This window comes from Phocoena sinus, chromosome X (assembly GCF_008692025.1).
Source record: "Phocoena sinus isolate mPhoSin1 chromosome X, mPhoSin1.pri, whole genome shotgun sequence".
NCBI classification, from domain to species: Eukaryota; Metazoa; Chordata; class Mammalia; order Artiodactyla; family Phocoenidae; genus Phocoena; species Phocoena sinus.
Window position 1 is genome coordinate 1,814,231 of NC_045784.1, and position 71,409 is coordinate 1,885,639.

The window sequence follows — 71,409 nt, forward strand, 5'->3', positions numbered from 1 at the left end:
GCTGTGGCACCCTTTCTTCAGCCTCAAGTAATCCGGATTCATACTGGAGCTGGTCCCACCTAACCTTCCTGTCAGAGACTCTGCTGGAGCTGCCACCTTGGACTTAGTTTCCTTGCTGGTGAAATACTCACAGAGAAGAGAATAATTCCAACGTGGTGGATAAAAGCGGTTTTTCAACCAACCTGATCTAAGCGCAGACTCGCTTGAAGTGGCTTTGGCCCTTGAAAATATCACTGTCATGACTGCCTGGTTCTTTGGAAAATATTATTTTATTATCCAATGTACATCATTTTGACCTTAAAAATACAGCAAAGCAGTCGTGGAAGTAAGAGATCTATTTTTCGAGGACACAAATTGACAAGAGGAAAGATATTTCTGGGCTCCTCTGGAAGGCTCTGGGTTTATTCTGGGCAGTCACAACTTCGCTTTGTCCTCCCTCTCCTGTCGTCTCCCCGGTCCCGCATGGCTCTCTCCGGATAAATTTTATCATCAACAGGGAAATCCAATATCTCAGCATCCCCTACCAGAGGGTCGCTGGGAAAGGTAATATAACAGTGGTTTATGAATTTGAAGGAAGTCGGGAAGGACACTGGTTTTAATTGCATTTCCGTGCCTGCTCTAATGTATACAAGCCTTGTAAAGACCAATAATTTATTATTTTTAATGAGACAGAAAGTATGTCTTTCTCTTTCTACTCTCATCGTCTGATTAGAAAGGAAAAAAAATATATATAAAACACTATATAAAAAGTGAGTTCCAGGGAGAAAGCATCCTTTCCTATAAAATGGGAGCTGTACTGTAGGACACCTGTACGTGAGACACAAACAAACAAACAATCCCTCTGGTTCTCAGCCCTTGTCGGGCAAACTGGAGTTCTGAAGTGACAGAAGGAGTAACGGAAAGATGGATACTCATTCTAGAACGTTCTATCATGTTAAAACGGCAGCGGGTTAACTAGGTAATGCATCTTCCGCGGGGGTAGCAAGGCACTGTGAATCTCTGCAGCTTCTTTGCAGTGCACGCTCCTTAGATATCCTGCAGACGCCCGTTCCAGCATCAGGATGGCGCCAGCAACACAGAATTTGTAATCTGCGCCCAAGTCCTGTGAAATGGAAGGCAAGAGCATATAGCATCCTGTAAACCTGAAAGGAAGTCCCCAGAGAGGCTGACACCTGCTTCCCGTGCCTGCATTGCTTCCTTTCGTCAACGAGCACAGGTCAGGGTCGACAGTGAGCCTCGAACCCAAGCCGGAGGGGGCCACCGTGCCCCGGGACAAATCCTTTTAGAGCCCTGACTCCCCGGCCCCACCTGTGAACCCAAAGGAGGCTTTGTTCTAACTTCGGAAGCAGCGGCCGTGGAGTCCAGGGTGTGCTCCCGGGGTTTCAGTAGACGTGGACGTAGGTTGTTTTTGAGTCACGGCCCAGGAGGTTTTTGGCGGTGCACTTGTAGAAGCCCGCGTCCCTCTGGGTGGCCTGTTGGATGATTAACGACCCCTGTGGGTGAAGAAACCTGTTCCCGTAGAGACGGGGCTGCGTCCCCACGGTCAGGTGCGATTTGTCCGGCAGCTCCCAGCTTATCTCGGCTCTGGGAATGCCCACGGCCAAGCAGTTCATCTTCACGGTGCTCCCGGGCCGGGTGTAGATGACAGGCGTGGGTTCACTGGTGATCCGGGGAGGATAGGCGATCACGATCACCGGGACGTTCGCGACGGAGGGTCCGTACTCCGTGTCCGCCTTGCACACGTAGGTGCCCCTGTCGAAGACGGACGCGTCGCGCACAGTGAGGGTACCGTTTTCCCAAAGGGTGAAGCGTCCTCGGACCTGGGGACCCTCCAACACCATGCCGTTGGGCAGCGTCCAGGAGGAGTGGGTCTGCCGGGCCCCCGGGAGGATGCAGGGCAGCTGCAGGGTCTCCCCATTGATGATGCTGACCAGATTGTGGTACTGGTTGCTTGTTTCGGGTTTCAGCCCCACCTTCAGAGACACCAGCCTCTCCGTGTAGCCCGCCGAGTTCCTGGCCACGCAGCGGTACGCCCCAGCGTCCACGGAGGAAAGGCCGCTGATGTGGAGCATGCCGTCGCCCTTGTGGTAGAACCTCTGCAGCTGGTGGCCGCTCTGCAGCTCCGTCCCGTTGGGGAGGACCCACATCAGGGTGGGCGTCGGGGTCCCGGCCGCTGAGCAGTTGAGACTGATGGTGTGGCCAGCCATGGCGGTGATCTTCTCGCTGACCGGGTCGTGGAAGATGGGCTTCTCCACGGGCTCCAAGACCGTCAGCTGCACAATGAGTCTGGCTTCCCCGCCTTCGTTACGCCCAATGCACGCCAGCTGGACAGAGTCGCTCTTCCTCAGACTCTTGATGTCCAGGGTACCATTGCGATGGACGGTGATGCGGTTACCATAGTAAGGGGCCGGCAGGACCACGCCCTCGGGAAAGGCCCACAGCACGCTTGGCGTGGGGATGCCTTCCGCCTTGCAGTCGATGAGTTTGCGGCTCCCTCCTGGGGCAATCTCCCGCACCGTGGTGATGGCATTGGGGTGCCCGTTGATCTTGGGCGACTGGACGTTGACGTGAATCCAGACCGTCTTCCTGTCCTCCCCGGCGCTGTTCCTGACCACGCAGGTGTAGTTGCCGCTGTCCGAGCGCTGGGCTTTCTGGATAAGGAGAGTGCCGTCCTGATATATCTGGTACTTGTCGGAGGAGGTGGGGATCTGCCTGCTGGTTGGAGAAAGCCAGGTCACCCTGGGCGTGGGTTCCCCTTTGGCCTCACAAGCCACGGTGACCACGTCCCCGTAGGGGACCTGGACCACGGAGTACGTCTTATTCCGGATGACGGCGGGCTCGGTCACCACCTTGACGCGCACCCTCATCTCATCCTTGCCAACCTGATTTTCGGCAAAGCAGGTGTAGTCACCTTCCTCTCGCAACCCGACCTCGTTGAAGTAGAGGGTTCCGTTGTTGAAAACGACGTAGCGCTTGGTCCGTCCACCGCTGTCGTCGGACTGCATGAAGGAGTTGACCAGGCTGCCGTCCGGGAGGCCCCAGGAGATCTCGGGGTTGGGGAGCCCGGTGGCCATGCAGTCCACTTTGAGGTCGCCCCCGTAGAAGACCCTGTGGTCATTCTCCTCCTTGTGCTGGATCTTGGCTGCTTTCATGACCACGTTTACCTTAAGCACGACGAAGTCATCGCCAACCTTATTCCGGGCGACGCACAGGTAATCCCCCGCGTCTTTGTCCGTGACGGATTTCACCACCAGGGTCCCGTTGGCAAACGCCTTGATCCTGGTATCAAAGCTGAGCGAGAAAAAGAAAACAGAATAAGATGTCAGTCTCCCGAACGCTGTCTCTCCCGGCTTGAGGTCACCAGAACGCAACAAAAACTTGTGGATCTCAGAACTCTCGGCGCACAGGACTGCCGCTCAAAATCGTTAGATGGATTTTGCAGCCCGGAGGGGACGGCCATCCAAACGCAGAAGTGATTTATTTACCACAGTTAAGAACTCCCCGGTGGAGTCTGACCTTTGGCTGGCCTGGCCTCTGATTCGAAGATGTGAAACGCAGTCTAAGACATCAGCCTGGTGTGTGTGGGCGTGTGTGGATCAAATATTTGCCTGGTTGTCAGTGTGGAGCTTGTTGTAATGATAAAAGCAGATAAAATTCTAGCGTCCTGGACAGAATGAAAGTGCATTAACCTCAGGAAGAGGTGACATTTTTCCTAAAAGTTTTATAGACGATTTTTACTCTTGACAATTTTTATGCTGTTGTATCCCATTATGAGGCAAACAGGAAGCAAAGTAGCTACAGTACGGATCACGTAGCTGTGGTTACACCCAGAGTTTCGAGGCTACGATTGGATTCTTCAAAACTTGGTGCTATTGGCGTAAAGGCTTCTTCCCTAGAATCTGTAACGAAAGCTTCATGACCCTCACCAGCTCGTACCCTCCTGCTGACTTTCCGTTTCTCCACGTGGTAGACCTAAACTCACACGCTGCTGAGTTACTATTCGAGAAGGAGTTTTCAGTTTAAAAAGGCAACACGGAAAGAAAGACAGAAATACCTTCACTAGGCATGTGACATTTTTATAAATATGTATCGGTAGGTCCTCCAGCAACGCAGAACGCATGTTTTGAATAACGGGGCGAAGAGATTTGGGAGGTTTCTGCTTTGAACGTGTCCAGATTGAAAATCTCAATTACTTATAAATTATAATTCTGGCATCTGCAGGGAGAGCTTGACTATTACCCCTAAATATTTCCTGCATACTGTGTCATTCGAATAGCACGTCTGGAACCGTGTCACTGATGAAAAAAAAAGAAGTGTCTGCCTTTGATGGAATTCAAGCCTGACTACCGTTCATCAAAGCACCCACTGACAAGGACCACGTAACGTGTTTTGTTGGCCACGAGCGAGAGTCAAGTCAACCTGAATCAGAAGGTCATTCGATAGGCGTGGAGCAGACAGAGGCATTTTAATGAGTCTTGGAGTCAGAATCCAAAAATTTATATAGTAGCACATGTCTGTAAACATTCAGAAACTTCTACAGCAGCAAATCCTAACCTTGGTCGCTAGCTGAATCAACAGAGCGACTCTGAAAAAGATGCATGGCTACACATTACGGGAGACTCAGCTTCGAGACAGGAAAGTCCAGTATCTCTGTTTTAGAACAGTCCCAGTGTGTAGGCAGGGCAAACAGCCCCGTTCTTTTAAAAAACTCACATGGGCTGTTTAATTACACTTTTCTAAGAATGTAATTAGCCAGAATCTAGGAATAACGAAGCTACAGAGACCGTGGCTTATGATTTATAGCGAGATACCAGTAGAAGGGCCCCAGTTCACACTGGAACTACTTTCTTTCACTTCAGTGTTGAGTCAGCACTGCCTCCGCCTCGCCAATGTCAATGGAAAACAACCCTGTGCATGGCAGGACACCGGCTCAGCTGGAAGATACTGCGGGGAAAATCGCGTATGTGGTACTCTGGATCGATTGTGCAGGGTTCACTAGGCACCACCCAGCCATCCGAAGTTAAAATACGGCGACTTGGCCCTTCTCCTGCGTTGGAAGGAGACTGGGCAGACCAGACACAGCTGCACAGAGCCTTGGACGCTGCTTCGGATCACATCCCAGGGAGGAACCCGCGCTGAGGTGCGGGGGGGGTCCCGTCTGAGCTGCCAGGCTGTGTGGGCTGAAGACACACCATAAGCCAGAGGGTTTCCAACATGGCGCCACTGATGCGTCTTTGCTTCCTGTTCCCAATCACTGTCTCTTTCCTCTGCACCTTGAAACACTTATTAAAGAGACAATGGCTTTTGGGGATCTACCTCAGGGTTTCCCCAGCCTCGGCACTCCTGATATCAGGGGCTGGATGACTCTCTGTGGTGAGGCGTCCTGTGCATGGTGGGGTTCCGAGCAGCCTCCCGGGTCTCCACTAATTAAAGTGTAGCAACCCTTCCCCACGAGTTGTGTCAACTAAAAATATGTCCAGACATTGGTGAGTGCCCCCTGGTAGACAGAACTGTCTAGTTGAGAACCAATTCCATAGAGAGACAGGTGACAGACAGAGGGTTAGAGATAGATAAAGATCACAGAAGAGACAAATGACACATGATATACAGATACAGAGAATACGTGATAGAGACAAACGGAAAGCTACTATAGAGATAAATAATACATATCAGATAGGTGGTGACAGATAGATAAAAATAAATGATAGACAGACACAGATGATAGAGAGAGAGAGGTAAGATGGATGGATAGGTAGGTAGATAGAGCTAGAGACAGATGAAGATAGATGATAAGATAGATAAATGACAGATGATATATATAGATACATAGAATAGATGACAGGCAGATGTAAAGATACTAGCTAAACGATAGATATCAGATAGGTGATGTTAGATATATAAAAATAGATGATTGGTAAATAGGTAAAGGGTTTGAGCTAGATATGGAAAGGTGAGGGATGACAGATAGATACATAGAATAGAGGATAGACAGGCAGATGGAAAGATACCAGATAGATAAATGATAGATATCAGATAGGTGATGACAGATAAAAATAAATGATAGATAGATAAATAGATAGATAATAGTCTTCCTTGCTAAGAAAGTATTTCTCAGTGTCAGCACTACTGATATTTGGGGCTAGACGACTCTCTGACATGGGGCCGTGCTGTGCACTGTGGGGCGGTCGGCAGCATCTCTGGTCTGTACACACCACGTGCCCGTAGCATCCCCTCCTCGTTCACCAACTCTCATCAACCAAAAATGTCTCCAAACATGGCTCAATGTCCCCGGGGGACAAAATCCCGCTTGGTTGAGACCCACTGCTCTAGATTCATACATCTGCGAATTGAAGACGGGGCATGGCAAGGTGCTTTTTTTCCTAGCCAAGATGAACTCTTAGAACTGCAGATGTGCTACCTTTGTGCTGCCATATGCCTTTAATTTCTTTGTTTTACCTCCTTTCCTTCTATTGCTAACACATTTTAAGACGCGATCTGAAGCTCTCTATGTGTTTTGTTCAGATTAGAATAAGATAAGAAATTGTTTTATCTAATTATTTCAATACAGTTAAAACTACGAGCATGAAAACAAAAACTATTGCTTTATCTTTCTTTGGAGGCGGGGAGTAGAAAAGCAGGGCTAAGGGCTAGGTGTTTGCTCTGCATCTCAACTGATAAAGACAAGAGTGGGACTTCCCTGGCGGTCCAGTGGTCAACACTCTGCGCTCCCAGTGCCGGGGGCAAGGGTTCGATCCCCGGGCGGGGCGGGAAACAAAGAAAAAAGACAAGATTGCATCGTGTGAGAAAGAAATGCCCCCCACCCGGCCCACACAGGAAGCAACATCTGTGCGTCAGCACTGCCGACAAGGAGTCATTCCTTTTTCTGCCCGACCCCATGAGGAGGTTTCCCCAGCACCCAGAGGGGAGACGGGCTCAGGAGCCCCGGGACTGCTGGCGAGGCAGGAGCGCCACGTACCTGAAGAGCGCGTCTATCATCCTCTTGGACGGCAGTCTCCAGAGGATGCGCGGCCAGGGGTCTCCGGAGGCGCTGCAGTCCAGCCGGAGGGTCCCCCCGTAGCGGACGTCGGTCCTCTGCGGGGAGGTGCCCGTGATGCGCAGCGTTGGCGGTGGCGCGCTGCACGGTGAGCTGCACGGTCCTGCGCGCCGAGCCCACCAGGTTGGCGGCCACGCACTCGTAGCGTCCGCTGTCCTTGGGCGCCAGGTTTGCGGATGTAGAGGGTCCCGTTGGGGAAGACGAAGAGGTTGTCGTGGATGAACTGCGAAGGGCGGATCTGTGTCCCCGTCCCAGAGCGCCCAGCGCACGCTGGGCAGGGGCGCGGCCTTGGCGGTGCAGTGGATGTGAATGCTGAGGCCAGGGGCAGCGAGATGTTCTCCAGCTCCTCCTGGTGGATGACGGGTGGGAGGGCCGCCACGTGCAGGCGGATGGCGAGGCTGTCCGCGCCGGCTGCGTTGCTGGCCACGCACTTGTACACGCCTCTGTCTGAGAAGGACGCCTCCTTGATGGACAGGGTCCGGTTTTCGTGCAGCGTGATCCTGCCCTCGACGGGGGAGACGGTCTGCCACACCCTCCTGTCGGGGAAGATCCAGGAGATCTGGGGAGCTGGGGTCCCCTTGGCCAGGCACTCCATGGCGATGGTGTCGCCCAGGTAGACGGTGACATCCTTGTAGTGGGCGGCTAGGATCTGAGGCTGCTGCACCGTGACTGACAGCAGGACCACCATCCTGTCTGCTCCGTGCAGGTTTGTGGCCGTGCACAGGTACTGGCCGCGGTCCTGCGCCTGTACGTTTCGGATGACGAACGTGCCATTCTTCAGGACTTCAAACCGCTGTACTCTGGTGTTGGGGGTCATGAGAGCCCCTGGAAACCAAAAACAGGCACCGTCAGGTTCAGGGCAAACACGGTCTTGCCAAAGGGACGAAACAAGGATTGTGAGTTAATCTGATCCTCCTCCTTATGTCCAGACAGTGAAAGCAAAAAAAGACCCACCACCCAGTTCCTCTGATATTCGTCTTGACTGTTACACTAATCCCCAAATCAGGGCATAGGCCACCTTCAGGCCAAGGCAGCAGGCATGGTTTTCAGACAGGGTTCTGGAAGCCGTCATGAACCCCAGGGTCTCCCAGGGTGGCCTCTTCATTTACTTTAGGGACTGGAGAGGCAGCCCCACTTTGCTCAGCCTCTGCCTCGCTGCGTGGAGGCTGTCCTCCTGAGGTCCCCAGGTCGGCTGCAGGGATGCCCCAGGTTCTCAGTCACCGACCGCCTCTGTCCGGCCAGGATCCTGAGAGCGACATGGGGCTGGTCGTGCTGTGCCCCGTCTGGTTGAGTTGCAGTCTGACGCAGGCTTCCTGACGGTGCCTGACAGCCCCACCTCTGCAGTCAGAGGGCACACACCCGTCCTTCTCCCCACTGCCTCTATTCCCTGTATTTTATAGCCCATCTCTCAGGATTCTGCCACAGTCGGGGTCTGTAATAATCAAGAGTTTCTGATGTTTTGACGTGTTGGGGCCTTGCTGACCTTCCAGGGACGGCCAATTCCTAGAGATATAGCAGAGGACCCCCCTTCCAAATGCAAATTCACCCATCCAGAGCCTGTCCCCCACTCCCTGCTCTGAGAGGCTCCCATACTCTGGGCCACCATCCACCCGCCCTCATCCCCCCAGGACAGGTACCAGACAACTAGGGCAGCCCGTGCACCCAGGACCTGCTGGAATTATTCACACCAGGCCGTCCTAACCCCGCTCACCCTGCCTCACCTGTTCCTTCCTGCGAAAATCACAGTAAAGGCTCTCGTCTGGTTTCCCCCTTTCCCTCTGCCTCCTGACCGACCCTGGTGCTTCCCCGTGTAACCCTGCTTGGTGTGCTGTGCCCCTTCCTCTTGGCCACCGTGAGTGACCAAGTGTCTTTTCAGTGGCAGTCATCTCCTGACCCGTTAGCCTCGCCATACCTGAAAAATAACAAATCCTATACTGAAAGACTGGGAAAAGCCCCAGAAAACCCTGAGTTTCAATCCTCCCACCCTATCCCACGCTGCTTGGTTCCCGGGTCCATGCACCCGTCAGTGGGCTATTCATTTTAGTTTTGACAAACTCCTCTGCTTCTTTTCCTAGTAATTTTCTCTAAGCTGGGAGTCCTGCCTTGGCATGGAACCCTGGAACCCTGGACGCTGTCCCCAGCCCTAGTGCTGAGGACTCACGCCCTCGACCTCCTAAGTTACCTGAAACTTCCCACGACAAGCCTTTCCGCCGTGCACGGGGTATTGCAGGTGAGTCTTCCCAGCCCACCTGCTCATAGGGAAACAGGTGTTGGTTGACGACAGTATAACCTCCCTGCCTTCGAGGAGATGCAGGTCCTTCTGGTCTGGGTCCAAGCCCTCCCGGATGACAGGTGACTGTGGGCGTGGAAGGCCTCCTGCTGCCCCCCAACCACTTCCCCATTGAGGGATTTTATGACGCAGAGACCCCAAAGCGCTTGTCTATTTCACTGGGTTTCAGGTGGGAGGGAAGGCCCACTAAAACTGCCTGCAGATCACGACGGGCAGGTAGAAGGTGGCCTCCTATTAGCACTCGATGAGATGATTCGGTTTACTGGGTAGAAAAGGTTCAATAAAATAAGAGACATCGTGCAGCTCCAGGACCACAGAAAACAACGCTGGCTGGATGGGAGACTGTCTGGTTTGGGCATGAAATGAGGAAGAACTTTCTAAAAACTGGAGCTAGCTAACAAAGGAGAAGCCAGCAGTAGAAACAGATTCCTGGTCAGGTAGAGGAAGGTGCATGACTGTCTAGGGAGGGGGCATGGTCCAGGGATGCTCTAAAATGGCACAAGGTATGGTAGACCTTAAGGATGAACGCAAATGGGATCTCCCAGGGGAGGAATATGCCTTCCTTCGAAGGCACAATCCTTCTAGAATGAAAACCCCGTGGTGTTCCCCATTAGTTATTTCAAGCAAGTTCCTTATTAGATCATTACGAAAGCGTTTGCTGTCAAATGCGGAGCTGATCAAAGACGCTGGTAATTTCCCTATGCTCAGTGCTCTCTGCTCACCACTGGGACACATCCAACATGTGTGAGATAAGCGGGGAATGTACAGTTCTCTCTAGTGATATCAGCACTTGTCATTTCCCGGATTATCTAAATGGCAACCGAAAAAAACCCAACCCTCTGAACAGGACGCGAGCCTGAAGGACTCAGCCACGTTGAGAGAGGAGGGAAGAGAAAGGGGAAAAGGGAGGTCCGTTCGTGGAGGTTGTAGGCCCTCCGCTATTACTTTCTTCCGTCTCCTAGAATCTCTTTCGCCATCGGGAAAGCCGACGGTCATGTTATGAAGCAAAGTGGTCTTTGGGCATCCCAGCCTGCCAAGTAGAGACCACTGTATAGAGCCTTGTTACGGACAGAACTGTGTTCCCACCACAATTCATATGTTAACGCCCTGACCCCCCAGGACCTCAGAATGTGGCTGTATTTGGAGTTGGGGGTCTTTAAAGAGGGGCTGGAGGTAAAATGAAGTCATTAGGGTGGGTCCTGATCCCATAGGACTGGTGTCCTTGTAAGAAGACGGGATTAGGACACAGACACACACAGAGGGGCGACCCTATGAGGACACAGGGAGGAGATGGCCGCCTACACGCCCAGGGGAGAGGCCTCGGGAGGAACCAGCCTTAGTGACACCTTGATCTTGGATTTCAACCTCCCCAAACTGAAAGGAAACACACGTGCTGTTCCAGCCGCACCAACTGTTCCAGTGCTTTGCGACAGCAGCCCGAGGGGACTCATACGATCATATCTCTAGGTTCAAGTCAAAGCAATGCCTGATGAGCTCACACCAAGCTTCACTGACCTTTCAAGCCAGCGCGAGGACAAGAGGGGTTTGCACAATTCCCCTCACGCCCCTCTGCACCCCGACGTGGCTCGTGGATGACCTCTGTGCTGGACCTCACTGCGAAGAGGCAAGAGTGGCACAGCCCTGAGCCTCGGTTAGGAATGCCCTACCCAGAGAAGCTCGTACGGGTTTCCATGACTCCATTGAAACCCGACACCCATTTGAATTCCTCACTTCCCGTGCCCGAAAAGGAATACACCTGTCGGTAGATTCTCAGCTGTCCTTTGCCATCCCATCTGCCTGTCCCTCTGCCCGGAATCTCTGGTCCTACCTGCACTCACAGACTCCAGTAAGCCCCTCCCCTACACAAGCCCTGGTTAAAACGCAGATGTTTAAACAACCTACCTGTGGACGGCTTTGTCCAAGTCACGAAAGGCTTGGGTTTCCCCATAGCCTCACACGGGAACATGACATCTGTCTCGGCAGTGACGGACACGGTCTGGGGCGATTTGGTGATAATTTGGGGCTTTTCCCCGAGCGTCCAGAATTTGGATGCAGGTGGTCCTCTGGAAGAGAAGAGCTTTGAGCTGCTCTGATGGAAGCTTCTGGAAGGCTGGGCAGAAGATATTAGAAAAGGGACGGAGCTCCGGGTGGAGTAGACCAGAGGGATGTTTCTTAAGTTTGTTGAGGGTGGCGCCACGGTCCGGGGAAGGTGCAGTACAGGTGGTGCTGGGGGACCAAAGTCCACATGGGTGATGCTCTGAGAATGTATCCTATTGTAGGGACCTGGGTTGACTTTTCTCCCTCTCGTCCCTGGGGCAGGAGAGGTGGGGATCCGAGGCTTCGGAGTAACTGCCAACTGTGGAAAAGAGAGGGTCCTGTTGAAAAAGAAAGGGACTCTCCCATCGGGATAATAAGGGACTCTCGAATCTGGAAGCTTGCCAGCTGGGTCTCTTGAACCAGGGATGCTGTTGTCTCCAAACAATGTGGAGCTGCCGGTGAACGGGTCAGTTCCCTGGTCAGTCGACTTACTAGGAATGCTAGGTTTGGACCTAGGCAACGGAACCACCGGAGTTGTGGGACTTGGTAACATTGGAGACGTAAGGCGCTTATTCTCCGGCCGATCCCTCGACGGATACGCAGTGATTTCCGGTTTGCTGGTCAGGTGGGGCTGGTGAGTGACCACGTACCTAAAGGAGCTTTCTGTGGCCGTGTGTGGCGGCCTCACGGTTCCTCTCTGGGGGACCGCTGTGGCAGTGACTCTGGCTGGTTGGTGGAAACCTTGGCCCCTCCCAGCCTCGTGGTGAGTATCTGGACCCCTTGGAAGGCTGCTTTTGGTTGTACCATCAAAGGCTGCCTTTCGCGACTCCTGCTTCGGAGTGAAGGTAAATTTGTCCTGGTGGGAAGAGGGAGTGGATAATTCGTTTGGCTTCGATACATGCTGAGTTCCTTCGTTACTCACTGAAGGTGTTCCGGTTGCTGGGGTCCCCGCAGCGTAATGGAAGGAAACATTTTGTTTGGAAGCGTCTGATGTTGGCAGTGTTTCTGACGTAAGAGGTGTGGGCTTTGCGGTCGTTTCTGCCAGAGACACACGAGTTGTGGGTGGGAATGGGGCTGCTGGCTCCCCCACCAGGGCACGTGTGGAGACTTCATTCCGGTGTCTAATTTCTGAACGGATAGTGGCTGGAGTGGTTTCACGATGACTCTGACCACCGATGGAGGTTTCCGCCTGACTTGAAGACGCCTCTACTTTTAGGATGGCGAGAGTAGTTGAAGGGACCACTTCTTCCTGTTGCGAGAGCATAGAGACTGTGGCAGAAGGTGAAAACTCAGAAGGAAAACCTAGGTCCTCCAACTCTTTTAAAAAGGGTGAGTCTGTAAGAGCTTCTGAAGAGCTGGTAACAGGTGGGTCTGTCTGTAGCCGCTCAGGCTGGGCTGCCCTTGGAGGAGTCCACCTTGCACTTCCTGGAAAGCCAGAAGGAGGGGATGCCTCCTTAAATACTCCCACACTGGAGACCTCGGCCCCAGAAGGCGATGCCACGTGAGTGACTGACTCGCCAGGGACTAGACCATCGGTTTTATAGTCCTTGATGTTTGTGACATCATAATTCTTAATTTCCTTTCCGTCCGATACAGGCTCGTATGTGACTGGAATCGTCTCTTGGAATTTATCACGAGATAAATGTGTTTCGGTGGCGGCTGTCCTATAATCTTCCACTCTGGTTATCTCGCGTGGGTCTCCAGTTGTGAGAGAAACGGTGGTGGGTGCAAGTACAACTTCTGAACTGGGGGTAACAGTGCTTTTATATTTATTTTCTGGGGAAGGGCTGGGCTTGGACACAGACGCTACAGAGCTCATGGTAGAGGTGATGTATCGATGTTTCTTTGGCCTCTTCCCATGTTTCCTGCGTGGGGTGCCCCTGGATACCGGTTCTGCATGCTTCTCCACGTCCATCAGTTTTGGGGTACCAACTGTGCTATCAACCCAAGATGTAGGAACCAGCAAGCTTTCCGCTTGGCTTGGAGTCTTCACTTCAGGTGCCCGAGTCAGTGGTGTCAAAAAAGTGGCCGCTGGGGCAAACGTCGTGGGCGGGGTTTGTTTATGCCGGTGCCGGAATCGATGGGGGCGTAATCGCCTCCTCCCGTTGGGTCTCTTTCGGGAAGGATGAGTGGTCAGCGCTGATGGGGAAGCGGCCTTTTGGGTTGGCCGCATCATCGCTACCGTGCTGGTGTCCTCGTCGAGCAGAACGCCAAGTGTGGTTCCCTCGGGATGCTTCATGGCAGTGATGCTCATCGTGGCTTCCAGGGCTGAGTCCGGCAGAGTGGTGGATTCGACGCCTTGCCTCTTACTCTCAGGAATTCTGGAGCTTTTGGGGTCTCTCTCTAGCAGACCTCCTTCCTGCAGTGTCTGAGAATTCTCCTCTGTGCCCTTGGGAATCAGTGGGTGGCCCTGAGCGCTTAAACCGCTTTTCACAAGCTCGGGGCTCTCTGTTTGCTCTTGCAGGGCTGTTTGTGCTGGAACTCTGGGGTCCCCTAAAATGGGATCTTCAAATGGCTCAGAGGTCCTGGTGTTAGCAACCCACGAGGCAGGCACTGGAGTAACGTGTGCGGAGGTCTGTTCTCTCGTCGTCCTTTCACCTGGCTGTGAATTTGTCTCCGGATCTTGGTAAAAGTATGGCAGGGTCTCGGACTCAGCCAAGGAGATGGCATCCAATGGAGACCCATACTCACTGGATGGAGACCCTGGCATGGATCCAGCGTCTAGTGTGGACCAGCCCTCTGTGGCTCTGTTTTTGTTAGTGGGCTCTTCGCGGACCATATCCAGGGTCTGGAGAGTAGAAGATTCGTAAGGCACAGGTAGCAGTGTCGTGGCTCTAGCCCAATTCGAGTCAACTGCAGTGGGAGCTGCAGGCTTGGTCTTCTCAGAAAACTCACCATCAATCAATTCTTCCAGGTGTGTGCTTGTCACTTTGGGGTCAGCAAGAATCACTCCATCGTGGCCAGACTGCACCAGAGCCCTCCCGGTTGAAGACACAGTGCCAGCAACCTGCTCTTCCTTGCCAAATAAAGAGACGTCTCCTGAGGATTCTTCCGCACCGGTTGTGGTCTGCACGGGTGATACTGAGCGGGGAGCAGCGGCTGGCAAAAGGGGTGTCACTTCTAGACTCTCCGATGGAGGAGTGCTGGTTCTAACGACCTGGGGTACTCCCGTTCCCTTAGGGAGACTTCTCCCACGCACTCTGGCGAGAATGTCTGCCCACTGCTCTGGACTGATCTGTTTGTTTGCCACGTTTATCCTTCGTCTGGACTCAAACACTCTGCGACCTTCTGCGATGTTGGTGTCTGGCTCCTTTTCGGAAGTCTTCCAGTGTTTCAGTTTTCTGCGCCCTTTCTTCGTTTTCTGACCTCCAGCGACGGCGTCGTCCTTTGCTTTGATGAACATCTCTTGGTCCTTCGGATGGAGAACCCTCTTCATTGTGTTACCTTCATCTCCTAGGCCGGATCCCCCTTCGTCCTCCACGACGTCTCCTCTTCCTCTGGGAAGGGCCTTCCCACCTGGGCGTCTGCCTCTTTTCGATGACCTGGCAGATCCCTTCTTACTCACCGTGATCCCCACTGTAAAATGATCTGCCCCTTGCTGGTTGACAGCCACGCATCTGTAGTAACCACTGTCGCTTCCTTGGACCTCTGGGATGTAAAGAGTTCCATCGGCCAACACGTATGTGTGTGACGTGTTAGCCATATCGTTAATTATCCTTTTGTTTGGAAGGATCCAGCTGATCTCGGCTTCAGGTATGGCCAGTGCACTGCAAGGCAGCGTCACCGGCTCCCCTGGGCTCTTCTGAATGGTCACGGTATGTCCATCAGGGGGCTGAGTGACAGGTGCTTGCACAAGGACCCTATAGACCATTCGATCCATTTCATCCCTCACCTGAGCGATGCACTGGTACAGACCAGCATCTGACTGCTCCGTGGATTTGATCTTCAGCCAGCCGCTGGTGAGGATGGAGAATCTCCCGTCCTTGTCTTCCATTGGTGCTTTCAGGACAGAGCCATCTGGGAGCACCCAGGAGATGGATGGGCTCTCAGAAGCCTTCACGTTGCAGCTCAGCTGGCATGGACTCCCTTCCAAGACGGTCTGGGCTCTCTGCACCGCTCTGCTAGGCTCAATCATTACCCAGCTTCTGCTCCGAGACGGCCTCGCGTCTTTGGCGGACACGGTGACAGCGTGTTGAGAGGAATAGGACAGCAGCACCGTTTGGGCCGTACTCTGACGTCGGTTGAGTTGGAGGCCTATGGACGGCTGTGTAACCCACTCTGGCTCTGCCAGGATGTGGGCTCTGACACCCGTGTAGTAGAGGGTCTCATCGTCGGCGTCTTGCCTGTACCGGTAGCCGAGTCTGGGGTCTTTGCTGAGCGTGAGTTCCCGGTGTAGCTTCACAGGGACCTCGCTGTAATAGGCAATCAGCTTCCAGAGTTTCTCATAGTTTTCTCGAGTCATCGGACACTCAAAATCCAAGGCAACCGTGGCATTTACCTCTATCTCTTGAGGGTCTGTCTGGTTCAAGTGTAGCTGGTACACGTCCACGGGCTTCTTGATGTCACAGACCAAGTTCACTGTGTTCCCGTGTTCGTCGCTCATATTCAGAGAGACGTTCCATACGGGATACTGGAAGCCCTGCAGGGAGGACGGGGTGTCACCGTCCTGCTCTTGACTCTGATTTTCCTCGCTACTCCGGCTCCCGTTCCGTCTCAGAGGGGACTCGATAGAAGGCTTCTCACAAGCGATGTCCTGCAGCCTCTGAATCTCTTGTTTGTGCAGCTTCCTGGGACTGAAGCACATGGAGCACAGCTGACCCCCTTCGTAGGCTTTGTCCTTCTTACACTTCAGGATCCCTGAAACACGCAACCACACACAAACATGCTATAAGTCGGTGACGCAAAGAATGGCTAGAGGGCTAAAGCCTTTGCATCTTTATCACCCGGATGCACCTCCACAACGACTTAAGCCCTCACCCACCTCGCTCTGTGACGTCCCCTCTGACTTGAAGTCAGTTTAGCACGGTGCGTGGTACCTCACCGGGGTTTTGGAACTTCTGGACGGTGAGTAATGAGTACTTTTCTAAAAGGTACGTTTAAGTTAAAAAAGATGTCTGTTTGTACGTATTATACAAGTAACCTTTTACGAGGGCCCAGGAGAATCTACGTTAAGTCACTGCAACCCGTGAATATATTTCCAGGTTATGGGATCAACAGTTGGCATGGATCGTATCATGTCTACCTTTTATAATTATGTTTTCTCTTGCTAAAATTATTCATTTCAGGCAGTGTTTACTTTTTGGATTCACATTCTACTCTTGGCTTCCTGGACATTAAATCCTCCAGAATTTTCTCCTTCTCTGGCCAACACTGACTCTTTCACTGTTTCCTCCTTCTCTGCCCAACTCATTATGGATGATGTGTTCCTTGAGTCGGTCTCGGCCCTTTCCCTTCTTGTGCTGAGGTCTTAGATGGCCTCGCCCACGTGCATGGTTTCAGTTACCGTTCACTCGCCAGTGATGAGTTCCAGCTGTGCTTCTCCAGCCCAGACTCATTCTTATGAGTCCCACACCCAATGCCCTACTTGACACGTCTATTAAAGGGCACAGAGGTTCCTCGAACTGACACCTATAGAACCACATTATGTTTTCTCCCTGCTAGACGTCTCGTGGCTTTTCTGTATTCGTAAGTGGGGAGACTAGAAAACTAGGATGCTTTTTGACAGTCTTCGTGGCACGTGTCCACTTCTTTCCCTCCGCGCTGGGAATAAAACAGCCAAACTGCCGTCACCCGGAGTATTACAAACCTTCCAACCAATGTCACTATGTCTACTTTTGCTTCTCTGAATGCAGTTTTCTATTCGAGTTTCAAAGTAAAAATCTCGAGATGCAAATAGGATGGTTTCACATACCCCCCCCAAACACACATACACACAAATACAAGACATACCACACAGACACACATATGGACACACACAAACATATACAGACATAACGCATACATATGAGCACACGAGGGCACAGGCGTGTGTCTGCAGAAGGGCTGCGGTGGCTCTCTACCCCCCGAAGCTCCATGATTCCACCACCAAGCGTGTAGTGTTCCTGCTGGGAAATGACGGTTTTCAGCCTGTCTTGGACCCAGTGGGGTCTGGGCACTGAAATATGAACGGAGGCGACGTGTGTCTTTTCTGATTAAGAAAATTAAGAGGTCAGTATACCTGTCCTTCCTCATCCTTTGCCTGATTTAGCAAATCTGGTATCAAATGTAAAGTGGAGCCATCGATGAAAGAACCTGAATCTCACCATCTCCACATGGAGGAGAGACACCTTGCCACTGCAAGTGCCTACGTTAAACTGTGGCAAACCAAACCAAAACTACAATGAGGTACCACCTCACACCAGTCAGAATGGCCATCACTAAAAAGTCTACAAATAATAAATGCTGGAGAGGGTGTGGAGAAAAGGGAACCCTCTCGCACTGTTGGTGGGAATGTAAGTAGATACAGCCACTATGGAGAACAGGATGGAGGTTCCTTAAAAAACTAAAAATAGAGCTACCATATGACCCAGCAATCCCGCTTCTGGGCATATACCCTGAGAAAACCATAATTCAAAAAGACACACGCACCCCAGTGTTCACAGTAGCCAAGACATGGAAACAACCCAAAGGCCCATCGACAGATGAATGGATAAAGAAGATGTGACACATATACACAATGGAATATTACTCAGCCATGAAAAAGAATGAAATAATGCCATTTGCAGCAACATGGAGGGACCTAGAGATTGTCATACTGAGTGAAGCAAGTCAGAAGGAGAAAGACACATATCACACGACATCGCTTGTATATGGAGTCTAAAAAAGTGATACAGAAGAACTTATTTATAAAACAGAAACAGACTCACAGACATAGAGAACAAACTTACGGTTACCAAAGGGGAAAGGGGGGAGAGGGTACATTAGGAGTTTGGGATTAACAGATACACAGGACCATATATAAAATAGATAAACAGCAAGGACCTACTGTATAGCACAGGGAACTAAACTCAGTAAATAACCTACAATGGAAAAGAATCTGAAAAAGAATATATATACATACATGTAAAAAAAATATATATATATATATATATATATATATATATATATATATATATACGTGAAAACAAAATTGTGACCTAAGGTGTGTGGGCTGGAAGTTCCTCAATGGCCACAGGCTGAGAGGCTAAGCTGAAATTAAGGGTAGCAAGACCTCTCAGAGGAGGAGAGCTTTCAGTGAAAATCTGAACGCTGAAAAGAAGCCAGACCCTTGAACATCTAGCAGAAGAGTTTTCTTGGTAGATGATGACCAGGTCCAATGACGCTGAGCTACAAATCGGTTCAGACGGTGCCTGGAACAGAAAGCAACGCAGTGTGGCTAGAGCAGAGTGAGTACAGGGGACAGTGGGACCAGCCCATCGCAGGAGGGTAGGCACCGCGCTACTCTGCGCTCTAGAGCCCACGCGCCACAACTACTGAGCCCGCAAGCCACAACTACTGAGCCTGCGCTCTAGAGCCCATGCGCCACAACTACTGAGCCCGCGAGCCACAACTACTGAGCCTGCGCTCCAGAGCCCACGCGCCACAACTACTGAAGCCTGCACGGCTAGGGCCCGTGCTCCGCAACAAGAGAAGCCACCGCAATGAGAAGCCCGCGCACCACAACAAAGAGTAGCCCCCGCTCGCCGCAACTAGAGAAAGCCCGCGCGCAGCAACAAAGACCCAACACAGCCAAACATAAATAAATAAATAAAATAATAAAGTAAGAAATGTTTTTAAAAAAGGAAAAGAAAAAGACCTACTCAGAGCACTCCATTTGCCTCCTTAGAGACAGGAGAAAGGAGTTAGACCCAGGCTGGTGGCTGTGAGGTTGGAGATGAGCCACGAGACTCAGGTAGGATAAGCTCAATGGGCTCTGAGGATGGGGCTTGGGGAAGGGGATGTAAAAGAAAAAGGAAAAAAAAAATCTTTCTTATTTTGATGCAAAATCTACTTTCTTGCAACTTCTATCTATCAATCCTGGGTTTTTTTTCCCCCCTCTGGCTCAATACAGAACACCTGTATCCCTCATCACAAAAGAACAATCACATAGCCAGCCCAGTGTTCTCTTTTCCGAGCATCCCTGAACACTTCCTGTAGGACGAGGATGCACGGAAAATCCAACCTTTAGCTGTAACCCAAGGTCGAAAAGGATCCTCCAAACATCCTTGCTATGCCAACCAGAGTCAACTGTCTATCACTCATTAAATGATAACCACTCTACATTTCGATAAAGGATACATGCATTTGAATTACGCCATGGAGCTGCCTTGACATTTCAGTTATATCATTTCCTGCCTCACTGGTTTGAGGACGTGGTTTCACCCGACCTAAGATGAAGCAATGGCGCAGAAAGTAGTTTGTCCAGAGAGGTAAAGCTTGGGCAGCTAAGGGTCACGCGGCCGCTCTCCGGTCCTCACCTCTCGATTTTGCATCCCATTCCAGAAACCACTTCATCTCACAACCACAGGACCACGGGTTCCCGTGCAGGTAAAGATTCTCCAGAAGCGGCATGCTCTGAAGCATGCCGGGGGGAAGGGTTGTAATCATGTTCTCGGCTAAGTAGAGGTGTCTCACGGTGGAGAGTCTGAAATAATCCAGAAACGTGAACGTGGAGAACGTGGTGGGGTGCAGCTGGTGAAGCGCGTTTCCCTCTAAGTGGAGCAGCCTTAGGGACGTTAAGCCACCGAACGCTTGTGGGTGGATAAACTCGATCCTGTTGTGGTCCAGGTGTAGCCTTATTAGGTTCCAGAGCCCCCGCAGGGTCTCGCCTGTGATCACTCGAAGCTTATTGTAGCTGAACTTGAAAACCTACAAAGACAGGGAGGACGGGAAATCCTGTCTAAGGTTAAATAAAAAACCAGAAGACCAACCAACCCACAGCCAGGAAGAGAAACCAGAACAAAGGGCAGGAAAGGAACGACATTAAGCTCGTTTCTTATGTGAAAAAAAAAAAAAAAAAAGGCCATTTAAATCATTGTTAGGGAACATTCTATAGCTTCCCCTCTTCACGACTGGTCCTAGAGGCTGCTAGTCGCGCTGTTCATAAATGCCCGGGTTTACCTGGAGAGAAATGAGGTCTCTCAGAGCCCCGTCGGGGATGCTGGGAATGTCATTGCCGTGAATCATAAGTAGCTCCAACTTGGTCAGTCCCGCAAACGAGGTTTCCGACAAAGCCTGTATGCTATTAAACCTGGAAAATAAGTAACTGAAATGAGGAACAGTGAAGTTAAATCCCATCTGGGGAGGATTTCCCAGCCCACCCAGGGGCAACTTAGCAAAATGTTGATTCTAAGGTTGTACTGGTGCCATTCACAAAGCATAATCCTCTCCCTCCGTGTCCTTGTCTATTTCTAAGGTTGCAAAGAAACCCACACATTTTTATTAGCCTTCGTTCAGTGAAGGTGTGATCGCTGGGAATTCTGACTGGGAGTACACTTACGTGGTCACAGGCTATTTGGGGAGATACATAAGATTTAGACCTTTAAACGCAGCTGGTCGAAAGGGCCCCTCATTGGAAATCATAACAAAGACACGCGGCCAGCACGAATGGAAACCAAAAAACCAAAAAAGACAGCTTTGGAAGTGGCTCTGCATATAGTAAGACAAGGACGTTCTCTGAAATAAAGGACCAAATGAAACAGACACCCTTATTTCGCAGACACAAGCTCCCATTTCTGATGGGTGATGGAAGTTATCTGTAAACATTCTGGTGCGTTTGGGGTGTTGTTTTTGCGTAGAGATTGGTAAAGACGCTTCCTCGACCGGTCTGGAAATTCCTCACTGCTCCGTTGTTAGTGACACCAGGGAATCCCCAAAGTGAATCCCTGGAGAACCAATTATAAGATGAACAGAGAATCCTGTACCTTGCTGTGTTGTAGGGCAGGAACCTGGGGTCAGGGCTTCTGCGGAAATCCAACACATCTATCCTGACATGATTTCTGTATTTCCCCTTATCACCTCAACAAAAGGAAATGCCTCTGTAGAGGAGGCCGGTAAAAGCTCAGAGCTAACTCGGCAGATGACGGCCAGGTCCAGTTTCCTCCTGAGACACATACGTGCCCCACACCTCGGTGATCACAGCCTCTAGGGAGGTGAGGTCCACCCCAGAGCTGAACGTCCTGCAACGCACTGGCCGGCCCCCATGACAAGGAACCGTGGTGTCCAAAACGGTAAGTGGGCCCCAAACGTCATGTGCTGAAGTGGAGAGTCCCTGCCTTAACCCAGGTTGGGATAGGACGGGGGGTTGGTGTACTGCCTCATTTGTTCATCATCATTTGGACTCTACCAAGAAATCCGCCTGAGATGGTGAACACCCAGGAGGGGATGAGTGTCAGCCCGTAAACCCTCTTCCATTCCTTGTTGCCTGAGGCTCGTCTGGAAACAGTTCGTGGGAGAATATTATCAGGGGAAGTAGGTGAGGCTGGCAGGGACCAGGTAATCTCAGAATTGGGAGGATTAGAGAGGAAAGAGCTTCCTTTGTTCCAAGTCCACCGGGAAGTCACTAGAGGGTTTTCAGGAAGGCTGTGGTATGAAGAAAGTCACGTGGTAAAACAACAAAGCTCCACTCTGTGCAGAATGGGTCAGAGACAGACAAGAGGGGAATGAGGAGACCACGTGAATCCCGGGGAGGGACGCCGGTGTCCGCGGGCAGGGTGGCAGCCGTGGAGATCAACGTACATGGCAAGTTTCCAGACGTGCTTAGCGCAAGAGGCCACAGGCATGGCTGAGGGATGGAATTGCAGATAAGGAAAAGCTTGCGGGGGAAACACGTGCAAGTTATATTTGCCACGGGATGTTGAAGAGGCTTGTCAGACGCCACGGTGAGGGTGGGACTCGGGAGGCCCGTCAAGACCTGAGATGTGCACATGCAGGAAGCATTCCGGAACGGACGCAGGAACTAAGGGCTTGGGGGGAGGTGACACCACCTGCGAAGACCCCACACGTAAAGAAGCGCAGAGAGGCCAGAGGGAAGAGGCAGGTCTTGACTCGGAGGCAGCGGTGGTGCAAGTCAAAGGCTCCATCTCTCAGATGGGTCAGAAGGAGTCTGATGTTCCACAGCCCATTTTCGTTCAAGGCTGTGCTATTCCTCTCCTGGAATTTTTTTGTCTCCCCAAAGCCTCACTTCCAACTTGACGTCCAGCTACAACGGTGGATGCCGCGGCGGGGAGAAGATAAAGGGGAGGAAGATGTTTGGGTGCAGAGGGCCACCTTGTTCGGATTCCCTCCCCACCTGAGTAAATCCCCTCAAAGTCCTGGATGGGGGGCATGTCAGCTCAGGAATCCTCCGTCCTGCATCACCTTCCTGGTGCTTCCTTATAAGAGAGTGACAGATGCAGGAGCTGCTGGTGTCAAGGTTACGAATGCGGGGCGGGGTGGGGGACATTTCCGGGACAGACAAAAGACAAGGGAATCACGTGAATGGCAAGTGCAGGAAGCATGGTATTCTCTCTGCACACCCAAGGGGTGTGGGTGAATTCTCTCCGCACCTGTCTAAAAGCCAGCAGAGAGACGGGGAAACTCACGTGGCAGTCAGGAAAATAATGTGACCGGCAGACTAAAATGACCTGGTGTACAGTCCCATCCTTTAACTGGTCAGCTACCCATCCTTCTCTCCAAAGCGTCTTCCTCATCTGTTGACGGGCAATAACTGACCACATAACCAGCTAAATGGAATGATTTTTATATCAGAAACACAGGGCCGTTTTGCAATATATACACATATCAAATCATTATGTTCTACACCCGAAACTCATATAATGGTGTCAATGATATCGCAATAAAAAAGAAAGGAAAACAAATACAGGTAAAATTGCTTCACGGATACCCGTTAGGATCCCAAAGCAAAATTTAAAATGAAAAAGAGCTGATGGGCATGGGAGAAATTTCAGAAAGATGCCATCAGAACTCATCTTTCAATCAAAGGGGGGAAAATCTTTAAAGGTCTATAAATCAGACATTTGACTGGATGATATTTTCTTACTCAGAAATATTTGGAAAGTGATTTCTGAAAAAGCTTTGGGGCTGTCCAAACAGGAAACAGCAGATCTTTCTTTCAGTGCTGAGTGAGAACCCTAAAAACATCTGTGTGGGAATGAAAATTTTTCATTACTGCTCTGCCAATAATCCCTCATTCCTTGAGAGTTTTAAACCCTTTCCAGACCGCTAATAGACAACTCAGACCCTGAGTTCTATCTGTATTAGATGTTGCTATTGTTTTTTGTTTTTTTTTTTCCCAACAAAAGGCACAATGCCAGCCTCCTTATCTGCTTTGAGACTGGTTTCCAAAAATAGTGCTGTGATATTATAAGAGTGATTTTTAAAATGTGGCACATTGAATAATGTTACAAATTAAGCCAGATGGAAGTAATATATGTGGGTGCAGTGAAACTATTCCTTTTTTTCCCCTTTATCTTTAATATCACACAAAACCATCTCAAGATCTTATTGGAGACGGTAGGAAAAAGAGTAATTTTGATATCTGTCTTTCATTCTAGTGGCAAAGCCTTCAGGACACTGTAATTCACTGTAAGTGTTCAGCATTCATTGTTTAAAATGAAACCACCGAGAACTATGTTCTCATTGAGACGTGACACAGGTTCCACGCTTACAAAACACGTCATTTTAAAGATGGGCGGAAGAGAACCCTCCTGGAAACTGTGAATGAGATGCAAACCGCTCCACAAAAAAAATAGTTTATAGGTCTTGCAAGTCTCAAGCTATCACACAGCTAACTTTTGGGAGAGGATGCCTCCGGTTTCTTCCCCAACCCCCCCAGCCAACCTGACAGCCCAGACCCTCAACACACAACAGGTGAGGCATTCGGGGGCTCCTACACAGGAAACACAGCAGAAAACAGTCCCCCTGCACCTTCAATCCCACACTGTCTAGGGGGCTCCCCTAAGGCCTAACAGTAGCCCCGATTCTGTGCCCTGACAAGGGGTCAGCCTTGAGGGATTAGGTAGTTAACCCAGTAAGAGGGACACTGTGCTGAAAATGGCTCATGAAAGGTGTGATCCCTATAGACAGAGCTCTTTTGCACCCCAGGAGGTGTTAAGAAAGAAGAGAAATCATAGATAAGCTCTATTTTCCTTTCCACAAACTAGCACAGCCCATCCCAGCCTGACTCAAAGCAGCCCCAGTTCCTCTTCTGAATGAATTGTAAGATTGTGAAAAGGAAACTGGTTTTAAAATTGTAAAATGATTTAAAGATGGCAACAAGGAAACTGTTACTATTCTCTCTGCTGGCAAAGCCAAATTGTTTTCCCCACGGAACCATCATCACTGTGGTTAGATTTTTCAGAGCGTCACATCGTAAAGGTTGCCAAACTTTTTTTGGAGGAGGCTATTTAATGGTCTATTGCTATGGATTCAGTGTTTTTTCTTATTGTCTTAACTTCCCGTTCTTTTATTCTACTACTGGACTTTATAATTGATAAAGGCAAGAATGGTTGAAGCTCTGTACTCAGAGATGTCTAGGCAGGTTTACAATTTTTTGTTTCCCCACAGTGGCTCTTCATCAAACCCTAAATAATTTTGTTGTTTTATGGGTGGCAGAAAGTAGCTCATAGGTTTTGTTGAAGAAGTCCAAATGATTGTTTACTATTGAAGTTATACATTGTTTAATATGAAAATTGTACGTGAGTACCTGTAATTCATAGCAACGTACGCTAATGTATAGAAAGCATATATGGGTATAAAAGGAAACTAAAAATACAAAAATTCTACCTTGAAATTCTGCATTAAAATATCTGTTTAAAAGATATTAATATTTTAAATGGGCAAAATCTCAAAGAACTCTTATTTCCTCAATGTCACAACTGCGTCATGCGGATAACCTACAAGATGTCACAGATGTCTCACTTATTCTTTTTATTATCCTGTAATAGTTCCTGAAGTCTATTTAGCATACTATTAATATACTTATGCGTGTGTCATATGCTTTCATATCTGCATTAAAGAACTGTTATCACCGGAGACTTATCAAGGAACTGAAGCTCTCCGAGACGGTTCGTTATTAAGCCTTGTGACAGAAGCTTCCGGTGATGGATCAATTCGGATAACAGCCCCCAAAGGACCACACTGAGTAGAGTTACAAATGCCCCCTCGATTCCGCCCATATAGGAGCACATAACGCAAGACACAGTGACACATAAAGCAACATATATCCGCAGTTACGTAAACGCACACACACATAACGAAAAACCGAATCAACACGCACGCAAGGAGGCTGAGATGGCTCAGAAAGAACGTGGTACAAACCCCAGATTGATTCTTTCCACATGCTTAGAAATCCCAGCGGGCACGGAAGCCAAGGAGCGGAACGTGCAGTGGACCTCGCTGGGAACGTAGCAGGCGCAAGGATACGGACAGGCCAGCGCGGCGCGCGGATGTCCCCACAGCAGAATCAGTACCACGGAGAGTGCTCGCCACTGCGCCCGCGTTGGCATCTTGTCGGGGTGGGTCATCCCAGGACACCTGTCGTGGAACCACAAAACCAGATGTCAGGTAGCGCTTCCGTATTTCCAGCAGATCTTACTTGAATTGTGGCACCATGGGGGTAAGCTTCGCAAGACATCACACAGTATATGTCAGTGACACAAAACATGTGCATCAAGAAACACAAAACTTATTTTTTAAAATCTTTCGCCATTCACTTTAATCGTTACTATAGAATATAACCTTCCCTCCTGACTTTGAGATGACTTGGAAATCTCACTATGCTGTGTAGGAGGGTACGGAATCCACATGCCCACATACACGCCCGTAAATATACTTACATACATATGTGCGTGTATAAATGTATACATACACAGACATATATATCTGTATAAATGTGTATATATGTTTGTGCTTATAGCTACAGAGAGAGGAGACATACATTCATGTTTCTATAATAAATAATAAAAGTAAATGTTATGCGTCCGCCTCCAACGTTATTGCCGAGCCGTTGCTTATTGTATATCTCTGAATAAAAAGCTTCTCAGGAAGGCCGTTATTATCAGAAGGGTTTCCTTCTTTTAATGACATTCCTTAACGTTTTAATTGTATCTTCTTCAAGTGCTTACAGAGGCATTCACTAAAGCGAAATATGTTCCATTATATGTGGTTTTGTTTACGATCCTGAATTGTTTTTTCCTTGGAAGAGCGAAGATGTTGAGATGGTGCAGCATCACAGTTACCGGAGAGGAAATTTGGGGCAAACCTCTGAAAAATCTGCCACTAGAGAAAGAGGAAAGGAATTCTTTCCTGATGAAGACTCTTGAGGCAAACAAAAAAGATCAGTAAGACAACAGAAAAAAAAGAAAAAGGAAGAAGGAGAAAGAGAAGAAAGGAAGGAAGGAAGCAAGGAAGGGAGGGAAGGAAAGAAACGGTCAGATAAATATTAGATTGCGGGCTTCCCTGGTGGCGCAGTGGTTGCGAGTCCGCCTGCCAATGCAGGGGACACGGGTTTGTGCCCCGGTCCGGGAAGATCCCACATGCCGCGGAGCGGCCGGGCTCGTGAGCCATGGCTGCTGAGCCTGCGCGTCTGGAGCCTGTGCTCCGCAACGGGAGGAGCCACAGCGGTGAGAGGCCCGCGTACCCCAAAAAAAAAAAAAAAAAAAAAAAAAAATTAGGTTGCATCAGCTACCTCATTTAGAATGTCCGTGATTATTTTTTCATGCCTTCCTTCATCGACTCGTATTTCTGTCAACTGTTGCATGACGTTTATTTGCAGATAAGTAACACACACGGAGAGTAAAGGGCACAGAAGAGAAACGCGCCTGTCGGTTCGTCCCTGCTCTGGGCAAGCCCTCACTTCTGATCATAAACTCTCCCTCCGCTGACACGCGGGAGGGACACTCCGAGGCCGCAGCTCTTCCATCCGTTACAGGACCTCCAAAGAGATGCTCTCTAAAATCCGGACGCGTCCCGCCTTTCAGCTGCCCCTCCAGAGCTGACGGTGCAGGCGGCCGCGCAACAGGCAAGCGCAGCTTCCTCCGCCGCGCCCTGGAACGAACGGGCTCCTGCCGCTTTGCGGAGAGCAGCCGGCTGGCTCTGCTGAGCCCAGGCCTCCCCCGCTCCCGCCTGCGCGCTTGACCTCCGCCCTGGCTTTCTGCCAACGGCCTCCCGATGCCGCCTCCCCAGCCGCGCTTCGCATCCTGCCTTCCACCCGGCTCCCCCCCGGAAGACCGCAGGAACGCTCCCCCGGGAACCCTGGTCCCGAGGTCTCGAGGGAAAGCACCCTGAGCCTGCAGGACCTCGCGGCACGCCCGGAGAACCCCGGGAGGCTGGCCTCGGGACACCAGGCGGTAGACAACCTGGAGGGGCCGGGCGCGCGGCCCTGCGCCCCTGGCCGGCTTCCAGCGCCCGCGCTCACGCGCCGGGCAGACGGCGCGGTGAACGCCGAGCCTAACCCGAGCGCGGCTCGGGTGGCCCCGCGGGTCTCTTGAGGCCTGGCACCCGGGCAGCGAAGGACGTCTCTCCCAGACAGTGACTTCCCCAGCTCCCGCGCGGCTCAGCCCCCGGTTGAGGGGGGCTTCGCGTCTCCCCCTTTCCAGGGGAAGACGAAGGGGGAGGAGGACGAGAGTCTCAGCCCCCGGAGCGAGGCGGCCCTGCAGCGGCGGTGTCCCCCGCCAACGCAAGAGCGCAATCGCTTACGCTGGGGGATCCCCTTGGTGACGCCCTGGAAACCAGGGAGGGATGAGAGAGAGGTCGCGAGGGGGAGGGAGGAGAGAAGAAAGGCTCGGGGGTTCCTTATACCTACTCAGCGCATCTTCCCGGAGGATTCCGTCAGCCTCTCGCCTGGACGGAAGCCGGTCCCTCGGCCCCTCCACTGTAGTGCCAGGAAACAGTTCAACAAGTCTGCTTGCCCTCGCCCCCCGCGGCACAGGTCCGTCCCGCACTCTCGTCACCCGCCCCTGGCAGACAGAGCCGGCTCCCCGCCGCGCGCCCCGGCCGCCCTCGGTCCTCACCTGTCCTTCGGAAGCCGCGGCACACGGGAGCGCTGCGCCCAGAGCATCCGCGGGGCCGGCGCGCGCGCGTCACCGCCGGGGGTCCGCCGGGGCCATGCCCTTCCCGGGGCCGGGGGCGAGGCGGCGCGGCTTCCCAGCGCGGCGCGGCGAGCCGGCGCCCTTTTATGCGCGTCGCCCAGAGACTTCCCCGAGTGCACGCCTCGGCCCACCCCCGCCCTGCCCCACCCCGGGGAGACGGGGCGCGGGCCCCGGCGCAGGGACCCTGGCCGCGCCGCTCTGCGCTCAGCCCTCCTCTCGGCTCTTCATGGCGCCGCGTCCCGAGTGGGCACGCCTCGTCCACGCCGCCGGGAGGACCGGCAGGAGCCAATCGCACACGGCTTTGGGAAGGAGGGCTGCGGGTCCGAGACGAACTCTGGGGACCCGCGGGAGGGTCAGAGGCCCGGAGCGCGGTTCGAACTGCAGCCCGAAGTCCGCACCCGGAGCGCCCTTCCCAGCAGAGTTGGAGAGGGTCTCCTTCTTTCCGCGGAGGAGAGAGGGAACAGGGTTTGCACTCCTCCGGGCGGGTCGGAGTGTTCTCTGGCCGCGCCTCCGAACCCCGGGGTTAGCAAGAGCCGGCTGCGCCCGCCGGCATCCCACGGCCCCCCCGACCCGGAGGGGCAGGCGCGGCTGCCACGTGAGCCCCGCGGCCACGCCCTCCCGCCTCTGCTGTGGCTCCTGGCCGCCAGCCTCCCTCCCCCTGCCAGAATCTTCCTGCCAAAAAGGTGGAATGCTCTCGTCCCGTTTGGAGAGCCCGAGGGGGGGGCTGGTCCGGTGCCGGCGTTCTGGGGAGCCCGGTGGTACTCGCTGGGGCAAGTGAGAACCGCTTGTGGACAGGGCGAAATAACAGGTTGGAGAGGACCCTGCGTCCCCAACGCAGAAGGGGAAGGGAGAGAAGGAGGTATCCTGGTTCCCAGGAGGAATCAGATCTGGGGAAGGGGACCAAGGGGTCAGGTGAGGACTTTCATCAGCAGAGCCCCCCTGGGCAGAGCTAGGAAGAGCGCCCACTGTGAAGAGAAAGAAACAGGGGTGTCCCAGGGCCGGCATCCAGGAGGGGAACATGCCAGGTGTCCTGAGTGAGCCTGCTGCGTGCCTGGTACCTGTCCAAGAGCTGCTAGGAGGTGTCCAGAAATGAACCTTAAGACGAGCTGCTTCTGATGCACCCAGTATGGACTGGCTTAGTTTCTCCGGAAAAGTGTGTAGGAGGGACTTCCCTGGTGGCACGGTGGATAACACTCTGTGGTTCCAGTGCAAGGGGCCTGGGTTAGATTCCACACGCATGCCGCAACTAAGACCCACTGCAACCAAAAACAACAACAAAAAAGTGTCTAGGAATTCCTCACTGCCCCTTGCCCAAGGTGGCGGGCGTCCACCAGGTAGATCAGGGGCCAGTTCATAAGTGGGTCCATTCACTGCGTCCATAGTAATAATGTGTGTTGACATATTTCCAGGGACTGGTTTTAGGGATCCTCTTTCTTGAAATGCCCCAAACCCTTTAATTTTTTTTTTTTTTTTTTTTTTTTTGGTGGTACGCGGGCCTCTCACTGTTGTGGACTCTCCCGTTGCGGAGCACAGGCTCCAGACACGCAGGCTCAGCGGCCATGGCTCACGGGCCCAGCCGCTCCGCAGCATGTGGGATCTTCCCGGACCGGGGCACGAACCCGTGTCCCCTGCATCGGCAGGCGGACTCTCAACCACCGCGCCACCAGGGAAGCCCCCAAACCCTTTAATTACATTTATTAAAAACCTGTCCCCAGAACATCTCCTTAGCTTTCTTTCGTGGCTTTGCCATCCACCTACTCAGCTAAACTGGAAACCCAAGTCACGGTCCCCGTGCGCCTCTCCTCTAGGACCTTGAAGTCAACTGGTGGCCAAGTCTCGTGGATTGCGACTCCTGGGAATTGCTGAGCCCAACGGCCTTGCCCGCTTGGTACTGTAGTCTGGTGCTCAAGTCTTAGCTTCTGCCTGCCTCTTCCTTCATCAGTTGTTTCTTTGTCCCACCACCAGCGGGTCACCCGAACCTGGAGGGCTGCCCCATGCCCAAAACAAGTTCTGAAGTTGTCCACGGTGACACATGACATGGCAGGGTCTTGCCAGCCTGTCCAGGGACCTTATATCTGCTGATGTCCCGGCTTTGAAGAAATGGTAGCAGACCCCTCCCTTCTTCTCTTCCTCCTTCTTCTTACGTCCATGCATGTTCTCGTCTTGAGGCACGTATTTCAGTCCATCGTTTGTCCCTTCCCTGCCGCTGTTTGATGATCTCTTCTTCAGCCTCCATCTCATAGCACTTTCCAACATTCCTGCCCATCCACGTGGCCCTTTGCTTGTCTTATGGCCAGTTACTTGCCCTTGTCTAATTATATGGTTACGTTTCGAAACCTGGAAACTAGCACAGAGCTTAGCACACACTAGGTTCTCAATCAAATGCATGAATAAGTGAGTGAGGGAATGAATGAGGTTCAATCCTACTAAGAAAAGTGTAGATTTAAAAAGTCACAGTACATAACGGATATGACAAATCCATGAATATAGCATTACGGATTCTCCATGATTCCGTATTTTTTTTAAAAAAAATCAGTCGTTTGGTGTATTTATTCCTTTTGTTTCGACACTTGTTCTGTTCCCTCGGTGGTTAGCTCCGGAAACCATGTTTGATTTACTGCTGGATCCCCAGAAGTGCCAACAAAATTCCTTGAATACAGAGGGTTTTAAATACATATCGGTTGAATGAAATTCACCTGTTTCCCCACAATTCCACAAGGTGGAGGCTGAGGAGGGTTGAGGGGATAAGGGACAGGTCAGTAAGGTAGGACAGCGCGGAACGTGCTTTCTGAGGAAAGGAGTGATTTGACCTCCAAAGTGACAAGAGGTTGGCGTCCTCCAGAGTAACCAAACACCATGTGATTTGGTGGATGGCAGCTCCTTGCACGGTGCACCCAACGATTTTATCAGCAATTGCTTCTCCATCTTTCTAATTCTAGCGGCGTCTGTCTTCTTGAAGAATTTTGTCTGCATCACCATAAGAGCCCTCCCATCCAGTCTTTTCATTGGACCCCCTTAACAGCAGAGCCATTGGTAAAGAGTACAGACAGCTGGGCTTAACGCCCCCCTTTCCTCCTTCCCACTCTTTCTTGGCTGGGCAGAAACCTTCCCTAAAATCAGCTTCCCCAAATGTAACATAAAAACAATGATGCCCATCTTTCAGGGCTGTTGTGACCGCAGGATGCAATCCTGTAGACAAAGACCTGAACACAGTACCTGTGTCGTACCTGTGGTTAGTACACAGGATCTGTGGAACCTACACTCCTTTATTTTTTACTCCTTTCTTATATCTTTCATCCTCTTACCTGATTTCTCCCCAAGACAGGATCTCTGGGGATATAGTGGCTGTTTCTTGCTTGAGCGGGAGCTCTGAATCTCGAATGGGAGAGTTTCATGTTCCAGGGGGGGCTGTGCGTGACCACGGGATTATATGGTTTTTTGCTTAACAGGGATTGTAAAAGTAAATCCTGCATCAGCGGCTGCTACCCAGCCTCCATAATCAGATGAAGGACTGACCCTAAATATTCTCGGATGACTGGAGAGAAAGGAAAAAAAAAAAAAAGTCTGCACAGGAAATGTCTCCTCGCATAACTGGGAAATCCCAGGGGTAGACTAATAGCTAGTGGGGATGTATCTTTATTTGAGCAGAAACAGACTTTCAGGAATGTTGCATGTGAAACTTGCCCCCGGTCTGTCTAGGGTAAGCCTTAAATGAGAATACAAGCTACTGGCAACCTCTCTGAAAATGAGGGGGTATTTTTTGTTTTGCCTCGTTCCTTCATACCACAGTCAGTGGAAGTCTCCCATTCTGCTGCATTTACTAAAATGCTTCCAGATTTTTCTCAACAGCGGATTTTTAAACAGAACAAAAAATAAGAAGTACACATCAGAGGAACTCCCCAGATCTCCCAAAGCACAGTTGAATTATATCTGCAAAATGGGCTGGAGCAAATTCTGCTCAGCGGGGAGGGTAGAAATCTACAGAAAAAGCATCAGATACAGACGTGAACTCAGTCCGACCCACCATGGGGGACGCGCTGAAGGGGACTGCTCGGCAAACTGGAAGCTATTTCTCCATCCCTCCCCCTTATCTGAGCCGGAAGCATCTAGAACAAGTCACAGACACAGGCTCTTCCACTCTGGGTCTCCAGATTCTGCCTGGTAGGAAACCAAGTGCAGGGGGATAAGATAATGGAATGTCAGCTCTCTCCTCCATACCACGGGAACACATGCAGACTGGGGTAAGCAGCCCACGCCGAGGCACCCGTTCAAAGACCTCAGCTCTGGATGGCAACGTGTCAGAAACCAAGATCGGTCTTCCTTTTCGAAATAAAAGTTACCAGTGGTCTCTACCTCAAGGTGAAATTATTCATTCCGGAGAGATGTCCTGTGATGGTGACTATTCAACCTTCTACGCAGTGTCAAGACTTGTGGTTTTCGGTGTGTTTTTTGTTTTTGTTTTTTTTTTTTTTGACAAAGCATTTTGACCTGCATTTATGCTGATTTTACATCCTGCCTCTAGGAATACAAATCAAGTAGCTTCTCCGGGATTTCATACGGCAGGTGCACGAAAGGCTGGGATGAAAGGTCACTAAAAGCTACTTCTGGGACTTCCCTGGCAGTCCAGTGATTAAGACTCCGCGCTTCCACTGCAGGCGGCGAGGGTTTGATCCCTGGCCCTTCCGTGGGTCTCATAAGGATAGATCCCAGGGTATTTCCCTCACCTGTGGATGCATTCAAGACACCAGGTAAGGTCCCTTATGCTTTGGGAACATGCCTCTTTCATGAATTGGGATGGGCAGCCTCACTTATGGACAACAGATGACTTATGCAGAGAATTTAAGCCATTCTGAAAACAGACAAGCAGGAAGACATTCTTGTGTCTGGTGACCGTCAGTTCTCCCTGCACATCGCGGAAGAGAAACACGGATTTGCCGAATTGTCAGTGGCATGGGCACGGACAACACACAGGCACGCGTTGTAAGCAGAATAGCTTAGACAGGCACCCAAACCCAAACTGAGTTCAAAGAAGTAACAACAGGCTTTGGGACATGGTCTTTAAAGATGCAACGAGAATTTACTTAGGAATAAAGTGGAAGGAACACATGACTCAAAACGATTAGAAAGTGTGAAGCAGAAAATGATGTTCTGTTCATGGTTTTCCAAAGAAGAACACGGCAAAGAAAATACTTAGAAACTGCGTGGCGTCGTTACGACTCATAAGTAGCCTTCAAACTTGGATCGTACCTATATGAGTTTTCAGTGGCTGCTGTAATGAACTACCATAAAATTTGTGGTTTAAAACAACAGAAATCTGACCGCGCTCCGCTCTGAAGACCAGACGTCTGAGGTCAAGGTGTCCCAGGGCCGCGCTCCCTCCGGAGGCTCCAGGGGAGGGTCCTTCCCGCCTCTTCCAGCTCCTGGGGGCTCCAGGCGTCCCTGGGCTTGTGGCCGCGTCCCTCCCGTCTCTGCCTCTGTCTTCACGGGGCTTCTCCTCTGTGTCTGGGTCTCTCCTCTTCTGTGTCTTAGAAGGACCCTGTCGTTGGATGTAGGGCCACCCTCCTCCAGGGGGACCTCATCTCAGACCCTTCCCTGCACCACATCTGCAGAGCGAGACCCTCTTTCCAAATAAGGTCCCATTCTGAGATCACAGTTGGACATGAATTTTGAGGGGATACTGTTTGCCTTACGGCACTACCTGTTTGCCCTGTAAGAAGGTAAAATGTGTCACACTGACATCGACCATGGAAGCAGTAAATCAGCCCCTAACAACCTTAAAATGTCATGTTTTTAAAGTAATGATAGAAATATTGCGATAGAGGAAATAGAATCCTATCATATCGCCTACCTGAGAATGTTGGTCCCTGGTGTGGGGTACATTGATATAGGATGGATTTTTTTTCTTGTTCCAGCATCTAGAACCTCCAGACCCAGCAGAAACACAGTCCTTCCTGGCATTGCTCTTCTCTGAGTCCTAAACTGGGTTCAAGTGGGATTGGCTAGGTTCACGTCATCCTACAATGCTGGGCCATGATTGGCTGGCACCAAGGTGAGCAATCGTGGATGGACCTTCTGCACCAATCAAAATGCCTGGCTCCTGGATACAAATGATTGGTGCACGGGTGAGCACATGACCCAGGCCAGGCCAGTCACGATCCATGCCCAGAATTTCTCAAACAGAGAGCGAGATGCAGTTCCTGGTGATGCCCAGTGGGCAGGTGTGAAGACCCATAGCCGCCATATTTCTTGTCCTGGTGAGGAAGGCTATTCAAGAAAGTGAGGTCAACATTTTGGAGAACCAGAAAGGGGACATGCAGCAGAGAGCACTTGCCTCTTTTTTTTTTTCTTTCTTTCTTTTTTGCCCTCACTGTGCAGCTTGCGGGGGAGGGGGGAGGTCTAACTTTCCCGACCAGGAATTGAACCCGCAGCCTCGGCAGTGAGAACGCAGAGTACTCATCACTGGACCGCCAGGGAATTCCCACCTTTGCTTCCTTCTCAAGGTTCATGTGGGTTCCAGTAACCTCCCTGACTTGCCTGAGTTGGTTCAGCTGAGTTGATAGCTTTTCCTGTTATGGATCAAAGCAGAAATGCCCACTGGATGGTGTTCCACTCCAAGCCCCATAAAGACAGATGTCCTGCCCTCAGATGTGTTGGTTTATTGTGGGGAACTGCAGATTAACTATCACAAAAGACCACTTAGCCAACAGGCACCTTTATTGCTTTCCTAACTTGAGTTGGGTTTTTGTTCCTTGCAATGAAAAAAGTTCTCAGTGATACAACAATCACCGTTGAAATGTTAACCCAGTTTTGTTTTTTTTTAAATTTCACCACTTAGAACAAATGATAATGTAAGATTCATCACTTTCTGAATCAACAAAACCTGTATGGTTGAAAGAAAAATGTATGTTTGCTTTGTTTTCATTATGATGCTATGTTTTATTATTATTAGAACACATAGTCATTTACCCGTGAGTTTCATTTTTTTCCTGGAAAGGGTTTTCAGGATTTCCTGAAAATAATTCCTAAGGTAACGGTTTACAACTGGTCCTTCCCCATTTGTTTCTCAGGCATAATCGTTATGAATATAAGCGTATGCATTAATGTTTATTCTTTCATTTAATGGAAATGAATTGAAATGTAAAGCTATTAAGGAATACGATGTGAGCCCAGTCAAAGATGTTAGCCCAGTCAAAGCCCAGTCCAGTAAAAGATCCAGGACATATAATGCTTTTAATTTGGGGGATTCCTTTTTCTTTTAACTTAGAATAATCTTTTAAGAAGGAATATTTCTTGCTCAAATGAAACGTGTCCAAAGTTTAGTCATTCTTTGACTTCCACTTTTATTTTATCAAGGTAACAGTCACACAATACAAAATTTACCATTTAAACCACTTTAAAGGGCACAATTCAGTGGCTTTAGAGCGTCCACCATCTTGTGCAATCGTCACCACTACCTGGTTCCAAAACACCTACGTCATCCCCAAAGGAGACCCATTAAGGGGTCACTCTTCATTTTCCACACCTCCTCCCACCCCCAGCCCCTGGCAAACGCTCATCTGCTTTGTGTCTCCCTAGATTTACCTAGTTGGGACATTTCATAGAAGTGGAATCATAGGGTACGTGGTCTTTTGTGAGCGGCTTCTTTCACTCAGCAAAATGTCTTCGAGGTTCATCTATGCTATAGCCTGTATTCATACTTCATTCATTTTTAGGGTTGAATACCATCCCACTGTATGGCTGGACCACGTTTTGTTTATCCACTCACGCACGGGTGGATATAGGTAGAATTCAGTGAAATGCTTTTTAGAAAAGAGCCAAAGATGTAAGACTCTGCTTTAGACCTAGTGAAACAGGCATGGTTCTGCAGGTCAGCAAACGACCACGGGTGACTGTGACGCGCAGAGACTCCGATTCACACCTTGTAACCACAGTTCTTGTATGTTTTGCAGGGAAAGGCAAGCTTCGCTCCTAATGTCTCTCCCCTCCACAGGGATGGAATGCATGAGAAATCCCTCTGGATCCCACGTGCAGTATCATTCCATTGAATCACTGACGACAAAATCATTTTTAAGATTCTAAGAGTTGTGTTGGATTTTGCCGACTTGTACTTAGCAGCTGACTTGATTTAAATAAAGGCATTTGACTCCGAACTTCCTGCCTAGGGGCAAGGGTTAGGTCAACTTACAATTTGCATAGATAAAACTAGATTTAGGAAGAACTGGCAAAGTGTGTCTGGCATGAAGACTTTTCTCTATAGCTTAGGTGGAATTCTGCCCATTTTAGGAGTTTCTAAATCAGAGAACAGAGAATGAGAGCACACAGATATCCCTTTGCTTGCTAGTAGTTTAAGTTAGATGTAACTTGTTCAAGGAAAAGTATACTTTACGGCTGTTGATGCCTTGACCACCAGGGTTCACACCGATGAGCCATGGTCAGGACTTTAAGGTCTCAGTAGAATAAGAATAGAATCTGTCCTGAGGTGGATACCTACTCACATAACCCCGATTCAACTCAGAGCTCTGAGGGGGAGGGATAAATTGGGAGATTGGGACTGACATATACACACTACTGTATATAAAATAGATGACTAATAAGGACCTACCGTATAGCCCAGGGGACTCTACTCAATACTCTGTAATGACCTATATGGGAAAAGAACCTAAAAAAGAGTGGATATATGTATATGTATAACTGATTCACTTTGCTGTACACCTGAAACTAATACAACACTGTAAATCAGCTACACTCCAATAAAAAATTTTTTTAAATAAAATAAAATACATCAAAATGATAGAGAAACAAGCAAACAAAAAAGCTCAGAGCTCTGAGACCTGATTCTGGACCCAAAGGGGTGCCACGCTGCACTGCCTACGCATTGGCAAGAGAAGAAAAGGATCCCGGACACATCTTGTCATTGTACAAGTCCAAACACCAGACTCTGAAATCCCAGGTACTCGGTGAAGTCTCGGCACCACGAGGATGACACAGGAATACACGGGAAGCTTCTCCTTCCAGCCTCTGTCAGAAGACTCTCGAGGGCAGGAGTCCCCGTCAAGCAGAGGTCGTGGACGAGCGGATGACTTTGTAGTTTGCACTTTCCTAACGTGTGAAATACTCATGCCTGGAAAGGACTCAGAGAAGCTCCCCAATGAAGCATCCATTTAGAATCACCACCTGGTTGGCTGTTCTCCCAACGTCACTGGTCTACCCACAGAATCATGTAGTCAAGTTATAATGGAAGCCTCGTAGAAACAATGTTACCCCAGCAAGTGTGGGTTTTGTCAGACTTTGTATATTACTACTTCTTAATGTAGTCTATTTTTTTCTGAATGGAGTAAGATAATCTATCCATCATTTCTATCTATCTATCATCTACCTACCTGCCTATACCTATTATACCTAAGATAAATGAATGCAACTAATTTCCATTAATTTGACCCAAAAAATAGCCTTATCCAAAGGTTTGCTCGAAATTTCTGAGTCTGATGATTTCTTCTTAAATAAAATAATAATAAACTGCATTCCACATTAAAAAAAAAAATGAGATCCTGCTTTCAATTCTTTTGACTACATACCCAGAAGTGGAATTGTTGGATCGTATGGTGGTTTTATGTTTAATTTTTTGTGAAACTTCCATAATGTGTTCTCTGCCAACTGCACTATTTTACACTCCCACCGACAATTCTGATTTTTTAACATCTTCACCAACACTTGTCGTTTTCTGTTTGTATTTTTTTTTGTTTGTTTTTATAGTAGCCACCCTAATGAGCGTGAGGTGATACCTCATTGTAGTTTTGATTTGCATTTCCGTGACGATTAGCTATGTTGAGCATCTTTTTCATGTGCCTGTGGCCATCTGTGTATCTTCTTTGGAGAAATGTCTATTCAAGTCCTTGGCTTGTTTTTTAATTGGGTATTTTGAGTCAAAATCACCAATGTGGAGGCCCCTGCCATTGCTTTGTTGCTGTTGTTGAGTTTTAGAAGTTTGATATGTACTGTGGACGTGCATCCCTTATCAAGTATTTAATTTGCAAATGTTTTCTCCCATTGCGAGGGTTGCCTTTTTATCTGTTGATATTATCTTTTGATGCACAAAATTTCTTAATTCTCATGAGGTACACTCTGTCTGTGTTTCCTTTTGTTGCCTGTGCCTTTGGTACGCTGTCCAAGAAATCATTGCTAAATCTAGTGTTGTAAACCTTTGCCCTATACTTGCTTCTCCCCATATAATTCAATTACACCAACTTACCAACCCTGGTGATGATTTACCACCTGGATACTCTTCTAACCTAAGGATCACACTGTCAGGAGGACAACATAAATCTAATGATCCTGGTTTCCAGTTTCCCAAGTTTCCCCTCAAACCTTCTTTCTTTAAAAGTGCTTACTGAGCCACTCACTACTGCAAATTAGATTCGATAACTGAACCGTTAAACGCGACATGACTTTAAGAACATCCTTTGAGTTCCTCCTTCAGCCCGTCCTGGAAAGAAGTGCTAAGCGCATGTGAATTGGAATCTTGAAATAGGAGGTCTGCGTTCTAAACGGACCACCCACCTTCTGCCCACGTGCCATGCAAGGTATCTGAGAGAAGCTACTTTTGTTTACTTAGCCAAATATCCTGTATCCTTAAGTGACACACACGGTGCAGTGATATTATATAACAGTGTTTCCAAGAGAGACTAAACATTTCATGACTGTTAAGGACGGAAAAAGCAAGTAACATGTTCATACATAAAGTTCAACCCTGGGGCCAACACACCTATTAAACACCTGGACAATTATATATATATATACTGTATATACTGCATATATATATATATATATATATATATATATACTGTGTATTTTTTGAAGGAATAGATACAATTTACATACTTTCCACGTACGGAAATGATAGTCTGTGTATATAATCTAGGGAGCTAAGTTAATTGCAAAGAAATACACTACTGCAATACCAAGTATAACCTTGACTGGGGCGGGAAATGGGTACAGATCCAGAGCAAGTCAGATGACCTAGATCCTTCTTTAATTTTAGTGGTTAGGAGACCTAGAAAGAGAGGGAAATAATAGCCCATGGGCTTAGCTCCGGATGGCTGTTTCAGAAAAAAGTGAGAGCACACATAAGTGTACTTCAAAAGGAAAAACTTCAACGGAGGGCAGTTGCCCATTTGTTTATATAGTCCCCATCTGATTTTATCACCCCATTAATGGCTAAAGTAATTCCATACCATCCTCGCCAAGCTCCTGAATGAGTTGACTGCCTCCAATGACGGGGGCTTGATTCTTTTAGAGGCATGCCAAAATCTATCACATTCAGCCCCAAATCCATCTCTTTGTAACTTTCATGGGTCACAGGTATGCCCCAAGTGGACATCTAAGATGTCTGTGGTACTTCATCTCCATGGCAGCCCTTTGAAAGTTGAAAAAAAAAAATCCCTGTGCTTCCCGTGTTTTATTTCCTTTAGAATACATACATGTCCGTGCACGTCCTGGTTAAAAGCCCTGGTAGCAGGCTTCGCTTTTCTATATTCTTTCAAAATAAGAGTACTCTTCGCTCGTGGGTATCCAGGTGGGGCTAGGTAGGGACGAGGACTGTATCTACACTTCAGCTGACGGAGTTGAGTGTCATAGTATTGAGTCGGCCAAAAAGTTCATTCGGGTTTTTCTGTAACATCTTATGGAAAAACCCAAACTTTTTGGCCAACCCAAAATACATCATCTGATCTGGTAAGGTGTTTCTTATGACCAATTCTCATTGAATCCGTTGTAAATTTTTGTAAAAGCTTTCAGAGGCATTTAGAAATCTTGATACCGAGCAGGGCCCTGGGGGGCTCTTGGGCACAGAAGCCTTTCTGTGTCCCCCGTTTCTTGATTACAGGAAGTAGGCTTCATTCAGCCTTCCCTGAGTTCCAAAGGGCAGGTTCAGACAGATGCTAATCAGGGAAGGGAGGGGATGCAGAGACAAGGGAGGAGCAGTGAAGAAACAACAGTGCAGCCTTGGGGCAGGTCCTGGTTCCCTCTCCAGGGATACACAGAACAATATCTTTGAGCCGTCTTGCAGATACTGAAACCTCCACGGGGCAGGAGAAGTTAACTGCGTGCTGCCCACCAGCACGCACACCTCAGACGCTTGGAACCAGAAGGTTGATGATGCCGACTCCCACCTACCTCCCCACCAACCAATCAGAAGAAGGTCCACGAGCTGACCACGCCCCCTTTGAACCACGACTGTAAAACTCCTTCCTAACCCCCTCCAGGTCAGGACACAAAGTTTTGAGGGTATGAGCCCACTGTGGCCCCCTTTGCCTGGCAAAGCAAGAAAGCTATTCTCTTCTACTTCACCCCAAAGCTCTGTCTCCGAGAATTAATTCAGTGTCGGGGCAACAGAGGCTGGATTCAGCTTCAGTCTCTGCGCATCGGGTGTGGAGATAACAAGCGCTGCTGTGCAGAGTGGGAGCACGTGTTTTCTCCAGGTGGGCCCTACGTCATCACAGGGGTCCTTGGAAAAGGGAGGCCAGAGACTCAAAGCTTGAAAAGGACATGTGATCTGAGAAACAGGTTGGACTGATGTGACGAAGGGGCCGTGAGCCAAGGACTTCAGACAGAGTTTTTTTTTTTTTGGCCGCGCGGCATATGGGATCTCAGTTCCCCGACCGGATGTGGACACTGTGTCCCCTGCCTTGGAAGCGCAGTCTTAACAGCCGGACCAGCAGGGAAGTCCCTGGACAGATTTACAAGCTGGAAAGATAGAAACAGGTTCTGTCTTGGTGCCTGCGGCAGGAACCAAGCCTGCCCACACTTTGATTTCAGAACTTTGTGTCCAGAGCGCGAAGAGAATACATCTGTGTTGTTCTGAGCTGCTAAGCGGTGGCAGTTTTGTTACAGCAGCCCCAGGAGACAATAGACTTAAATCCTGTCGGTCAAGCTACAGCACAAGATAGACCCCTTCAGCCCCTTTAAACCTACTGGAAGCCTCTTTCTCCAAATGCTGAATGGCTTATTAAGATACCGTCTCTTCACAGTGGCTCTCCTGCTTCCCTTTGTTCCAGAATAAGCTTCCCCCCTCCCTGTGGCCGGATGGACTTTTGGAAACAGTCGTGAATACTGGGATTCGGTATTTATTGCATCGTCTCTAACCGTTCCCCCTGGAACATGAGGTCAACGGGATTGTCAGCATTCTCACTGCATTCTTCTAAGAAAGTGCCTGGAGCCATCAGTATATATTGGAGGAAGAAATGGGCATGCCCAGGTTTAGGGGGTGGAGTGCTAAATGAGTACAAAGTATCGTCTCAGGAAGGAGGGAAAACAAATTAGGTTTAATCACGGACTGAGAGAGCCATGGGGTTTCTTACGAAGGGAGCAGAAGCACATCTATTAGAAACCAGAATCAGAGGACACCCACATACCAGATGTGTGCAGGGGACACGGGTTCCAGCCCTGGTCCGGGAAGACCCCACGTGCTGTGGAGCAACTAAGCCCGTGCGCCACAACTACTGAGCCTGCACTCTAGAGCCCGCAAGCCACAACTACTGAGCCCGCGAGCCACAACTTCTGAAGCCTGCACGCCTAGAGCCCGTGCTCTGCAACAAGACAAGCCACTGCAATGAGAAGCCCATGCACTGCAGGAAAGTAGCCCCTGCTCGCCACTACTAGAGAAAGCCCGCGCGCAGCAACGAAGACCCAATGCAGCCAATAAATAAATAAATTAATTAAAAAAAATCAAGGTGGTCATATTTTCCTTCTACAGGGTAAAAAGAACTCAATTTTTAACCTGAGTTAGAGTGTGTGTGCGTGTGTGTGCGTGTGTGTGTGTTTATCCCTTAAGGACTTGAGCCATTATACTATCAATTTATAGTTCTGAAATTGTTTTATCTCACAGTGTTTTATACTCAGTGCCCTAGAGGAAAAAATGTAATTTTCTCTGATTTGAAGCCAATCCCATTTTTTGGCTGTGGTTCAGACATAAGGGGGACTGACAGAATTTTAATTGTCTGTGGGAACGCACGTACATTGAAATTTATAAAGAGAAACAGTGTGTAGGCAGTGTTTGCCTATTAGCTCCCAAAGAGACAGTAAATATCTTTTTTCCATGTAATTCCATCCTAAGGAATGCCTTGTTTAATTCCCAGAAGCCACCTAGAAAATCAGGGTATACCCAAAGAGATGCCAGCAAGAGTTTTGACCCTAAACCGAGGAAGCTAGTGTCTCCACCCGATGACCTACACCATTCAAGGACAGAGAAGTAATACTGACTGTATGAAGGAAGAGCTACCATATGACCCAGCAATCCCACTACAGGGCATATATCTGGAGAAAAGCATGGTTTGAAAGAATACGTGCACCCCAAAGTTCATAGCAGCACTATTTACAATAGCCAGGACATGGAAGCAACCTCAATGCCCACCGACAGATGGATGGATAAAGAAGATGTGGTACATATACACAAAGGAATATTCTCAACTATAAAAAAAAAGAGTGAAATAATGCCATTTGCAGCAACATGGATGGACCTAGAGATGATCATACGAAGTGAAGTAGGTCAGACAGAGAAAGACAGATATCATATGATACCACTTCTATGTGGAATCTAAAATATGACACAAATGAACCTATCTACAAAACAGAACAGACTCACAGACACAGAGAACAGAGCAGTGATTGCCAAGGGGGAGGAGGGTGGGGTAGGGAAGGATTGGGAGATTGGGATTGACATATACACACTAGTATATTTAAAACAGATCACTAATAAGGACCTACTGTAGAGCACAGGGAACTTTACTCAGTACTCTCTAATAACCTAAATGGGAAAAGAATCTGAAAAAGAACAGATACATGTATATGGATAACCAAATCTTTTTGCCGTGCACCTGAAAACTAACACAACATTGTAAATCAACTATACTCCAATACAAAATAGAAATTTTAAAAATTATCCATTGTTAACCTGAAACTCACCTTTCACTGGAGTCCTCTAAACCTGTCAACCCTACCACTGGCCATTTGGAGTTTGAGAAATAAAAGATAAGTGGCACTATTATTATTTTATTGTCTTTCGGTGGAAGAATTTCTCCATTTGCCTCAGATCCCGCTGCGTTAGGAATCGTCCTAATGCCCATCCAAAGTCAAACCTGCTTGCTGACTCCCGTTTGCCATTTCTTCTCACATCTCCGGGTCAGGATACTAAGAGGCAGAGACAAATCACTAAGCCCACAGGAAACAGAGGCTTCTCTTTGAAAGTAGAAATGCGGACTGAATGTAATTTTTTGTTTGCTTGTTTTTAACTTTTAATTAATTAATTTATTTTAACTAACCCGAATGTGCTTTAAAAATTCATCTCCATATGTGATACTAACGTATTCATCCTGTCCTTCTTTGATCATTTTCAGCCACCTGCCTTCTGGGTGTCTTTAAAGGATGTCCTTTGCGTTTGCAAATGGTTACAGGGCTAGCATTTGGAAATAAAAGTGAAATCCGTTCAAAACACTGGAACTTCTTCGTTTTGACCCTGGAGTCAGAGGTAACCTTTGATGATCTATAAACCCTTGGAAACTTTAATTCAACTACATGCAAAAGGGGAAAAATTGGCATTTTTAGACATTTTTATCTGAACAGTTCTTAAACAGACCTCAGCACAGAAAAGAAAAACTCTGCCATGATTTTACTATACGAGACTACGTCACAAATGCGAAACATAACACATCTTCACTAAATAATGCATATGGTGAATATTCATTACAAGCGAAAGACAGGTTAATAGACTAGACCGTGATCTACAGCATGTCAGTGTCTAAAGAAAAAAACTTTTAAACTTAACAAAGAGAAGCAACTGAATCTCCTTTTATGATTTTGGCAAAAAGACCTTGAAAATTGCAGCTTTTAGAGCAAATGCACATTTTCACGGTCACTAAGCAGGTAGATGTAAAGAAAGGAAAAGTGGTGGTCAAAAAAAATAATAATATGATCAGAGGAGTGTTAAATTCAATAAAGCAGATGGCAAGGGGCCATCCGTTAAGTCGCTCCACATCTTGGAACACAAATCCAAACAGGAAGCCAATTTCCAAATTAAAAAGTAAAGCCACGGCTGAAAGAACGGTTCCTTTCTTCAAGTTTTTCTTTATCCTTTGTAAGTTGTGCCTACCTTCCCGGTTACCGGTCATCTGGGGCTTTGTGGTCGCAAATTGTTAACATATAATTTGTTTCTAAGAGTCCACGTGGTGCCCTGGAATTGGAGTCGATGTTCTTGGGGGGTTTAGCTTTGGTTTAGCAAAAACAATGATGAGCCATCAAAAGATTCTTTCTCAATATTGTTTACTTTGAAAGAGATTTAAGGTTCCTTTCTGGCTCTTAATTTATCCTGATTTAAATTAAAGGGTTGTGAGGGCAAGCATCTATTAAAGCAATCTAAAAATAAAAATGCAGATGTAATATCTATAAAGTATATATACCCTCTTATATACAAAGAGGGTGCTGGGGGAATGTGTTTCATGGGTGGATGGTCTGTTAAGAGCTTCTTAAAATACAATCAGTGCTTCCTAAGTTTAGGAGATACGGTATCATGCGTAATGCTTTGCAAGAAAAAAACCCCGTAATGGACGGGTCTGAGAAACCTTCCTAGACCTGTGCTTCTAAAGTTTTAATGTGCTTTTGAATCACCCGGGGATCTTGTTACAATGCAGATTCTGGTTCGGTACATCTGGAGTAGGCACCCCAAATTCTGCATTTCAGACTCTCCCAGGTGATGCTGATGCTATGGGTCTATGGACCACACCCTTGAGTAGCAGATCCATTACAGCAGAATCTCTTGGACCAGAACCTAGCACTGGACCAGGTCACGTTAATATGTGGTCAGGATCGAAAAACCCAGATTGACCCCGACTCCTCGGTTTTCCAGAAGAGGAAACGTAAGACCTAGTGGTCTTAGGACCTGGCCATGTTCCCATGACAACAAGGAGGAATCATGGCAACCACAGCCCACTTCCCTGATTCCCAGGTGTTGGCATCTATTCTGTACCACCTTAGCATCCCTGATCTGAGGAACTTTGATGGATGAGAACACAAAGTGTGTACTCATGTCTCAAAGGCTACAGCTAAGAGATTGGAGGAAAAAATTCAGTCACAAACATTTTCTTTCCTTCTTCGGTGGTGTTTTCACTTGCCAGTTGGGACGGGGTCAATCCCCATCCTTGATGAAAGTAGTTGGACGAGACAGGATGGGGAGACAGGTGGTAATAGGGACAATGAAGGAGAGGAAAAGCGAGACACACAGATGGTGGCAACAGAAGCCTTTGGTCAGGGCTGCCCTGGGCTCACGCCTACATAACAGACACCTCTGCAGAGTCGCAATTTCCACGGGGATGGTGTACCCATTCCCGGTCCAGCCATCTTCGTTCCCTGACATACCCACTTGTATCATCTGAAACACATTATTACCACTAGTGCTAGGTTTTTTTTTTTTTCAAAAGAAATTTCCTGAAGAGCTGCTAGAACCAACCATGCCTGAAGTCCACCTGTCACCAACCGCACCATGAGATCGGCCTGAACACGTCTTGCTGGTGAGGGTGATTTCAAGAGGCAGACAGTTTCTCACAGCTCAGAGTTACGGAAATGTGAAACAAAGAGGAGTAAAGAGCAGGGAATACAGAGCTTCAGCCGGTCTTATCCATTTGCAGCTAAACGGAGCAGTGGAAAAGGCAGGGCCGTCCACAAGTCTGTACTTCTTGAAAGAGATGATTTCTTTTTCACAGCTATGAGGGCTTCAGGGGAATGTAAGAAACAGACTTGCACAGATTCTTTTGTTGGGAGAGTTCACATTGAGAAGTATCCTTTGGCACCTCATAGAAACCACCAGGGAAGCACACCTGCAGATTCAAAATCAAGGAGGGTGGTAGGTATGGTTCCTCCTACGGCCTCACTCCTGGTTTACGTTGGAACAAAAGTGCAAGTCTTGTCCGTATCTTCTGCCCCATCATAAGCTGTTCTTACTTGAATCACCATTTTTTTCCTTCAGTTACAGTCTTCTGCTTGGAGGGAGATGAAATAGAAAAAGCAAAGAAAAAAAAAGAATTTCTAGCAAAAAGTTTCTGTTTCACAGACACACAAAATCCACATTTATTTGTGTGTTGAAAGAATTCCAAGATCCTGATGTGAAAAGAAAAAAAACCAAACCCACATATAATGATTATGCTGAGCTCTGAAACGCTCTGTTGTGTAGACTAGTGGTTAAGAACTCAGAGACAGAAGCCAAACCCTGAGTTCAGATTCCAGCTCCCACTTGGATAATAAGTGTCCTGACTCACAGACATAATGTCTGTGAAGCCATTAGCCCCGGACCAAGCACACACAGAGGCCATCCAGTTGACGGTATTGTGATGATCCTATAATACTTTCAGAAGTCGGTTCATCGCGGTCTTACAATTAGCTCTTTCTTTTGCTTCTTCCTCTTCCAGACATGCTATGCACCGACAAGATGCTGAGATGATATAAGATTTGTGTGCTGAGGAGATGGGCCATTAGGATGCGAAAACATCCCTGGAGAATTACAGAATAAGACATGCAAAAAAAAAAAAAAAAAATGACCAGCGATAGGAAGAGTAGAAAATAATGATTTATTAGAATCCATGACTCTGGCCAAAAAATGATGTCAGCGAGCAACCTTTTAGGTAAGTAATGCGTGGGAGGTCCTTAATCACATATATCCAGTGTACCTATTGGGTTCCCAGAAGGCAAACTCGTGGCATGGACGCCATTTCTCTCAGACAACAGAGCTGTCCCCGGGCTTTGTGGTCGAAGAGCTCTGGTGGACAGGGCCAGCCTACTCTGTGTGCAGGAGGAGAGCGGGACTCAGTGTCTAGGCATGAAGATCATCTTCCGACTAGACCCAAGCATGGCGTCTTTGTAGGAATGCCAGTTGCAAACGTAAGCCACCAGATGCCGTCTGCCATAGCTCATCTCCAGGAGACACAGGAAAAATAACTTAGAATGGCTTCTTTTGAAGCCGGGAACATTATTCCATTGCAGGGATATTTCATATGCCTCCTCAGTCTTTGAGTATTGTGTGTGTGTGTGTGTGTGTGTGTTTCATTCTATTTGCCTGCTCTGTTGTTCTAGCCCTATTAAACACTTCACCATCTATTGGTGTTGGGTGAATTGGACAAAAATGCAAACCTACTCAGGGCGTGACCTCAGTTGATTTTGTACTTTATTCCGATGCTCTAAAAATACCAATTCATCCATGTGCAGTTTTCCTTGTGTTTCAAAACATGTTGGTGACTTATGAATTTCCTCAACCCTCATCAAGGGAGTCAACTTTCCTGTGGAAACTCTCTGAGTTACTCTTGCATCCTTGACCAGACTGGACATTTGCTATGACTAAGAATTGCTTCGATCAATATTTCTCACACGTTACTAATGAATGGCAGCCTTTACTGGTAATGGGAAGAGAGATGAGCAAAATATATTAATCCCTAAAAGTTGAAACTCACTGCCACAAACACGTTGTATGAAACTCTCAAAACTCTGTGGCCCATATTGTTTTTTTTTTTTTTTTAAATATTTATTTATTTATTTTGGGCTGTGTTGGGTCTTCGTCCCTGTGCGAGGGCTCTCTCCAGCCGCAGAGAGCGGGGGCCACTCCCCATCGTGGTGCGAGGACCCCTCACTGCTGTGGCCTCTCTTGTTGCGGAGCACAGGCTCCAGACGCACAGGCTCAGTTACCATGGCTCACGGGCCCAGCCGCTCCGCAGCATGTGGGATCCTCCCGGACCGGGGCTGGAACCCGTGTCCCCTGCACCAGCAGGCAGACTCCCAACCACTGCGCCACCAGGGAAGCCCCCCATATTGTTTTAAAATAAGCCTTGAAATGATTTAAAGATAATGAATCTAAGTTGAAAATGGAAAAAAAAAAAACCAACCATGAACCAAATACCTTGAGGTAAGCAGCCATGGTTCTCATCAGCATTGTAAATGCCTGGGGAGAGAGGAACATTATCCAGCTCAGGTATGCAGACTACCTGGACAGGTATGGCCAGTGCATGGGTGCATTCGTGTCCTGTGGATGCCATAGCACAGTGCCATGGATGGGGTGGGTTAAACAACAGACATTTACTGTCTCCCGTCCTGGAGGCTGGAAATTGAAAATCAAGGTGTCTGTAGGGCTGGTCCCTCCCGACGCCTCTCTCCTGGGCGTGTAGACGGCCCTCGCCTCCCTGTGTCCTCACAGGGTCGTCCCTCTGTGTGTGTCTGTGTCCTGATCTCCTCTTCTTATAAGGACACCAGTCCTATGGGATCAGGACCCCCCCAATGACCTCATTTTACTTTCGTCTCCCCTTTAAAGACCCCATCTCCAAATCCAACCACATTCTGAAGTGCTGGGGGCTAGGACTTCAACATATGAATTGGGGGCACGGGGGAGGATACAATTCAGGCCATAACAGAACTGCTGGGTCATATAGTAATTCTTTGATTAACATTTTAAAAAATTTACTTATTTTATTTATTACTTTTGGCTGTGTTGGGTCTTCGTTGCTGCGCGTGGGCTTTCTCTAGTTACGGCGAACGGGGGCTACTCTTTGTTGTGGTGCGTGGGCTTCTCATTGCGGTGGCTTCTCTTGTTGCGGAGCACGGGCTCTAGGCACGTGGGCTCAGTAGTTGTGGCGTGCGGGCTCAGTAGTTGTGGCGCACGGGCTTAGCTGCTCCGCGGCATGTGGGATCTTCCCGGACCAGGGCTCGAACCCGTGCTCCCTTCATTGGCAGGCGGATTCTTAACCACTGCACCACCGGGGAAGCCCTTTGATGAACATTTTGAAGAACCTGCACCGTTCACTTTTTTACTTCCATGTAGCCTTAACCATGAACCAGAAACTGTGCATGACAGTATCCTTATAATAAAAGGAGCTTAGGACACACACAGAGGGATGACCAAGTGAGGACACAGGGATGAGAGGGCCGTCTACACACCAGGCAGAGAGGCCTCGGGAGGGACCAGCCCTGCCTACACCTGGATCCCAGATTCCGGCCTCCAGGACTGGAGACAATGTATGTCTGTTGTTTAAGCTCCCCGGTCTATGGTGCTTCTTTATGGCAGCTCTAGGGCACAAATACACACATGCAATTTGGAGTTCAGAGTCGTGTCCTAGAGCAGTAAGGTCAGTTGGTCATAGAGTAAAGCTCCCCACACAATGCCTATCCCTCTATCTGGGTTCGTCACTCAGTCTTCATCACCCTTTACTGACCTGCAGAAACATACATACACATCTCGTGGTCAAAACCTGCCCAACATCTGTCAGCGTCACATGAAGCCAGCTGTGGGTCTGGGAGAATTTGAGGACTGACTTTCAGGCTTGCTAAAAAGCTTCTCCAGATCAACAGAGCCCCCTCACCTGCCTGTCACATCTTGAAACGTCCCCGGGGAAGAATCCTCTCTGTTGGCAGGGTTTCACAGTCTTGTATTTAAAGGAAATGTGCCCCGGAAGAGACTAAGGGATAAAGGAGAAGTAGTTGTTGGTTAGCTGGAAGCAGAGTCATTTTCTGAGAGTGGAGAAGAGAGGATGCGCAAAGAGGATGGGAAGGGCGAGCTAGGAGGTGGAAAGGATGGACAGAAAGGGCAGACAGGGACCAAGGATGCTACAGGGCAGAGGAGACATGAGTGGGTAGAACAGGGAAAGCAGGGAGGAACCCCATGAGACTTTGACTATAGCGTTTCTGTTCCTGCTGCCGGACTTCTCGAGTTTCCTCAGCCCATCCCAGGAGCTTCTGATTTGCTCCCTTCCGTGCTTTATCCACTGCGTGGGAGACCCGTTTCCTCCCCAGAAACATGCTCCCTCTGGCAGCCACCAGATTTCCACCCGAAACGTTCCCTGTGGCCTCCAAGAGACCACAATGTAAAAATCGCATCCGCTCTGAGTTCTTTCAGGGAAGAAGAATCTACCACCTCCTTCTTGGGATTTCCCTGGCTGGTGATGAATGCAGACGCCTCATCCTCCCAAGCCGCCCTTGCACCCCCAGACCCGACAGGCCATGGCATCTGTCTCTTCTCCTCCCCAGGAATACTGGCTGCTGACCACACAAGAGGACGGCCTGAACCATCTGGACAAAAGGTCCTTCAAAGTGGTCCAGCCTCATCACCAGGCTCGTAGTGGAAACCACCTGTGCAGCTCAGCGCCTGTGCAAAGAATTGCTGACCCAAGCAGTTTCATCTGGGGAAACAGAACTGCTTCCCACTGAACGGATTTTTGGGGGCAGCAAGGACCTTCCTCCTGACATCTTCTGGAATGTACGGTACTTTACTGAAATTGTGAACACATTTCCAGGAATGGTCTTCTCCTTTTCATAGACTTGGTGACTTTTGGAATGTTCCCCCCCAAAAAACACGCTTCCTTTTGGCAACTGACCATGCCATTAAATGGAAGACATGTACTTTTGCATATTCATGATTTCAGTTCCGGGCTTTAAAATATATTATTTTCCAGGGGAGATAAGAGACATACAGATTGCACTTCCTTCAGTGAAACAGAATCTACATCTTCTTGCTGAGTTGAAATCCTATGCACTGGTAAGAGAAATAGCAGGAGACCTAGTTTCTAAGGAGATAAGATGATTAATGTATCGTACATTACACGTAGGTGATATAAGAAGAAGTGGAAGGGGCTTCCCTGGTGGCGCAGTGGTTGGGAGTCCGCCTGCCAATTCGGGGGACACGGGTTCGTGCCCCGGTCCGGGAAGATCCCACATGCCACAGAGCAACTAAGCCCGTGCACCACAACCACTGAGCCTGCGCTCTAGAGCCCGCGAGCCACAACTACTGAGCCCACGCGCCACAACTACTGAAGCCTGCGCACCTAGAGCCCGTGCTCCGCAACAAGAGAAGCCACTGCAGTGAGAAGCCCGCTCCCTCTCGCCACAACTAGAGAAAGTCCGCGTGCAGCAACGAAGACCCAACACACCCAAACATAAATACATAAATTTATAAAAAAAAAAAAAGAAGTGGAAGCATCACTGATGAGTAGAGTGAGCCATATTCTTTGAGTTGTTGATATTGAAAGTCCTATTTCTTCATCCTCAGATATAATCAGAAATTTACCCTTAGCTCTCAGTGAGTTCATGATAACTAACTTCACTGACCCCAAAGGATGCACTTGACCTTCTCCATTCTTCCTCTAGGGTCTCTCCTGGACTACTTTCTCTTATTCGACCCACTTTTGCTCAGTTTTATCATCAGACGCCCTTGGTGTCCGTCACCACTCTAGACTTTCCAACATTCCAAATGTGTGGTGTAGCCTAGGTTCTGTCTACACCCTCCAGACCCCTATATTTCATCTCCAGCACCTCAAAGGTCGTTCAAGTCGTCAAGACCAAAAATCAAACTTGCCTCGCAGCCTTGCAGGTCCAGGCCCACAAGCCAGGAACCTAGGAGTCTTCATGCCTCCTTGTTTTATCCATCAGCGGCCCTCATGGACAGCTCTCCTTGACCTGCATCTCTCTGTGCCCATCAGCACCACCAGGAAGCCATCATCGGCCACCCGGACACTTTGCTTCCTGAATGGCCACCCTATGGACTGGCTCTGTTCCATATTCTCCACCCTTCAGGCAGTGACTTTTCCAAAACTCCCTTGTGCTCGAGGCATCCTTCCTTCCTTAAAGCTTTCACAGCTTGCCATGGCTGTTACAATGAACGATATAGTTGGCTTGATGTCCAGGATCCTAAATTCCTTCCCTCCCCAGTTTCATTTCTCAGCTCTCTCCCCTTTCCACATGCCCTCCCATCACACTGCTTTCCTTCACTCTCAGCTCCGTTTGCTGGAGACCTTTGAACATACTGCGTCTTCTGTGGAAGCTCCATCTCTGACCTGCTGGACCAACGCACTCTGTCTGTTAGGCATTCTCCGAGCATCCTGTTTATTTCCATCGTGGCACCTACCACAGTCTATAAATGTCCACTCGTCTGATTTTTAAATTACCGTTCGCTTCCAGTACTCTGGTTGTACTCACTTCTTAACCCCCGTAACCTAGCAGGCATGCAACAAAAACGCACGAATCAATGGATACAAGTAATGCACTCCAGAGCTATTTAAAGAGTTCGCTACCAGGAAGCCTGTCTTGGACGAGAAAGTTAAACAGGAAACTCTGTCCCTCGGGGGTTGTTCTCTGGCTCCTTGCAATGGTTCTGAAAAGCAAAGAATGTACTCGGGTAGCTCAGACCGCACAGTTCATGACCACGTCTAAAGCTGTTCCTTATTCCACTCACGGGAACATATTGTATTTAATACCTTCTATGATGTTAGGTTTGTTTCTCATCTAAACATTGGAATTCTGAGCATAAGGACTCTTTTTTTGATGCTGTTCTTGTCTCAAATCTTATTAATCCCAATAACTGCTTGATTCCGTTTATGCCTCAGACTGAGAGGCATGTCAGGATTCATCTTCTCAAGCTGCCAGCAGTCAGGTTCCAGATGCCAAGGAGGACATGAGGTCGTTAATGAACATTAAACATTATTTCTCACCTTGGATGGAATAATTAATTTTTTGTGTTGTTTTCGATTTTTTTAATTGGGTATAATTGATTTACAATGTTGTATTAGTTTCAGGTGTACAGCAAAGTGATTCACGTGTATATATATATGTATTCTTTTTCAGATTCTTTGAAAAGGAAAATAACTTTGATCCACCATGGCCTTCTGGTTATATCCCAAAGTCACGGGTTCCTATTATTCTATTTTTCCCAATGGCTTCAACGGCAGTATTCTAGAGACACTGGTAAGGCGTAGCAGATGAAGGAGGTGGTGTGTATATGTATACTTGCATATGGAATTCCATCAACATTAGGGGAAATGTGTGTTTCTATATTTGGTTTGGAGCTAACACCATGATGTGAGAACGGATTCATTTCATCCAGCGAGAGGCACCGTCTCAAACCCCAGGGAACACGAATAGGAAGATCAGTCGTATACAACCTCTGAACCAAGTCCCTGCCCTATGGCGTCTTATTGAATCCCGTCCATAACCCAACAAGGTCCAAAGATATTGTATAAAAATACTTGCTCAAGAATTGAAGTCAAGCAGACTGCAGACCTTTGCTTTATCTGGTAGACACTGATCCCGTAACCTGTAATCCCAAGGAGCTCACTGGTAAGCAGAGCAGAAGTAGGGAGAAGGTTGAACAATTCACCCAGAGGAGTACATAGTCAGTTGATAACCTAGTGCTTGGGATCTAAGTCAGCTGAGTTTGGGATTAACAAACACATACTACTATATAAAAAACAGATAAACGACAAGGACCTGCTGTGTAGCACAGGGAACTATATTCAATGCCTTTAAAAAAACTGAAGTATAGTTGATTTACAATGTTGTCTTTAATTACTGCTATACAGCAGAATGATTCAGTTATATATACATATACATCCATTCTTTTAAAATATTCTTTTCCATTACAGTTTATCATAGGGTATTGAACACAGCTCTCTGTGCTATACAGTAGGACCTCACTGTCTATCCTTCAATGTCTTGTAATAACCTGTCATGGAAGAGAATCTGCAAGATGTGAAACAGGATCACCCTGCTGCACATCTGAATCTAACACAACATTGTAAATCGACTAGACTTCAATTAAAATGGAGAAAGTTAAAGATAATTCAAACACAAACAAAGAAACCCCCCGAAGAGTCAAATGTGAAGAAAAGTAATTGAAAAGCGCAACTCTTTCTTCAGCTATTATTTCTAAGGTCATTACAAATGGAGAAAAATATTGAATCTGCGTGAGGCTAATTAGCTCTTTATTTTCAAGACTTTTTTTTTTTCTTCTAGAGCAGTTTTAGATTCACAGCAAAATTGAGGGGAAGGTACAGAGATTTCCGACAGCCCCTTGCTTCCCGACCCCTGCCCACAGGCTCCTCCAGTGTCCGTATCCGCCACCAGACAGAACGTCTGTTTTCACCGATGAACCTACACTGACACGTCATCATCGCCCAAAGCCCACAGTTTACAGTAGGGATCCCTTTTGGTGGTGTACATGCTATGGGTTTTGGAAAATGTATAATGACATGTCATGTACCATGGATTAACTTTTTAATGTAAAAAATAATTTAAAAAATGAACTTCCATGAAGCTAGTATATGAATTGCTATGAAACCCTAGATTTAATTTTGTCCCCTAACTATACAAGCATGCCCATAATCAACAATATTACGCTGGGCTGCTTTCCTGATGATGCTTCTGGGGGCATGGGGGGACCGCCTTGTACAAAGATCTCAGGGTAAGGGCCTCAAGGGTAACCCTCAAAACCCAGTCACTTCCGAGCAGGCAACAAACAAGCATCTTCAAAATGGTTTAATTAATTAATTGATTAGTGGCTTAATACCTGGAGCAGAGGATTCCAAACCTTATCAAACCTTGGAACCATCAGGGGGCCTTTAAAGATGCCGGTACCCAGAACACAATCCAGATATTCCACTTCACCGATCAGGAATTCATACTGGGCATTAGCATTTTTTTAATTGAAGTATAGTTGATTTACAATACTAGATGAGTCTCGGGAGTACAACATAGCGAACTGATGTTTTATAGATTATACCCCATTTAAAGTCATTATGAAGTATTGGTTCTATCCCCTGTGCTGTATAATATATCCCTGTGGCTTATTTATTTTATACCTAGTAGTTTGTACCTCTTAATCCCCTCCCCCTATTTTGCCCCTCCCCCCTTCCCTCTCCCCACTGGGAACCAATAGTTTGTTCTCTGTATCTGTGAGTCTGCTTCTTTTTTTGTTACATTTGTTCATTTGTTGTAGTTTTTAGATTCCACAGATAAGTGCAATCATATAGTATTTGTCTTTCTCTGTCTGACTTATTTCACTTAGCATAAAACCCTCCAAGTCCCTCCCTGTTGCTGCAAATGGCATTATTTCATTCTTTTTTATGGCTGAGTAATATTCCATTGTATACATGTACCACGTCTTCTTTATCCATTCATCTGTTGATGGACACTTAGGTTGCTTCCATGTCTTGGCTTCTGTAAATAGAGCTGCTATGAACGTTGAGGTGCATGTATCTTTCGAAATTAGTGTTTTTGTTTTTCTGAAACATACCCAGGAGTAGAATTGCTGGATCACATGGTAATCCTACTTTTTAAATTTCCAGGAAGCTCCATACTGTTTCTCACAGTGGCTGCACCAATTTACAATCCAACCAACACTGTACGAGGGTTCTCTTTTCTCCATATCCTTGGGCATTAGGATTTTTGAGAGCTCCTCGGGTAATGTGCGGCCAACTTTGGGTCCCTCTAATCTGTACAATAACAGACCAGACAGACCAATAGAAGCTCTGTTTGCAGGTTCTCAAGTCACGGACGACTTGTAATCAACCGCAGCGAATGTTTGCACTACAGGAATTGGCAAGTAATTCACATATTGAGTTTCTTTTTTTTTTTTTTTTTTTTGCAGCACGCGGGCCTCTCACTGCTGTGGCCTCTCCCGTTGCGGAGCACAGGCTCCGGACGCGCAGGCCCAGTGGCCATGGCTCACGGGCCCAGCCGCTCCGCGGGCTGTGGGATCCTCCCGGACCGGGGCACGAACCCGTGTCCCCTGCATCGGCAGGCGGACTCTCAACCGCTGCGCCACCAGGGAAGCCCCACATATTGAGTTTTGCTGTCATTCCCAGTACTAAGGTCATCAGAAACTTAGGAGCATGGAGTCCCTTTGATCCCTCCAAGCAGATGAAGATGAAAATGTCACCCTGGGAAGTAGTTGACAGCCCTAGGCTGGCCAGGTAGCCCGTGGTAGAGGTCAGAGGGCAAGGGCCAGTTTTAATTTGCGCCGGGCTGTCCTCCTCCCCTGAGGCTGACACCAAACACCCCAGTCACCCAAAGCTCATCACAAAGCTTCTGCTAACTGGTGGTTCCAGTTAGCAGAGATAAACATCAGTTTATAAGAAGGTGAAGATCAGAGAGTTGACACCATGCTGTACCCCTATTATTGATTTTTACCCTAAAAACCCAAGCGACCCAAGTTTGCTGCTACACCTAGATTGGCCTCACCAAGCTTGTAATTAATTCTAGACCAAAACAGAGCCAAGAAGTGACTGAGGATATATAACAACCAAGAAGCGATTTACAATACATGTATGTGTATGTGTGTGTATATATATGTTTACAGGATATTCATTTCCTGCCTTTGATATATGTGTGTGTGTGCTCGATACGTGTTTCACATGAGAAGAAAATGCGAAGCTTGTACAGGTATGAAAAGAAGCAGATGGTTTAACTTTATTGCACTATTTTTCAACAAAAAGTTCTGTCAACTGTAACATGAAAACTGCAAGCCTTCTCTTGCAAAAGTATCTATTCCAACCTTCGTAAGGTGGAAAGGAGCCAGGTGGTTTCACCTTTGTCAACGAGGGATTTTCTTTTTCACTGAGACATTCAACCATTCAAATCAATCATTTGGGAACACAGAACGTCCTTTTAAGGCAAGACAAGCTTTGTTGGTGTTTCATTTCCAGTGTTGTGTTTGTGAATTTTTCTTGACAGTCCCTTTGGGCAAAGTACAATTTGGCATATAGTGCCAATAAATGAATTAATGAGCTCGATCAATGTAAATACATAAATAAATTCATCCAGAAACAGGAAGGTTTCCCAATGTTATTCGTCTTCAGGTTTTAACAACTGTACGTACATTGGCATGAACCCGGAATTCTTTTTTCTAGGGAAAATTTTGTCCCAATCAGAGGCATCTTCCAGTGCCTTTCCATGCAAGATTGAGGTGACTTCTACTAGATACACAACAGAGGACTCCGTTTTTATGAAAAGACACAGTCCTGACTTTTTGTTTGTTTGTTCTCAATAGCTAGACTCGGGGTTCGCGCCGGAGATGTCAACGTTGAAGTCCTTACCCTCCGTCTTTTTCAGCATCCCAGGTAAACTATGTTTTTTACTCTGAAAAGATTTCCTGAAGGACATTTAATCAATTTCTCCTTGTACAGATCCTAAAGTTTACCCTCGGGTCAATTCAAACCATTGAAAAGTTTTGGAGTTTAAGAGAAGGGAGATGTCACAGCTGAAGTTCAAAGCGTTGGCTTCTCGGGCTTCCCTGGTGGCGCAGTGGTTGAGAGTCCGCCTGCCGATGCAGGGAACACGGGTTCGTGCCCCGGTCCGGGAAGATCCCACGTGCCGCGGAGCGGCTGGGCCCGTGAGCCACGGCCGCTGAGCCTGCTGGCTTCTCACAGGAAAGCTGTCCCAATATTGCTTCCGCTCCATGACGGTGGTTTATATTAGGCCCATAAAAACTGGGAACTTTTTTTTTTTTTTTTTTTTTTTGCGGTACGCGGGCCTCTCACTGTTGTGGCCTCTCCCGTTGCGGAGCACAGGCTCCGGACGCGCAGGCGTCCTTATCAGGAAGCTGAAACAGGCAACACACTTTATAGCGTTCATCCGCCCAGTTCCTTCATTAATTGCAAGGTCATAATCATCGCTGTCATCATTACGTTGGATCATGACAGCCATGTTGAGCTTTAATTATTTTGCTGCCATAACAAAATACCACAAACTGGGTGGTTTAAAGAAGAGACATATATTCTCTCCCAGTCCTGGAGGCTGGAATGTGAGATCCAGGTGTGGGCAGGGCTGGTCCCTCCTGAGGCCTCTCTTTTTGCTGTGTAGATGGCCATCTCCTCCCTGTGTCCTCACAGGGTCGTCCCTCTGTGTATGTCTGTGTCCTAATCTCCTCTTCTTATAAGGACACCAGTCCTATGGGGCCAGGACCCACCTAATGACCCCATTTTACCTTAATGACCTCTGTAAAGACCCATCTCCAAATACAGCCACATCTTGAAGTCCTGGGGGTTAGGGCTCCAACATACGGATTTTGCAGGGGACACAATTCAGCCCCTAATAAGCTTCTTCGCCATACACATTATGGTCCTTGACTCATTAATTTCTCTGACTTAGAACTCAGACACACCTACACACACACACACACACACACACACACACACACACACACACACACACAATTGGTGGAAATATCCATTGGGATACATAGAACCTCTCTAGTTAGCGATTTTATTTTTAGGGTTGGAGATTCCACCTGGATTCACCGTTGAGGGTCACTCAGCCTTCCAGAATGTCTTGACTTGAGATGGTCAATGAACTCTTAACACTTGCTAAAACATCTTCTTCACGAGCATGTGTGCAAATGCCTGTAAAGTGGTAAAGATCTTTTTGTCTTATATTTTACGATCTTGAAGTGAAAGTCACTTTAGTGCTCCATAAATTGTAAGAAAATTAAGAACAGTGGTAAAAGATAGGAAATTGATGAAAAACATATAATATTAGATACACCTGTTTTCCAGAAGGGAGTAATTCTGCTTCTTCCACATTTTGGTAATATTTCCAAAAGGATAATATCCCCTAAGAATGAAAATGCATATGGACTTTCTCTATTTCTTGGAGTCCTGTCTAGCAGGTTAAATCTGGAAAACGAATTCTCTGCCTGTTCAACTAATTATTGTGAGGGATATATAAACAGAGCCGTGCATATGTGCCTCTCATTCCATCCACATTTCGGAAGACAATCCTTTCTTTTGAACATAACTTTAACCCAATGTTGCCACGAATTCAATATTCAAGTTTTAAAAGAAACTGTAACTATGTTTTGAGTGCATACCATTGCTAACTATTTCCATTTTCAATACGATGATAAAGATACAGGGCTTGGGGGGCTTGCCAATTTTGAACAGTTCCTTGGGATCCAGCTAAGTCTTTCATTTAGGATCAATTACTCTACCAGGGCACTTTTGCCAAGATTGGTCTGATTCCCCATTATAATTCCCAGATAGCTTGGATAGGAACCATTAGCCGAGCTTGTGTCTGGAACACCCCTTATTTTGCATTTGAGCTGTGTCCTATCCATGAGCTAATATGAGGTCGTTTGCAAATTACCACCATTTTCATTTTTAAAACCAATGCTTTCAAGAAAAATGAGATAACCTTACATAACTCAATAGAAAACAAAACAAATGATCTGATTAAAGATGGGCAGAGGAACTGATGAGACATTTTTGCAAAAAGGACATATAGATGGCCAACAGGTACATGAATAGATGCTCAACATCACTAATTATTAGAGAAATCAAAACAAAACCACAATGAGGTATCACCTCACACCGGTCAGAACGGCCATCATCAAAAAGTCTATAAATAATAAATGCTGGAGAGGGTGTGGAGAAGAGAGAACCCTCCTACACTGTTGGTGGGAATGTAAACTGGTGCAGTCACGGTGGAAAACAGTATGGAGGTTCCTCAAAATATTCAAAACAGAGCTACCATATGATCCAGCAATCCCACTCCTGGGCATATATCTGGACAAAACACTAATTCCAAAAAGTACGTGCACCCCTATGTTCGTAGCAGCACTATTTACAATAGCTAAGACATGGAAGCAGCCTAAGTGTCTATCAACAGATGAATGGATAAAGAAGATGTGGTATGTGTAGATGTATGGTATGTATGTATATATATATATGTGGTATGTATGTGTGTGTGTGTGTGTGTGTGTGTGTGTGTGTGTGTATATATATGCAATGGAATATATATATATGCAATGGAATTCAGTCCATATATATATGGATATATATATATATATGCAATGGAATATATATATATGCAATGGAATTCAGTCCATATATATATGGATATATATATATGGATATGTATATATATATATATGCAATGGAAAATTATTCAGTCATAAGAAGAAAATCCTGCCATTTGGGACAATATGGATGAATCTTGAGGGCAATGTGGTTAGTGAAATAAGTCAAATAGAGAAAGACAACTGTGCGCTTTCACTTATATGTGGAATACAAATAAAAGTCAAACCCATAGAAACAGAGAGTAGAAAAGTGGTTGTCAGGGGGTAGGGAGGTTGGGTGGGGGCGAAGATTGACAGGTGTCCAGCTCCTAGTTCTACGCCTCAAGAAAAGACGTCCCCAGCCTTTCTGTGTTGAGGTGAACCTTTTCTTCCTCTCAGAGGAATGATGAGGGTTTTTGTTCTCCGTGATGGAAAAGGAGGCATTCCCTGTTGAGGTGGATGTCTTAGGGTGGGGTTCCATCAGAAACAGAGCCTGAGCCAGGGACCTGGGTGAGGTCGTTTATTTGGGATGTTGTCCTAAGAAGCTGGTGTTAAGTGGGCCAGGAAGAAAGGGAAAGGAACAAAGGTGACTTTAGTCCCACTGGCAACTCTCTCAGCATCGTTGTAGAATGAGTTATCAGTTGGGATTAACATATACACACTACTGTATATGAAATAGGTAAGTAACAAGGACCTACTGTAGAGCACAGGGAACTCTACTCAGTATTCTGTAATCTTGGGAAAAGAATCTGAAATATTATAATAAGGGAGAAGAATAATAACCTATATGGGAAAAGAATCCCAACAAAGAATAGATGTATGTATAACTGATTCACTTTGCTGTACACCTGAAACTAACACAACATTGTAAATCAACTCTACTCCAATAAAAATTTTTTAAAAACGAATGACTTATCAGGACTGTGTCCCCGCCAAGGATGGGACATCTGTGCCCCAAACCCATCTTTGTTTGTTGTGGATAATACAGGGGGCATTCACGATCACCCCCCCCACCCCCAAAAGTTTGAGTTTGCACAAGTCCTGAGACAGAACATCCAAGGCAGCAGGCGATGAAGATGGACATGACCCAGGAGAGGGTCCATGGACGGTACACCAACCCTTTCTGACTGTGGGTGTTACCTCGGGTTGCCAAGAGCAGGGAAGGAAAATATAGGCGTTTCAACATTAATACGCTCAGATACTTCTTCCGCGTGAGTTGCAGGCAACAGAGAAAAAGCGGGTGGATTTGATGGAAGGGAGGTGAGGTCGATCTCAGCTGAGAGAACTTCTGTTCCTCTGTAAGACTGAAGTCAAGATTGTTCACATAGGATCATTGAGGTTTTAAGAAAACGGGGAGACGTGGAAAACAATGATGTTAAAAAGTGGGGAAAGAACTGTACTGGGAGGAAAAGGACACAACAGACAAATGGGCACACTGGTGTGATTTTTCTCCAGCCCACAACTGTTACTGACCACAGTTCTTGGCTTCCAGAGGCCAGATGAGAAATTCAGGCAAGGCTTTATTGGGACCCCCTGCTACGGCATGGAAAAGGTAACAGGTTCCCTTGCTCACTTCCCAAGGCGGGAAGAGCTGATTCCTTATACGGGGTGAGGGTAGGTGTCCAGGGGTCCGGCTGGAGGGTCTGCCCACCCCTCTGTAGTCTTGTGTGCAGGGGGCATGTGCAGTGCCCTGCTTTTGCTCCTGGCTCTTCAGAAGTGGCAGTTGGATTTTTTTAGGGCTTTTTATATCTTTTTGTCTATAATTTGCCCCAACTGTGCATGCAAGCAGTTATTTTTAGTCCCTTATAGTTTCTTTGTACCTTGTTGCTTGAGGAGAGGTGTGTCCAGGTGCAAGCCCTGCAGCAAAGGGTCCCAGGTCCCAGTCTGTCTCACACCCGGCTCATGGGGAACTGGCAGTCTGGATTTTAGCATGCTTGGTGTTGAATTCTGTTCTCCAAGAGTGGGTGGGTGTTTGCAAGGCAGTGATTATGGCTCTCAGCCATGAAGTGGACCGTAAGTTGTGGAAATACAACCAGACTGGTCCATGTATCGGCGCCCTAGAGATGTGGGAGGACCCTGGAGATGGTGACCCGAGTCGGGGTTAGAAAGTAGACTTCTGGGAACCATTATTTCAGACATGGTGCTGGTGATGACCATCCTATGTGTGACCCAGAAAAGAAGCAGTGCGAGAGGCCAAGGGAAAGACAGCTTGGGGCTCATGAGATCAAAGACAACACAGGGGTAGCAGGCATGAGTTTTACAAACTTCGCAAACATTAGAGTTCTAACGACCCAACTTGAATACCACTTGCATTTTAAGTTGGCTCAAAGAAGCCATAAAAATAACTGAGCGCATTTCTAAGGTTACCGGAGAGAGAAGAATCTGTTTTCTTCATCCCTCTGGCATGCGGAGTAGGTGTACTTTATTATGATGGTGACTGTTAAGCATATCTTCGTGCGCCAGTAAGAGCATATATTTTTTCTTTGTGGAAATATATAAACTTAAAAGGAAGGCACTGACACTTTAGGTTATGAAAATACTTTAGGAACAGAAAACGTTAAATTATTTTCTGTGTGTGCTTTTTGGCTGTGCCTTCGGAACTAAAAAGGAAAAAAAAAAAGGTGACGCGAAGGCAAAAGCTGAAAAAAATAGGAGGGAATGCTGAAAATTCAATGTTTGGATTCCGTTCACAATAAACGAATGCACATGCATTTCGACAAATTTAATTCTCAGAGAAATACTTTATTTTTTTAGAGTATCTTTTTTAATCCAGGAAGAGAAAACAGCAGGGGAATCGCAGCCTGGTTTACTTCTTCTTCCTCTGTAAATAGACCCCAAGGTTATGATAACAGCTAGGTCTTTGGCAGCCAAGTTGCTTCAGATGGTATAATCTTAATGAAGTGTTATTAAAACTTTAATCGCGGTAAATGTTTCCTCCTGGTACATAGTAGCTAAATCTCATCGGGACCAGAGAGTCTGTTTGTGTAGGCAGAGACGTGTCCCTCACAGACAAAGCCTTGGGGTGCTCAGGGAGGTTTAAAGGGGAGTCCAGCCCATATGAGGAACTCCATGTAGACCCCACCAGAATCTTCCTCTTCTGCCCACCCTCCATCTACCCACCCATACACAGATGGATGCACACCTAGAACCAGCCCAGTAAAAACAGCATCGTGGGTCATTACACAAATCTGACTCGTGTCTCCAGAGACTTACCACCCGTGGGACTGAGACATGGACCCAGTGAGTCCAGTGGGAGCTTGAGGCTCTCATCCACATCTAAGTATAGAACTTGTTCTACGCAAGCAAAGCCATCAGATGGAATCCCTGCTGGACCACACACAATGGACCGACGGACAGTGTACCCGTCTACTCACACTGCCATGACAAAGCCGCACCTCTCGCAAATGGGGATGATAACGAAAGTACTTCCTGGAGTAGTGATAAATGGCAAGCGTTTAATGGAGCTTTCAGAACGTAATAAATATTCATTTCAGGTTTGATGACACTTGGTCAAACAATAATATTATTTTCTGTACATAATCCCAAAAAAGACCCGGTCAGATTGCTACACTGAAGCTGAGATAAGGGATTTTTTTTTTTCAATACACAGTTTAGTCTGGGGTTTCTGCGATGCTAAGTTTTGCCATTGTCTGTGGGTGGATGTGGCCTGGAGTTGAGAAGCCAAGTGGTGTCAGATAAGAAAAAAAGAGCCATTGTGTTCGTGGAACCTTAAGGCACGCTTTTCACTGGGTGACAAGAGAGAACAATGGCAGATCCTACCCAAACTGCTAGCTGACACTGAGTCTTAAGAGTTTCCAGTTTTTACAGGTCCCATGTGGGGAGGATATGAAATACAGCGCACCAATTCGTTCTGCATCATGTCAGCAGGAATTCGTGCAATGAAGGAAAATCTATGAAAATATCCCTTGTTAAACTCTGCTTGTCAGGGACATGTTGGGACTGGGCCCTCAGAGCATCTGAATGGAAATGGATTTTCCTTCAGTTTTAACAAATGTCTTTAAGAGCACCGAAGATATCTAGATAAAGCTACAACGATAATCACTGTTTGATAAGAAAGAAATTTGCCATACACTTTTTACTTTATTTTGTTACAAGTTTTTTTTTTTTTTTTTTTTTTTTTGCGGTACGCGGGGCTCTCGCTGTTGTGGCCTCTCCCGTTGCGGAGCACAGGCTCCGGACGCGCAGGCTCAGCGGCCATGGCTCACGGGCCCAGCCGCTCCACAGCACATGGGATCTTCCCGGACCGGGGCACGAACCCGCGTCCCCTGCATCGGCAGGCGGACCGTCAACCACTGCGCCACCAGGGAAGCCCACCTCTTGATCTTTAAAACATACTCAACAACAGAGGTTGTCAGACCTCATGCACCGACTACTATTTACAATAAAATCCTATTTTGTAATTTCCATTGAAACATTTTCCAGATATTCTGAATAAATATGTTATTGTAGACAATCCATAGCTGGTAAAAACGTTATTTTAAAAAATGTCTTCAGGTATAAACAGAAAGAGTTTTGCCTATTCAAAACTATTTTTAAGAATCAGAACAAATGTATACATGGGTTATGGTAATAAAATGAGGCATTTCTTGGAGAAAAAACATAATTCCTAGGCAGGCAGTACACGGATTTTATAAACGGTGGGATTCTGTTGCTGGACGTAAGACCCAAGACATGCTGTCTTGCATTCCCATTTCTTCTTAGGTGAGGCTCTAGATGAATCTGGTAAGATGGATATGGCAGTTCTGTTATTTTCCTCTTCCTGTCTTTCCTATTCCGGCATGTGTATTTTTCTCCCCTTATTGTATTCTGTACAAAATATATGGGAAGGGATAGCTAGATGAAAGACTTGGAAAGTCAAAGCCAAGATGCCAGAGGTTATGACTCCAATGAGGACAGCAATGAACCAAACAAAAAATAAAGCACTAAGGGTCACCATACTTTTAGTGGGTTTTCTTTCTTTAGGACATCTAGCAGACTTTTATGATAGGTAACTCTTATTTTTCTAAGTATAGACTTCTAGCACAGGCAACAGGATTTCACAGTTTTTGTATTGTGAACAACAGAAGCACACTTTTACATGTTATCAGCATGTAAAAATAATTGTAACTTTTCCCGAGGTAGAATGTGAATGTATAGGAATCTCTATTAGTTTATGGTCAAGTACAGACTTACAATCCACCCACTTCATGATGCTAAGTGGAAATCTTACACGTGGGCTTATTTTAGAGTAACACCTGGATCCTGTTTTATGAGAAAAAAAAAAAAGGGGAATCAAAGATACCGCATCATAAACTTGAAGCATAATTGTAACTTCCCTAGATGACTGGAGAAATATATTTCTAAACGAATGAGTTCAAGCAGATATGGGCCTATCTAGTTAACGTCAAGAATCCACTAAAGAAAAAAAAAAATCCACAAAAGAGATTTACAGTTTAAGGTACGCCTATATTTCTATTTTATGTAAATATATTGAATGCGTAAGTTATCTATATATATGTATGCAAGATTTGTAAATGATAATCTGTAGTTTAATATATAACTATGTTATCTATTTAGCTTATGCTTACATTTTATATTTGTGTTTTTAATAAAGCATTAAAATGTAAAGGGTAAAATGAGTAGAACTTCGAAAAAAAAAATCTGCTCTTAGCAGAAGACAGGAACAACATAAAATGATAATTAGAAGGCATTTTCCCCCCTTACCTTGGCACTGACACTGGACTTTATGAAAGACATCTATTGGCGTCAACAACCACCCACAGGATCATTTGAGTTACATATTTCCACTCAAATGTCAGTGCTCCTTGGTAATATAATTTGTGTTGGGAAATTATACCATAAACACTATAACCCGTGGTTCTGGAAAACCACAAAGCAACTCCAGACTCTGCATGCATAAGACTCAAGGAACCCAGATAGAAAACAGGGTTAGCGTTATTTTGTGAAAAGTTGATCTTCAAACTTTCATTCACAAGCCTTCGTGCCGTGCCTCTGACGTGAAAGTTCCGTATCAGAACTGTTTTCATCTTGACTCAGCAGAGATTTAAGGGAGCCCTGTAATTCCTTGGGGCCGAGTGTTCCTGTGAAGTAGAAAGCCGAAGTCTTCAGGAGGGGAGATGGGTTTCCCGCGTTCGTGGTGAACAGCTGTAGGGACCAAATTCACGGGAAGGACCGTCGCCTCTTCAAGGTGCCCCAAATCAGACAGACTTGGATGGGGAGAGGCTGCTGAAGTCTCCCTCCAGGGCAGAGTGCCAGATAGAACAATGGAAGGAATTTTCAGGAGGAAGAGAAAAAAACAGAAACAAAAAACTCAACCCAGGTGGCTTTTGTGTTTCAACATAAATGGAAAACAAATTTGGCCCTGATGACAGGCAACCCCCCAGTGAGGGGCCCCTTGGGGATCAGAAAGGATCAGACCCTTGTGTTCTTTTCTTGCAATCTGAGTTTTCTCTATCTGTACAAGTTTGGAGGGTTGCTCCAGCCCAGCTGGGATGAAGCCAACGTGAGGACACAGGAAAAAAGGGAACCCAGAGCCTTGGGAAGTCAAGACGCCTTGGTTCTGAAAAAGAGTATTTCTAGTTGTCTTTAAGACCACAAGCAACTGATAAGGTCAGACTCAGGGAAGAGACCATCATTAAGATTTCTAGCATTGAATCCTATAGAATCAAAGTAGGTGGTGTCTTTTTTTATTTTAAATTTTAACTTTTTAATTAGAGACACACAAAAGTTAACATGCCTAAAATATTACAGATATAAGAACAAATGTGAACACATTTAAATGACATCTTGCTTTAGAAGGATTACACTGATTTCAGGTTTATTATAACTTAAACCAATATTTTCCATTTTAAATGGCAAGCTTTAAAAGGTTTCAACTGTATAATTAAAGCATTGAAAGTATACTCATATAGTGGTGAGGATAAAAAAGCAGGTTGGGGACTTCCCTGGTGGCACAGTGGTTAGGAATCTGCCTGCCAATGCAGGGGACACGGGTTCAAGCCCTGGTACGGGAAGATGCCACATGCCGCGGAGCAACTAAGCCCGTGTGCCGCAACTACTGAACCTGCGCTCTAGAGCCCGCGAGCCACAGCTTCTGAGCCCACGAGCCACAACTACTGAAGCCCGTGTGCCTAGAGCCCGCGCTTCGCAACAAAGAACAGCCCCCGCTTGCCGCAACTAGAGAAAGCCCGCGCGCAGCAACGAAGACCCAACGCAGCCAAAACTAAAAACAAATTTTGAAAGAGTAGGTTGTATTAAATACTTTAAAATGCAATTAATTAAATCACAGACTTTACTTTTCGAATCTAATCGCGATTTTATCCTATTATTTTCTTGCTTTAGCAGGTTTTTGGTTTAGATAAGTGAAATGAGTTGAATAAATTACTGTGCTCATATGTTTGTACAGAAACACAGAAAACGTTTGCAATAATAAGATGAATGCACATGACTATTTTAGTGGTTGCTTTACGGTAAAATACACTTTATAGTGTATTTTGTTCTGAAGTAGCTTTGTAAAGCGTGAATTAAGCTCACTATGGTGTGCCCACAATAGGCATGCAGTTGTATGAACTTCCATCTCTGCCCTTCTCTGATGTTTCTCAGATATTTCCCAAGTTCTTGGACCTCCACTGAGGGTGTGTGTGTGTGAAGAAAGAGTTCATCTTATCAATAAAACTGGAAGAAAAAGAAAGAAAAAGAAAGCATTCCATCCTTCCACCATGTGTATCAAATCATCCCAGTATACACTTTAAATATCTTACAATTTACTTGTCAATTATACCTCGAGAAAGCTGGGGGAAAATGAATCTTTTCCACCCTAGGCCAAGGTTTAAATATTATTTTTTTAAAGTTTTACATGAGATGTTTAATTAGAAGAAAATGGTAATCCATATCTAAAACACTGAGGTGTAAACTTTGTAAAGGCAGTGAGAATTTCTGGGAGATCTGAGGATGCTGTAAGGTCAAAAAACTCACCCCGGGTGCCTACCTGTTTTTGCCCACATTCTCCTACCTGCATGGGCAAAAATGCAACAGCAACTCCAGGTGGGCATCTGACATGACCCAAGCTGGGGTTTACTAAGTGCTTCACAGCAAGTGTAGATAATTCTCATCGCCCTTGACAAGGTGGGTCTTAGTTCCCATTTTGCAACTGATAAAACTTACCCACAAAAGAGACAAGGAGTGTCCTGTAGGAGCAGGTCAGGGTTTCAAAGCCAACTCAGATGGATTTAAATCTCAAGTTGCCATTTTCTTATGAGACATGCCCCTCTCAGCAGAAGGCGTGACCGTGTTCTCCTAGAGCATGGAAATACAGCTCCCATCTCCCAGACCCATGCCTGAGTAGGTGTTTTTGACGTTTTGCCTTTTGCCTTAAAGATACACGTGCAAACTATGTCCGCCTACCATTTATCTGTTTGGGGAACTAGTTATTGATGTGAAATGAGACATGTAGCCAAGTCCCTCCAACTGGGAGACAAGAGATGCTTATCGAGCTTTCAATGGACAGTAACCACGGGAGGAGATGTACCCCTGAGCGAGGAGGGTAAGTGAGCTCTCCCCCCTGACTTTTCTCTCCTTCCCTCCCTTTACTGGGACTGACAGAGACTCAAGGACACTCTCTTGGAAGTGCAAAGAATAAAACATGTGAGCATGTTTTTGGTTTCCTTTGGCATCTGTCAAATAATTCTTCTACGCCCCCGTAATGATATTAAGAGGGAAGGGTTGCATTCTTTGATGGAGACAAAAATAAAAAGTGTTTATTTCAATGTGTCTGTACAAACCTAAATTCCCCACGCAGATGGGCAGCTTTGCGGAGGGAAAAACACGTGCCATATCCTGATCTCCTGTTATGGACTGAATTGTGTTCCCCCTAAATTCATACGGTGAAGTCCAAACTCCTAGGACCTCAGAATGTGGCTGAATTTGGAAGTGGGGTCTTTAAGGAGGTGATGAAGGGAAAATGAGGTCACTAGGGTGGGTCCTGATCCCATAGGATTGGTGTCCTTATAAGGAGAGATCAGGACCCAGACACACACAGAGGGACGACCCTTTGAGGACACAGGGAGGAGACGGCCGACTACACGCCCAGGAGAGAGGCCTCGGGAGGGACCAGCCCTGCCCACGCCTGGATCTCAGATTCCAGCCTCCAGGACTGGGGGAAATAAATGTCTAATGTTTAAGCCGCCCCATCTGTAGTATTTACCCTAGCAAATTAGTACCTTTGCCTTATCAATAGTGATGCTCTAGAAACATTCTGCTCCTGTGTCCATCAACCCTGCCTGCACATGCGTCTGATCGATGGGACTGTTAAGGATTTCTGGGATCAATATTTCACCCTCAGGCCAGGCATCCTTGGCCAACCCCAGTACACCCCGGGGCTCTCAACTCTGGGTAGAAACAGACCATGATGGTCCCAAGGAGTTCACATTCTCCAAGGTTCTCTGGGTCCAAAGTTTTCTGTCCTCTCCCCATTTTCCACTCAGCTTTCTCATTTAAATTCCCAACATACAATCGAACTTATCAACAAAACTGAAATAGAGTTACAAATCTGGAAAATAAACTTATGGTTACCGGGGGTAAGGGCGGGGGAGGGATACATTGGGAGATTGGGATTGACACACATACACACACACTACTATAGATAAAATAGATAACCAACAAGGACCTACTGTACAGCAAGGGAACTCCACTCAGTACTCTGTAATGGCCTATACGGGAAAAAATCTGAAAAAGAGTGGATAGATGTATTTGTATAACAGATTCACTTGCTGTACATCTGAAACTAATACAACATCGCAAATCAATTAAACCCTAATAAAATTTTTTTAAAAAGTAAAGGACCTGAAAACCAAAAAGTCCCAACGCATCTCCCACTTCCTGGCCCTGTCTGTGTCCCTGGGGAGATGGAATTACCCACATCCAAAGAGAGCAGAGTGGGTGGGACTTCCTGACATCACCGTCAAGTGCACTTTCACCCCGCCGCTATCCCATAATCATCGCACGTCTGCAAAAGCCGTGAGTGCGCTTTGAATGAAGTCTGTGTAAAAGTGTGCTACTAATGGTCAAGATGTAAGATGAAGCGATAAAGCTGTAAGTGATGGAGAGAATCAGAAGAGGAATGTCTCCTCTCCCTGGGGAAAAAATGTGTGTGTGTGTGTGCGCGCACGCGTGTGTGTCTGCAGACTTTCTAGCAAGGATTGCATGGCTTGGTCAGGGCTCTGACTGAGCATGTGTTCAGGGTTCAGCCACGTTGTAGCCTGTGTCACTGCTTCACTCCTTTTCAGGGCTGAGTTATACTGTGTGGATAGACCACCTTTTTTATCCATTCATCTGTCGATGGACACTTGGGTTGCTTTTGCCTTTTGGCTCTTGTGAATAGGGCCGCTATGAACATGAGTATTTGAGTCCCTGTTATCAATTCTTTGGGGTATATGTACCCAGAATTGGCTGGGTCGTATGGTGATTCTGTTTCACTTTTTTGAGGAACTGCCAGACTGTTCTCCATAGTGGTTGCACCATTTTACATCCCCACCAGCAACGCACAAGGCTGCAATTTCTCCACATTATTGACAGCTCTTATTTTCCACTTTTGTGTTTTGTTTTGTGTGAAGTGGTATCTCATTGTGGATTTTATCTGCCTTTCTCTAATGACTATGGCTGTTGAGCATCTTATCATGTGCTCATTGGCCCATCTTCTTTGGAGAAACGTCTATTCACGTCCTTGGCCCATGTTTAAAATTGTGTTGTTTGTGTTTTGTTGTTGTTGCCTTGGAGGAGTTCGTATTCTGGATACGAGTCCCTTATTAGATACATGATTTGCAAATATTTTCTCCCACTCTGGGGGCTGTCTTTTCACTCCCTTGAGAGTATCTTTTCTTTTTTTTTAACATCTTTATTGGAGTATAACTGCTTTACAATGGTGTGTTAGTTTCTGCTCTATAACAAAGTGAATCAGCTATACGTATACATATGTCCCCATATCCCCTCCCTCTTGCGTCTCCCTCCCACCCTCCCTATCCCGCCCCTCTAGGTGGTCACAAGGCATCGAGCTGCTCTCCCTGTGCTATGCGGCTGCTTCCCACTAGCTAGCTATTTTACATTTGGTAGTGTATCTAGGTCCATGCCACTTGAGGGTGTCTTTTGATGCACAGAAGTTTTTAGTTTGGGTGAAGTCCCATTTAATTATTTACTTATTTCTTCTGTTGCCTGTGCTTTTGGTGTGAGCCAGAAAATTATCGTAACTTTTTGGAAACGCTTTTTTTCCAAGACAAGCTGATGTGCG

General features: G+C 47.2%; 1 protein-coding gene across 1 annotated transcript; it reads right to left on the bottom strand.

Moving 5' to 3' along the window:
* Window positions 1-250: 250 nt before the first annotated feature.
* Window positions 251-28,987, bottom strand: MXRA5 (matrix remodeling associated 5). Its single transcript, XM_032619492.1, is given in 11 exon segments — window positions 251-3,291; window positions 6,977-7,116; window positions 7,118-7,225; window positions 7,227-7,307; window positions 7,309-7,379; window positions 7,382-7,879; window positions 11,247-16,238; window positions 19,877-20,267; window positions 20,520-20,649; window positions 25,719-25,934; window positions 28,412-28,987. Coding segments are annotated over 11 exon segments (8,583 nt in total). The 5' UTR covers window positions 28,459-28,987; the 3' UTR covers window positions 251-1,382.
* Window positions 28,988-71,409: the final 42,422 nt, after the last annotated feature.